Below are 72,089 nucleotides of genomic sequence, written 5' to 3'. Positions count from 1 at the left end.
TTGTTTTGCTAATCAATATCAGGAAAAGAAGCCATCACTTCATCTGCACTCAGTGATTCATCTCGTTCTACCCCTTGCACTCTCTGAGAATGACCATTTTTCTTGTAAATTCAGCACAGCACCCAATCATCAAGCTGGACAACAAAAGTGCCATCAAAATCAACAATACCAATTTTAGTTGAATGAATCAATTCCTATTCATAAAGAATCAAAACACAAGAACTGTGAAGGGAAAATCACTCATATTGATCAATATTCAAGAAGACATCACTTTGTAGGGTGTGTTATTTGTATTTACACAATTGATTTTTTTGGAGTAGTCTACCTAGGCAAAGGAATTGCCCAGTTTCCGTCACCGCCCAAAAAATCGTCTGGGTTCGGTCGTCGACAATTCCTTCGTCCTCCGCCACCCTCCCCTAGCTCTGCCACCCTCCATCCACTGCTCCACTTTCATTTCCTGACATTTCTTGACAGATCGGATCGGAGCTGGCAATCCTGACATTCTCTGACAGATCAGATTGGTGTTGGAATTGTTGCAGCGGAGAGTTGATGCCCTTTCCAATTCGAAATGGAGGAATTGCTAAACTGCGGGCTGCTCCCCCAACCAACACGACTCGGCCTCTGTAGCTCACACACCTTCCTCCTCGACTCTGTGCCTGCAGCTCACCACAAAACTCCGGCCCAAGCAATTCCTCCGCTCTGCAGCTCACCACCCAGGGGACGTCACCTTCATGTTCAGGTGTAATTGGGTGAGTGCTGATTTTTAATATTTGTTGGTAAATTGAACAGTGGGTGCTTCACAAGGAGTCCATCCACCACGAGGTGAGCAGAGTTCATTCTATCCACCACAGGCTAATGTTGAGGCATAAGGACATACATTTAAGATTAATTGTGAAGCCAACCCAGAGTTTTTCTTGGCTGCTCGTGGTGATGTTGCAGTGCTTGCGCTGGAAAACGCACATGATCCTCATCAGGTATGTTCATCAGTTTGAGCTACTTTATTTGAAGCTCGCTGAAAGAATTTTTTCATCTAATAATTGATGGTTAATCACTATCCTTATTCCCCTGTTCGATGGAACCTTTTGTCAGTAATGGATCAAAGTAGATTCATGGGGCCTTCGAGTCAAGGATGAAGCTGGCTTCCCAACGTTTACCTTGGTGAACAAAGCAGACATGCTCTGAAACACGGGGATAAAGAATGGGACTAGGTAAATCTTTCTATTTCCCTTTTCCTTTTAGTTTCATTGTTTAATATAGCCTCTCCTCTGGATATGTAGAGAAGTCTTATTCACTGCAATGCTATAAACCACCTTAACTCAGGGTTTCGGAATGCTAGGGTCTTGGGCATTATGGGCTGCAATAGAGCTATTTACAATGGTGGTCCCCTAATCCATAGTTTTTGTTGAGTGTTGTTGAACAGATATACTTGGCAGACTATAATCATGACAAGGCAGAGCAGTCTGTTTTGTGGACCTTAACTGTAGATGTTGGAAATAGGTATCAATCACTGAGGCCTGTGAACAACATTAATTTGAATATGGATACGGAAGCTGCAGATAGCCATGTGGGAGGAATACGTGATGGAAATGAACTCATCCTCTTTGAGTGGAAGAAACAGAGCAAGCAAAAATTGAATCTCCAGCCCATCTATTGTAAGAAATCTAACAATAACAAGTTGTCTTTCAAGCTCTTTATTGAAAGCATCATCATTTCTGTAAGTTTATCAATAGAAAGGATGGAGGGTTCATGCTACTTGAAAGTTTATCATTTCTGACATTTTCTGTAAGTTTTTCTGGCATCATTTTCCACATTCTTTTGTTTGCAAGTTTGGGTGTTCATCATAAGTTTGCTTGGCCTTGCACCTCTTGCCGAACGTATAAGCTTTGTCACAGAGTAAGTGAAAAATTGCATGGCATATGTACATAGGGTACATGTAATCTATACCTTATACTGCAATTGTTTATACACTTGGAATGGTCACTGCAGTGCAGTGACTTCATAAAATATTATGTTTGTTGGTTCTACAATCTGATGTTTTATTGTAAATTGTTGTAGACAAATTGCATTCTACATTGGACCAACAAGTGAGATTCTTATATGTATATGGACTATGTACTCATATTTGTGGATACAAGATATGAGCTAATTGATATATATGATAAAGTTTTTGACATTTCGAAGTAACTGATGCAAATATATTGTTAATTAATTCTCCTATAGTTGGTGGGCTTCTCAACGCCACATGTGGAAATGCAATAGAGATGCTCATTGCACTATTTACACTTTACCATGGGGAGACCAATGTGGTAAAGTATTCTCTACTAGGTTCTGTTCTTTCCAACTTACTTTTTGTGCTTGGCACATCTCTCTTTTGTGGAGGAATTTCCAACATGAAAAAAGAACAACGGTTTGAAAAGGCATGTGATACATTTTTAGTTTTTTCTTAACAACCTAGGCCACCAAAACAAGTCCCACCTGCTCATGATATTCATTCATTAAGGCCTAACCATGGGTGTTGTATTGCTATATGACGTAGGTTATTTCTGGAATCGACTCCAGTCTTCTCATGATGGCTTCACTGTGTCTCATGCTACCCTTAGACCTTCAACAATCTATGGCATATAGTGAAGCAGCTACATCAACATTACAACTGTCTAGAGTCAGCAGCATCATCATGCTAATAGCTTATGCTGCATATTTGTTCTTCCAATTAATGACACATATACAATTGTTTGAAGAAGGCCCTGAAAGAAAGGAGCTTTTTCTCTGAATCCTCAACAGCAAGAATTCTTTGTCTTGGGTGGTTCCACTCCATCCCCATCTCCATATACATCCATAATATTAACTCTGTTGAGAGACAATTGAGACTTATAGGAATCTGAATTCAACATTTTCTTGCTCACATTAGTGTAAATCTCCTTGAGCACAATTTGGAATGCACGCAATACATTTGTATTATCCAGAGCCAATTCAAAGTCAAGTGAATCCATGCATGATTGACTACAAGCAATGGCTTATCTAATCATGATTCAGTGTTTGGAGGCTGCCAATTTGACTTAGAGGAAGAGGTAAGTGATGCTCCAATGGTAATTGGGGATCTCCTTCTAGATTTGCAGGACACTGGCTTGGAGCTTGCAGCTCTGGATGAATCTACGTCAAATGGAAAAATTTTGTATCATCTCAAATCGAAACTAGAATGTGTCTTGGAAAGGAGAGGCAAAAATGGTGATTTTTGGCACTCTAAATTTCTCGATTTCTAAGTGCCATTGTCTGATAGACGGCGCGATCGTGTTGAAAAGTGGCTTCACTGCAACACTGCAAAATTTTCTGGGAATGCTGATGTACAAAATTTGCAACTGGAGGCAATTTTATCACTTGCAAAACTGAAACAGGGACTCTCTGTATGTGTTTGTAAATGTTATTTATGTTTTTGGCAATGTGTTCTAGAGAAGGGCCATTCCTCTGATCACTCTTGTATGGGTAACCATTGTTGCGATGAAAAGTGCACATATTTCTCTCTTGAATCACACCAAGGAAATGAATTGGAGGAATGCCGAAATTTGATAGGTCATGATGGGAGTCATGATTGCAAAAAGAAAAATCATACATGTATGAAGCTCTATTCTTTATTTGATAAATCATCTAATTGTAACAAATTTTGTTGCTTGAAGGTTGGCCATGAAGGTTAAAAATTGCTACAAATTGGCAAATGCCTACAAATGTTTCATTATAATAAAATGAAAAGTTATTTGCAGGTGGGATGTTGTCTTTTAACAAGTAGACTTCCAAGGGTTTCCAAACTAAAGTCCCCATATGGATTATTAAGCAATTATGCATTTGAGATTATGACAAATTCTATATCAGCATATTATTATACAACCTTAACTAATGCATTGACTAGCTTTTCCATTAGGCAATCAACTAGTGTAATGGATTTCACTTTGAGTGGATCTTTTCCAATATAATTGACTACAAGCAATGGATTATCTAATCATTTGACTATGAATTCTCATGGTGAATCTGATACAAAAATTCCATCTATAAGGGACATTTGTCTTCTCCAATGGTTGACTAAGACAATTGAAGTTGTCGATGTTAATGTAGGTATGATAAATGACTCAAGAAAGACTTGATAGAAATCGTGTGTTATTGTTGCTTTCATGGCATGTATCCTAAAGGAATTGATCTCAATAGACATTCAGATGCACAAGTTTAATCTAAATGGGTGAATGATATGACTAAAGAGTGCAATTCCTTTGATGAAAAATAAAAGTTGATACTTAGTTCCCTAGGCATAAAGAAAGAATGTGATTAAATGTCTAATGGTCTACAAGACTAAATTTACCATCTGCAAGTGTTATTGAGAAACATAAATTTACTCATCACAAAAATCTTCTCTCAAAAAGATCATATTCATATTGACTACATTGAAATCTTTGCACCTACTACAAATATGAACTCTTATCTACTTATTCTTTCACACATTATTCATTCTGTATAAGAGTTATAACATACATCAATTGGATGTCAATAGTGTTTTTTTACATGGTGTTCTCACTGAGGAGATTTATATGGAGCAATTTTTTTACATGGTGTTCTCAATGAGGAGATTTATATGGAGCAACCCAAGGCTTTGAGAAGGGCCACAATCTTGTTTTTCTACTAAAGAAATCCTTTTACACATTGAAGCAAGCCTCCATAGTGTGGTATAAGAAGATTGGTTGATTATTAGTTTTGGTTTCAAGCATCATGAATTTGATTGTAGTGTTTATATTTTGCAAACGATGATACTTACATGTTGGTGACTTAATCATAAATTGAAGTAGTGTCAACCTAATTTTGGGTTTGAAAAAACAATAAATAGATATATTTACAATTACAAACCTGAGTGTGTTGTATTTTTCCTTATGGAAGCAAGTTTTGCAAATGGATAACAATATATTTATTTACCTAAATATAAATCGCCATTCATTATACATGTTTAGGATGGAACACTATAAACCATTTTTGGCACCATATCAATCAAGAGAGAAATTGACTGAGTGTGCCTTTGAAAATTAATGGTACTCAGTACAAGAAGACTAGTGGAGCCTCATTTACTTGATTCATAACATATTTGATATATTATTTGATGTTAGTGTGGTCTAAAAAATCATGTAGGATATGAAAGAGAGTTGCTTAGAGGCCACAAAAAGGGTTGTTTATGAAAGATACATATTAGCACAATATCAAGTATTGCATTAAGAATACGAAACTAGTCAGTTACTTTGGTCTTGTAAGAAGCAGGCAGAACTATTGACCACTAAAATTGAATATAAGGGTGCATTTAATGTTGACAAAATCAATGTGAATCCACATAATGGATGAGGTTGGCTTCTCATTTGAGCAATAGATTCAATGTATTATGCAATACAAAATCTTCTTGTTCATAGTAAAATAGTGTATGTGGACTCTTCATGCCCATTATTTGACAAAATAAAGATATTGTGAATCTTCTTGTTCATAGTAAAATAGTGTATGTGGAGGCTTCATGCCCATTATTTGACAAAATAAAGATATTTTGAATCTTATTTATTGCAAGATAAGTGATCACATCATTAATATTTTTGCAGAGTCATTAACAAAAGACAAGTTTACGAAACTTTGAACTATGTTTTGGATTTAAAAAATTGCAATCATGGTAGAGTGTACATAAGACAATTTCACCTCTAAAAAGTTTCAGATAGTTGTGTTGACAAATGAGCTTTGAAACATCAATTTCATCATACAATTTGACCTTTTATGGATATTGTTGATTCACAATGGAAGGTCAAATAACTAATTGATTAGATTCGTCCAAGGTCCCCAAGTTATGCAAGTCGAAGTATCTAAGATAGGTCCCCAAGCTTTGCAAGTCAAAGTATCTAAGATAGGTCCCCAAGCTTTCCAAATCAAAGTATCTGAGATGAAGATTCAAATGCATTTAAGATTATTAACGTTGACTGTTTTTCCTATTTTAGATGAGTTACATTTAATTTTAAGCCATATATAAATCATACCGATTGTCTTATCATTAAAATTATTTAGTTATCCATTTTATGTCAAGAAATTCTTACTTGTACTTCAACACTGTAAAGATATGATATCTTTGAACACAAAATTTTCTTGAAATTCATTATTCATCATTCCTGTAAGTCCACAGCTCCCTAACAATCATTACCATTGACTTGAGGACATTTAAATAACATTGTGATATACTTAAAACCCTAGTTTTAAAAATAAGACATAAATTCCTTGAGAATTCACTTTCTTTAGATCCTTTGAAAGCTCATTTTCCATAGGAGTTCACGATTTGTTGTTAACTATCCTCGGCTACACTTGGAGATGATACAATGCATAGCAACCTCCCATGAAATAACAACATAAATCTTATAAATCAGACAGAGCAAATCAACATTTCTACGAAATACCCGAAGTATCATCATCGCGATTACTTCATAAAAAGTGCCAAACATAATACAAAGAACAATAGTAAAAACAAGAACCACACACATTTGTAATAAACTTTTATTATTATGGGTTGATAAAGAAACAGAGGATACAGAGCTATACAGAGGCCAACCCCAATCAAGTCGATCACAAACAATGAACTATGATCATCCACAGGCCAACTCCATTGAATTTGTTATACAATTATTTACATATTTTACATCATCAATACAACGGTATAAGAAGTGCAAGTGATCAGAAGTGCCAGTGGATTCAAATAATTTAAGAAAGGAGGAAGCACTGTATTAGCTGATCCAGTGAAAACATACCACTGACTAGGAATCTCTAAACAAAAAGGTGGGGTACAGTTCCTATTCGATGAAGGAAAGAAAACAATACCAGCAATTGCCCCAAATTGTCACCTCGTGCTGTACCAATCTCCTACCAAATCACACTCCTTTCAAATTCAGATGTTCAGCAAGAAGTCCAATAGTATCCAACACCTTCTCCATCAGTCTGCCCAATTCTTACAAATAGACTTTGGATCATGCCTTCTACTTTCAAAGGAAACTCCAGTGGCTAAAAGGGGTATTTTACTTCCTACAAGGCCAAGAAGTGCTAAGAATCTATGTCAAGCACTAGAATCTATGTTAACACTGTGATTCATCAATGGTCTTTACCTCTGTAATTTGAAGAGTTGTCATTCTGTAGAAAAAAGACTATTTATCAGCTTGTAATTTGTACAAATTGTATAAGCAATTCTAGATTAGGTGGATTTAATTCCTTTCTCCTACCACCACTGTAATTAGCACTGTCTTCTTTTAGTTCTACCAATTTTACAAACTTCTCTATGATGAGGTCAATTTCACAATTCCTGGGTCATCAAATGACAGGGCCATGTTTAGCCAGTGTGGTGAATATTTCTCCATTTCTGGTCTTCTGTTCGATGATCAACAAATCATATTTGGCAAATCCCAGTGGTATTGTGCTTTCCAGATCTTGGCATTATTGTACCCAATTTCTGTCTTTAGCAAGGTAATTGTCACAGTGGAAAACAGATGAACGACGATGGTTTTTAGAGAACCATCGTCCATACATACTGATACAACCTTCAAAGGCAATTACTTAAGTCCATTGGAAGAGGCCTAAAATACAACATCTAAGAATAGGATTTTATCAATCCAAGACTATAGAGAAAACACTCTGAATTTGATTTGAAGAGATCACCAAGGGAGAATTGGATGGCAGGTTCCCTTGGAGGAGATTTTGTATGCATACAGTTGTCTTTTACTTGAAAATTTGTTAGTCCAGTTTCTTGGCGAACAACTTCTACTGTCTTGGCATCAACGTGGTTTCCAGTTGTATCAGTCACATAGAACACATCAGCTACCTTATCACCCTGCGTTGACACCTCTGCTTTTGTAACTAACATCCCATTTTCTCTAAATATGCAAGTCACCTCCGAAAGAAGCCCAACACGGTCATTGGTGCAGAGTTCCAATTGCATACCCTGAATTCATAAAATATCATGAACAAAACTCACACTAAACTGACTAAAATTTAAAAAGGATCAAATTTGAATGCACCGGGAATCCCAAGTCTTAGGGTTTTGAATAAATTTCCCCCATGGATTTGATCCTTGGACTCATACCTCTGATGTTCTTCGTCTAATGGTAGCCTCCAAACACTGAATCACATGCTGCTTCTCTGCTTCTGAATACACAGGGCAACCATCAGTATGCCTGATGTAGTACTCCTGTATCACAAAAGAGAAGAACGGAAATAAATACCCCAAATCTTCTTTAACCTAATTTAGATTCAATGTTAATCCCATTAGGGATGTGATCTGAAACCACCTATACCTGGTTTAACAAAATCAAATTAGGAATTAAACATTTGAAAAAAAACAAAGATCCTATGAAAAGTCAAGTCGCTTGTAAGAAACCAAAATGATGAGATAGTAAAACCGTATAGTGCATATTCAAATTATAATTACAGAGATCAAGAGAGAGATGATTGAAAGCAACAAAGATCCAGATCAAAAAGCAGACAAGTTTACACAACATCAAATACCTTCTGTCCTGCCAATTACCAAACAAATAAACTGTATAATCCCCTGAATCTCTACTAACTTGCAGCTTAGCTGTTCCATGAACAATGAGACACTTGAAAAATTTATCACAGCCTCTAGCATGTGGACGTATCCTTGGCAAACGTTTGAACTTGGTAGTGAGAGGATTGACAACAAATAAAGTAATGTTAGACCGAGCCACCAAAAATAAACCATCATAGGCAGCCTTGAGACCTAGGGTCTTCATGCCCATTATTTGACAAAATAAAGATATTGTGAATCTTATTTATTGCAAGATAAGTGATCACATCATTAATATTTTTGCATAGTCATTAACAAAAGACAAGTTTACGAAACTTTGAACTATTTTTTGGATTTAAAAAATTGCAATCATGGTAGAGTGTACGTAAGACAATTTCAACTATAAAAAGTTTCAGATAGTTGTGTTGACAAATGAGCTTTGAAACATCAATTTCATCATAAAATTTGACCTTTTATGGATATTGTTGATTCACAATAAGGTCCCCAAGTTATGCAAGTCGAAGCATCTAAGATAGGTCCCCAAGCTTTGTAAGTTAAAGTATCTAAGATAGGTCCCCAAGCTTTGCAAATCAAAGTATCTAAGATAGGTCCCCAAGCTTTGAAAATCAAAGTATCTGAGATGAAGATTCAAATGCATTTAAGATGATTAATGTTGATTGTTTTTCCTATTTTAGATGAGTTACTTTTAATTTTAAACCATATATAAACCATACCGATTGTCTTATCATTAAAATTATTTAGTTATCCATTTTATGTCAGGCAATGCCTACTTGTACTTCAACACTGTAAGGATATCTTTGAACACAACATTTTCTGGAAATTCATTATTCTTCATTCCTGTAAGTCCACAACGCTCTAACAACCATTGCCATTGACTTGAGGAAATTTAAAGAACATTCTGATATACTTAAAACCCTAGTTTTAAAAATAAGAAATAAATTCCTTGAGAATTCACTTTCTTTAGATCCTTTGAAAGCTCATTTTCCATAGGAGTTCACGATTTGTTGTTAACTATCCTCGGCTGCACTTGGAGATGATACAGTGCATAGCAACCTCCAATGAAATAACAACAGAAATCTTATAAATCAGACAGAGAAAATCAACATTGCCATGAAATACCTGAAGTATCATCATCGCGGTTACTTCATAAAAAGTGCCAAACATAATACAAAGAACAATAGCAAAAACAAGCACCACACACATTTGTAATAAACTTTTATTATTATGGGCTGATAAAGAAACATAGGATATAGAGGTATATAGAGGCCACCACCAGTCAAGTCGATCACAAACAATGAACTATGATCATCTACAGGCCAACTCCATTGAATTTGCTATACAATTATTTACATATTTTACATCATCAATACAATGGTATAAGAAGTGCAAGTGATCAAAAGTGCCGGTGGATTCAAATGATTTAAGAAAGAAGCGGGAAGCACTATATTAGTTGATCCAATGAAAACATACCACTGACGAGGAATCTTTAAACAGAAAGGTGGTGTACAGTTCCTATTCGATGAAGGAAAGCAAAAAATACCAACAATTTCCCCAAATTGTCACCTCGTGCTGTATACCACTGACCAGGAATCTTTAAACAGAAAGGTGGTGTACAGTTCCTATTCGATGAAGGAAATCAAAAAATACCAACAATTTCCCCAAATTGTCACCTCGTGCTGTATCAATCTCCTACCAAATCACACTCCTTTCAAATTCAGATGTTCAGCAAAAAGTCCAGTAGTATCCAACACCTTCTCCATCAGTCTGCCCAATTCTTGCAGCTAGACTTGGGATCGTGCCTTCTAACTTTCTTGCAGTTAGTGGTAACTTTCTGCTTTAATAGCTTTCTGCTTTTGGGAATGTTGCACAAGATATATCAACATGGAAAGTGTCAAACTGTTAGTAGTAACTTTCTGCACTGACAGCTTTCTGCATATGAGAATGTTGCACAAAATATATCAACATGAAAAAATATTTTTAAATCATTGGCACTCTAAGGAGAGGCTTCAAAATCGATAAAAAAAAAGTTATGCAATCTCATTTCTGATAAAAGAAAAAGAACAGACAGTGGCAGTGAAGACAACGAACCAAGTGAGTCAAAATTGTTAAGGCTTCAGTGTGTAACCCCGTAGTTGGCATGAGAGCTATCTTACTTGATAGCAAAGGGATGACTACAACAATTTTCGAGGCCAATACAATTTGGCGAGATGCAAGTAATAGAAGAGAGAGGTAAACTCTAGCCTCTCAGCCTTTCATTTCAAATTGAGTTGAAATGTGGTATTCACAACTTATTTGGTAGAATTTATAAAGAAAATGTTCATATATGAGAATCAAGATTTTGACTGGTATATTTATGTCAATTGTATAATTTGGGAATATCTCAAAATTTGATTATCAACAGAGGACCAATTCTTTGACCCTTTCCTAATTGTCATTTTTGAAATATTCCTGCCATCGTCAAAAGTTCAGATGGTTTTGAAAAGACGTGCTCGCTACTGGCGTCTAGTTTATGAAGTATCATGAATAATTCCAGCTCTCAAATGCTTTGAATAAATTAGTTTCAATCATACAAAGAGAGAGGACATAATAAAATCTAGAAATCTGAGCACTTGGTAGTTTCTGACACAAATTTTTTTTCTCATTTCAAGGAGAAGATTAAAGAGAAGGCAGAGCACATCGTGAATGGTACATGTGAGAGTTATGATAAACCCAGGGAATTACACTGTGATTGGTACATGTGAGAGTTAGGAGAGAGGGATGATACGTAGGAGAGGTAGGCCTTCAAAAAGGTTGAAGATTAAGAAGAACAACACACAGATCTGAGATACAATATAGCACACTAGGCTTCCATTTTATACAATTCCCACAAACTGTGGAAATTTTTTTTGTCATTCATTGGAAGCAACCAATAAAGCATATATTTTAAAAGTAAACCAAAGAAAATAACTCATAACAAGTTAATGCACAAGTAGAGAACAGAGATTTACAATTTTGAAGCCTTCTCCAATCTAATGAGCCCTGCAATTTTTCAAAGATAAACCCAATTTTCTGTAAGGAAATATGTGATAAGATTAACAAAGATCTTATTAACAAAACGTAAACAATACTCAAAAGACCAAAAACTAGAAAACCAGGAAACATAGATAACCCTAAAAACAAAAAAAAAAGTAAAAGCAAGAAACCTGGCCTAGCGCTCCTCCTCCTGCAGAAAAATTTAATGCACAAGTAGAGAACAAAGATTTACAATTTTGAAGTCTTCTCCAATCTAATGAGCCCTGAAATTTCTTCAAAGATAAACCCAATTTTCTGTAAGGAAATATGTGATAAGATTAACAAAGATCTTATTAACAAAACCTAAACAATACTCAAAAGACCAAAAACCAAAAAACCAGGAAAAAAAGATAACCCTAAAAACAAAAAAAAAAGTAAAAGCAAGAAACCTGGCCTAGCCCAAAGTAAGAAACCTGGCCTAGCGCTCCTCCTCCTGCAGAAAAATATGCCCTAAGTGGCTCTCCTCCTCCTCATGCAGAAAAAGCTGGTGCACAAAAAGGTATACGGACGGATGCGCTAGGTTTAATTGATTTTTTTAATGTTTTCTTTCGACGGCAGATAATTGTTCAATCATCTAACAATAGATCTGACGGTTAAGATTATGACAGAAAGACATTTAGGGGAATTCATCTCAGAGGGAAACGCCTTACGGCGTAATTATATATTTTAAAATAATTAAAATTTAAAATAAATAAATTTAATTTTTTAGTTGAGTTAATTATTCATTTTATCATAATTATTAATATAATTGTTAAAATAAGTTAATTGCTTTCGTGTGAGGAGTTGGTTAAATTTAGAGTGAATTCATTGAGTGTTAAGTATTGAGTGTTGGAGTGTTGAGTCAAGTCGAGTTAATTCATAGATGACTTTTAGTGTGTGGTTGTATGTCAAGATATTTTAGGTGAGTCGCTAGTTGAAAAGGTTAAATACCCTTCACGGGTTCATTGTAAGTATAAGTTTTGTGTGATCAATAGAAGTGTGAATTTATGCTTTGTCTCCTCTGCTTGTCCAAGAAGTGTCGTTGATGGAATAAGATGATGTAGCAAAAAAGGAGCAACAAGAATCACAAGTGAAGACACCAAACAGAGACACACCAACAAGGACTCCAGGTTTTTTGAGCAACATGGATCTTCAAGCACATCAATAGATCAAGATTCTCAGAGCAATCAATCGGGTGATGAATCAAGTAATGGTAAGAGAAAATGAAAAGTCTGAAAAATATTTATGATGATTTCACCAACGACGAAAATCGAAAAATTTAATTATCTAAACAAAACCATAGAGGAATACTTTTAGTGTAAAAATAATTAGTAATTAAATTATCCACATTAAAATAAATATAATTTAAAATAAATATAATTTTATTTTTTAGTTATTCAATTATTTTATAATAATTATATTAATAACATCTCACAAGTATTAATTAGTTCTAAGAGTATATATAACTTATTAAATATAAAAAAATCAATTCAAAAAGAATATATATATATATATATATATATATATATATATATATATATATATATATTAAAAAAAAATCAATTGAAATTTTATTTTTATTTGAATTTTATTATTTTATATTTTATTATTTTTATTTTTTTTATTAAATTTTTTCTTATTTTAAATTTAGTGGCCTTTTTTTAAATAAAAATTATATTCAATCCATTAATCAAATTTTGCATTATATATCACAAAAATAATAATTCTAATCTTAATATATCCATCTCTTATAAGGATGTAAGGCAAAGAAGGGTTCTAAATGAGTGGATCTTTCTCAATCCATCCAAGGAATTTACATTTTAGAACAAATTAAACAAGTGCTTTGGATAGAAGTTAATTTTCAAGTGGTACCCTGCCCTTTTACTGCTCTCCAATCTAGGGTTATGATCTGTAGATTAAATTTAATGAATTCTGGCTTAAATTTGACGCTTTACACTAATGGGTCTTCTTCACCTTCACCCTAAGTTGTGATATTTACTTATGCTCCAAGGATTTCTTTATTGCTCAATTTGTTATTTTTCTTAGGGGTATATTGTTATTTTCTTTAGATAATTTCAATTTTATACTTTACGTCATTTACATATGCATTCACCACATAACATCATCACATCTTCAGAAAATATGTAGAAAGAACAATATAAACAACAATTCAATGAAACAATAAAAGGAACATAAAAAGAAAAACATGCACAAATAGAGATGTGAGGGTTTGGTTAGAGACTAGGAAAAAAACCCCACAAGGGGGAAAAACCCATAATTCAATTCTTCTTCTTCTACTAGATATTCATCAATTTTTCAGCTGAGATACAAAGTGAAATATCATGAGACATAATCCTTTACATCAAGCTACCTAAGGCCGAGGAAGATCTTGTTCATAACCTCTTTTGTGAACAAGAATCAAATACTGATATTGATAATAGCAAAATCATTGTCATCATGAAGCCAGATTACTACAACATCATTGTATCAGAAAGATAGTTTCTCTTCAGGGTCACATGAGACAAGGGCTCTGCATATATACATAGGATGGTGCCTTACCAATATTCTACTGCCAATATTCTTGTTCCATACCATTGTTGTTCTATGATGCCATACAAATACACCAATGCCAATATTGTTCTGCAATAACTCGTCATACTACCAATAGGGTTGCAACATATAAATCCCATCACTACTTAGAAGTGAAATGAGGCCATACAACTATGAAAAGTGTGATGCCAAATATGCCATAGATGAGTGCCAATATCATACATAAACTATGGTGTTGAGACTTAAATATATACTATTGAGTCATACATCGCAGTAGATTATACATTGGAGAGACCATAGACCATCCTTCCTCATATGTTGGTGACCATAGAATGAGGAGAAAGATCATGATCATACATTGTTTAGGCCATACCAATCATACATATATTGCAAAGACTGTACGTTGTGTTGATAGCTACATATCTCAATGACGTTGAGACTATGTGTGGCAATGTCAAGACCAACGTCCATTTCTTTATCGATGATAACAAGAACGCATAACAGTAGTGTCGATATTATGTACATAGACATATTAATACGATGATGCCATTTGATTACAATGGTATATCTACATCAATACCATGTCATTACAAAGATATATCAATTCGATGCCATTCCACTATAGAGATTGAATTAAAACAAAGATCTGAGGCTATCAAACAATGATGTGAAACTATGTGGTGCGAAAGTATAGACATGATAGAGACTCCTGTATAAATTTGTGAGGGTTCTGGAGCCAAGAGTGTGCATACATGTACTCCTATGTGAAAGAAATCAATCCTGTATCCATATGCAAGAGCATTATATCGAGACTACTATACCATAGAATAGAGAGGGAGATCATTATGTTGAGAGTCCTCTCCTTGTTATAGACATATTTGGGCACTACAACCCCAAACTCATATGTCCATAAACCAAGGGCTTTCTAACCCCTAAAAGTGTTGTTTTATACCCTAAAGGATCATGCTCAACTGATTAAATCATTTCCCAGAAGTTCCACCTGAGAAACCACTCAGAATTGGCCAAAACTGGACCATACTGACTGCTCCAAGGTTAAGGTGCAATACATACTGGCTACTACACTAGCCAGGTGCGATGCATACTGAAAGAGCCTTCTGTGGGGTGTGATGAGCGAGAATAGACAAATGGAAAAGACAGTTTGCTAAGTGGATGATCATGGAATCTTCCAGAAACTTCTCATATGAAACTTGCCTCTTTGAATTCGCCCAGGGATGAGTAAGAGATCAATGAAATATCCAAGTGGAAACAAAAAATATCAGTGGAATGACACTAATAAAAAACCCAGAGCTGACTCACACCCTTGCAAGAAATCTATAAATGGATCCCTCATCTGAGAAATCTGGAGGCTGGAATTTTGTATTTTGTAAGGAAGTGTTGTTGGTTTATTTGTGAGAAGAAACATTCTATTGTTGGGTGATCTTTCTTTTCATGAGGTGAAGAGGGCTTTGATGCTGGAAGGATGATGCTGGATTAGATAGCTGGGTTGTAATCCTCTCTTCTACTATTAATAAAGTTCTTTGAGTTTTCCTACATATAATCGTGTATTTGTGAATCTTGCTATTTGTGAATGCAATTGTATGGTCAATGTATTTCTGATTCTACATTGTTTATGATATTATAGATCGAGATGCTTTGATGGTGTTTTTTTACTTTGACTCTACAGGTATTCTCTGAAGTGAGACAAGTAGGAGACGAGTGGCAAGCTCTATCAAGGGAGAGAGAAATCATGTAAGGAGCTAAGTGGAAGATCTAGGTTGGTCCCCTTTGCTTCTCTCTTATCTGTCATACATAAAGGAGATCGTAAATTTCTTTGATTGTTTGTTTCTAAGATAGCTACGCGTCTTAGTGGGACTAGCAGATCAAAAATACACTAGTTTTCCTAGAAAAAAAATGGCGACTCCACTGGGAAGTGAATAGTTTGTTTGTTTGTTATTGTTGTTTGTTTTATAAACTACAGATGGAGCTTGAAGTTAGCCAGATAGCCTTCGAACCACCTTTGCTATGCAATTGCGAAGTAGACGAATGATGCTTCAGTCAATCTCTGGGTTGGTTTATTGACTGAACATCTGACTTACAAACATTCTAAGCATCCTTGTGGTATTTCAATAACCTTTTCAGATCATACCCCTATACCTTGTTTTTACTGTCCATCATAGCTCAGCTGAAATAACTGAACTTAAATGCAAATGTTGAGCAAAATCCAAAATTAGTTTCGCTCCCTGGTCCATCGCACTGTCTGTAACTGACAGCCTATATGTATCGCACCTCCCGTGTGTTGCAGGTGAGATGTGTCCCTGTTTCCCTGAAGCACAGGTGTGATGACTGAGTGATACTTTTTCTCTCTTTGGAATTTGGTTTTTTCTCCTTCTTTTAAGCTCTATTCAGTAGTCTTGCTGCTTATGATCAGTATCTCATTGCTGAAGCCTCCTTCCTTTGCATCATTTAGCCTCCATTGATTATGATTTGTAAATGTTTTTATGTATTTTTCCATCATTTACTGTCCTCCTTTGTCGAAAGTAGCTTAATCGAACTGTCGCTTTTGATGCAAAAAGTGTTGTAACTATCATTTTGAGTCAAAAAAGAAGAGTGTTGTAAAGTCTTCCTCCTCTAGATAGTCGATTGTACTTTTGTCATTGTATTTGATTTGGATTGTTGATATTTAAAGTGTCGAAAGCAGTTTTCCATTCGAAATCGAAAGTGTCGTTTTAGTCTTCCTTTCGTTTTGAAAAGAAATTGTCGAAATGTCACTTTGAAGAAAATAGTTCAAATTTGTACTTAGTTTCCTTTTGGGCATTCTCACATTAAGGAAATGAAAAACAAATACATGCATTTGCATTTGCATTTAGACTGTGTGTGAAAGATTATTTAGGAAAAGTGCATTTAGTGTGTGCTCTTTACTCTCTGTTGAAAGAATCGTACTCTTCTTTCCTTAGTAGCTAGGATTTTCATTGCTAAAACAAAATAAAAAACCATTTATCATTTTAGATTGCATATTTAGGAATTTTACATCTACATCACGCAGTGAACCTTGAAAGGCAAACTTATAAAAAGATCAACTCTAAAATAAATCTCAATGAACATATAAACACTCTGGAACCTAACGCAACACATCTAGAATTCTAGGCTAGAGACATGTTTCGGCATCATAAAACCTGGTAACTATCATTTTCATAGAAGGTTGGGTGATTCCTCCTCTTTGATACGACAGGTGCCAGTACGGACTTGTGCTCCCCATACCATCAAGTATATATTGGGAGACCACAATAGGCTGATATCCTTTATCCTTAGGAAGCTGTGTCTGCCGCCCTATTGATGGCAATGCACTGAACACAACATTCGGGATGATTGACTACCGTACGTAAAGTCCTTGGTAATTTCTCTTTAATTTACCACCAATGTGTATATTGCAGTTTTGCGATTGGTTTAGTAATCCCTCTGTCTAAATTTCCAGAGTAGTCACTTTCATTCCTTTTCGACTCCTTAAAAGAAAAGGTCCATTTGAGCACTTGTCACTTTAGGCTCATTAAAAATCGAAGGTGACTAGAGTCATCTTTAGCTTTTTCTCGACTCTTAAAAATTGAAAAAGCAAAGTTGTGTCAAAGTGTCTTAAACTTTATTTGAATCAGAATAACTTTTTCCCTTTAATTTTGAGTTGATCAAGTAATCTGCAATCGTGGAAGAAATTCAATCAAAACCCCGTTGTTCATGGAGACTAGCGAGTCAACCATCTTTGACTCTGGAAACGAAACCATTCTGGGCAAAACGGTCTCATTTAACTGAGTCAAATTCTCCTGGTTTATTTGAAACTTGTGTTTCAACATCATTAGAGACTCCAGTTACTCCAATCATTTCTTGTACATCTGCCTTTACAGAAGAAGTTTCGCAGTTACAAGAGGACATTAGAACTGATCCTAGTGTAATGGTAGACACTTCTATTCCTGAACTAGCTCCATCTAGGGCTGATCTAGAAACTGAAGTTCATTTATCTGAACATCTGGAAGTTGAGTTCTAGAATTCAGAAGATGTCACCCCTCTAGTATCTGTCATTGCAAAAGCTATACCTTCTTTGGCTCCAGAAATATTTTATGGACCTGACGGTCTACCTCTTCCACTTGGACTGATTGCCATAGAAGAGATTGTAGAGGATCTTCCATCCAGTACCCCATTGCATTTTGGAATTGGGATCCACTTATATCCTTCTACTACAGAAGTTAGTTCTTTTAATCATCCTTCATCGCAAGTTCCTGTCGAATCGCTAGGAAATATTTTGGATAGGCTAAATATGTCTGAACAACCATCAACTTCTAGGACTGTGTCATCTGATACAGCCACAACAGAACTTCCTGCTGCCACTCTGACGATGTTTGCTGGTATACCATCTGTCCCAACTAGTCATCAATTACTAGATGGAGTCCACCCAGGGACTGTTTCGACGACGTGGTCTGTTCTTACTTGTTTGTCCGGAATCCTGTTTGGCATTTCTTATGTTCAAACTCAGTAATTTGATCCTGCATTGCAGTTTCAATTTTGGTAATCCAATCTTCAAAGGCCGATCTATCCTTTGAGCACTGGACTACCGCCATATGGGGGGAAGTATGCTTTTTCATTGTTCCCTCCTAGAGAATAACCATATGAGAGTTCACAACAAAATTTAGGTCAAACTGGAATTACATCCAGTGGTTGGATACTGATACTGCCTCAACAACCAAGAGTTGTATATTCAATGCAACCAAATCAACCTGTGTCGAATATTCCCACTACAGTTGCTATTGTGATTGTGTTGCAAGTACAAGCACTGCATGTTGTATGTCAACCTCAAGTATCTTAGGTTGCAATACAATAGCCTCTTGTCTCTACAGCTCAATCACAATCTCAGGTTAGTGTTTCCTTACCTAGAACGACTCAGGCTCAAATGGGTACTATCACCCCACATCTTGGTCAATCATCCAGTATTGAGCAATAGCAAATGGTCCAACAACCATGGCTGGTACAATATCAACAACCGCAATTCCAGCAAGCTTACCAAGGACCTGAGCAACAAGGCTTTGTAGGTACTGGACAACCGCATTTTTGAAACGGTTATCAATAACCATACTATAATGGTTATGCCCATCAACCTTATCAAAGTTATCAACATCAGATACATTATGCTGGTATGCAAAGACCTACTGCTCAGGCAATCCTATCTTATCCTGGGTATGGTTCGCCAAACCTAAATCAAAAGTTTCCTTTTGTGGCAATTCTAGAATTACTAGATCTGAACCCGCTGACAAATGATCCAATTTCTTATGCCCCTTGGTGGCCAACGATTCCTCATAAACTTCCCTCTGATATTCCTAAATTCAATGGAAATCCAGGTGAAGATCCATCAAATCACGTAATGGCATTTCATTTTTGGTGCTCATCAAACACCCTCAATGATGATTCGATTAGGCTTCGCCTTTTTCAATGAAAACTAACTGGTTTGGCAGCAAAATGGTATATTGAATTGCCTAAAGCCTCGTTTGATAACACCCTTTCCACTACCTTTTTAACCCATTTTCAGTTACCCATAAGGTATGAAACGGGGACATAACTCCTTACCAACTTTAAACAGATGACAACCACTCACATATCTGATCATATTCATGAGTGGTGGCATTGTCGTTGAATGGTAAAGACGTATGTTCCTGATCAGCTTTTAGCTGAATGGTTTATAAAGTCATTATTACCCTCTATCACAGAGGATGTGGCTAAGGGAGGAGTTGTCACTGACGAGCAAGTCATTTCTCATGCACAATATTTAGACTTGATCTATGCTCAGTTTAGCACGCTCTACGACAAAATTCCCGACGCTCCTAGACCAGAATTTTCTGTTCCTCCCCCTCCTAAATCAAACAAGGACTCTCATGCCGGTGATGGTGTGATTGGTACCACAAGCACGAAAACCGCAAAGGCTCCATCTAAAAAAGCCCTTGCAGTTTCTAGTCAAAAAGCAAATGAAAAACCTCTTGCCTCGGAGATTAATGTTGTGTCATCTGACAAGGGAAAAAATCCAAAGCAACCAGGGGGCAAGAAGAAAAGGAAAAATAATAAGAAGAAACAGGAAAATTCACCTCCTGAAAAGTCTTCTGAAAACCCTGTTGGGCAAAAGAAACCTCGTTATCCATGTTACATATGCGACGACGAGCATTTCACGAAAGATTTTCCACATAAATCTGAGGTTATGAAATTTTTAAAAACTTCAAATACCCCAGCGGTGTTGACTAATCCGTTTCCGAGCCTAGGAAAAAACCTGGTTACTATCGATCATGCTTCCCCATCCCAAGTGCTTATGCTATACATCTCGAAATAGCAAAATGATGCTTTGATATCGACAAGGAATAAAGATTATGGGAATCCACAGTCATCGAACAACAAGGCTATAGATCAACCCAGTAGTTCGACAACAACTTTGCCTGAAGTTGTTTCACCCATCATTCATGAACTGGCTATAAAGCTACCAAAGGGAGTACTACATAAATCGACATTTAATCCTCGTGCTTGAGTAGCACAGAATTATAATATAGTGGAGGATTTGGCTCAATCACCATCCGCTATGTCGATGCTTGAAGTACTACAAAATTTGCCCTCCCAAAAGCAGGCTTTGTTATCAGCAATAGGTGGGATTGACCCAACAGATTCCAATCTTGTGCCCTTCAACCATAAAAGATATGAACCTCAGTTACTGGCCCAACTCGCTTTCCTCATACAAGTAAAATCCGTCAATAAAACTGTTCATTGAACAATCATTGATGAGGGGGCATCTACCTCTATTATGTCAATGAGTTGCTGGAAAAATTTAGGCTCACCACCCTTGTCACGATCATTAACGACATTAAAAGCATTCAATGGAAGAACATACACGCCGTATGGGATATTAAGTAACTTGCAAGTTGAACTAGGGGGCAAGAGAGTATAAATTGAAGTCGAGGTCATTGATGGAAACCTTGGCTACAATATCTTGCTAGGAACGCCCTAGATTTATGCTATAGCCTCCATTGTGTCAACATATTTTAGAAAGATTGCATTTCCCTTCCAAGGTCAAATTACAATCGCTGACCAACTAACCTTTTTCCCCAACAGTTCACAAGCTACTGGAAACATTCCATTGATCCATGGAAGTTCTCAATTGCTTCAAAATGTCGGAGTAGGTCTCCTAAAAGACCCTTCCTTAATGGGTACTGGTCTCCCGCCTCCAAGTAATCTGGCGGAAGTGGCCATATTGGAAACCTATCTCCCTCCCCTTCTTCCTCTTTGCTTGGTGAAGATAGCGATGCTAGTAACCAAGTGGTTGAGAAAGTGAGAACGATACCATTCAAATTATTTTGTTACTTCAGAGTCTGATGAACTTGGGGGCAATCTGCCCGTTCCTTTACAACAGGAGGAAAATTCCCCAGTTCAAGGGGTTCATTCAACCGTTTATCCGGTAACCCCTCCAAGCAGTCTAGTTGTTTCCTTCGATTGGAATCAACTAGCAAGACCCCGCCTTCCATCTAATGTACCATTCCGGATCATAGTACAAGTTTACAAAATGATCGTGTCTGGCACTATCATAGATGAAGGGGCTTCAGTGAGTATCCTTTCCTCAACTGCTTGGAAAGCGCTTAGTTTGCCATCACTTATGCCTGGTATGCAAAATTTATCAGGTTTTAACAAAGGAACCAGTTGACCGTTAGGGATCCTTCCTAAGTTACCGATAACTTTGAGAAGGAAAAACGTTCACTTGAATGTGATGGTGGTCCAAGGGCAATTAAATTATAATCTACTCCTTAGATGTGACTATGTTTATAGCATGGAAGCTATTGTTTCCACACTCTTTCGAGTGATGTGTTTCCTGCATGAAGGCAAAGTTGTCCAGCTTATCGACCAACTTTCATTTACCGATTCAAACACAGCACCAAGTCAAAAATCATCCCTAAATGGTATCTTTGAGTCAAGTATGACTCTTCAACCTTCATTCCATCCACCTAATTACCGCGAGTAGTCCGGTGAATGTAACGAAGCTTAGGGGGCATGCACCCTTGTCTATTTTGCAAACAAACCGAGCTGTAGAGATAAGTTTCCCTGTAAGTTATGTGATCGGTCTAGGTGACCTTTCACCTTTGTCTATTTGGCGAGCAAAGTGCAGCAAGTGTTTTGTCTAAGTATTGACAGAAAATCATCCTCCTTAACCACAGTAAGTTTCCATATGGTTACTGAAGACGTTTTTTGCTGGGGGCATGCAAACCTTTTTATGCAAGTAAAAATGACCAATTTAATTTTTTAGCTTTTTAGCGTTTTTAGATTTTTAGATTTATAGTTTGATAATTCCTAGCTTACATAAAAAGGAAAATGAGCAATGTTTCCGCAAGTTTCAAGCTCGTTAAAAAATAAACCCGCCTATGAGCAATGTTTCCACAAGGTTCGAGCTTGTTAAAAAATAAACCAGCATATGAGAAATGTTTCCGCAAGGTTCAAGCTCGTTAAAAAATAAACCCATCGTTGAGCATAGTTTCTTTCGATTCAAGGTCACTAAAAGATGAGTCCACCCTCGATAAATAACCTTTGTGATTGCCCTGCTATCAGCCTTTTGAGTCTTGGTTGTGTTCTTACCATCACCTCCATTCTTTTGGCCAATCATACGCTTCCACTTGATTTTTTACCCTTTTTAGGAACAACTGCGACGAGTAGTTCTGTCAGTGACCCTCTTCACATTGCCTTGTTTTGAGAAGTTCCAAACTTACCTGGAACCAGTTGCTACCCAAAAACACCACTCGTTCCTAAAAAAAGAGTCTCTTTTAAACTCTTTTTAGACTCATTAAATATAAAAAGATTGTCGAGTTATTGGCCTATCTAGCTCGTTAAAGTAAGGGGAGGCACCATCCCTCCTGTATTTTGATCTTTTTGGACCTGAGGGATTATCCCACAAAAATATTGAGTGTTTGTCTTTTTCGGCTCACTAAAACGATCGAAAAGTCATCCCTTTCGTATTATTTTATACTTTTTTGGACTTAAGGGATTATGATACGAAAAAAGGACTTCTGGAGTTTCCTTTTCATCCCTTTTCAAACTCTCTAAACATGAAAAGGTCCGAGTTATCTTTGTCATTAAATTCGTTAAAACAATAGCGACAAACTTGTCCACCCAGACAAGAACGAGTTTCACTGTCGCCAGACTCGCTAAAACATAGCAACAGGTTTTCCCGAAGGGAAAATTATAGAACAAGCATATGTTATCCTCCTCAAGCTTGACAAAAATAAAGAGGTACTAGTCAGCAATGACTGGGGAAAAAGGGAAGAAAACTTGAAGAATTTTATTGGTAGTAGGTCGCTCTTGAGCATGACACTTTCACTCCATCACCATGATTGAGTCAGGTTGGGTATTCTATTCACCGGTCATATCACCATTGGTCCTCAGTACCATCCATCTTTTAGGGTTAAGGCTACCAATCCATCTCAGTGTCGCCGACATGTTCAAGAGAAGTCATTCAAAGAATTCACCATCCAGCAAACGCTTCATCCACTGCAATACCTTCACCCTTCATTATTCATGACCAACATTCCTGAACCTTATATCACCATATCATTTTCACCTCCAGAAGATATTTTTGTTCTGTTTCATGTCGTAGATGTGGGATACATTAAGGCCCTCCTACAGCGAGTCACTTCTTGTCGACATCAACTCATTATCCAAGAAGTTGACTTAGAAACAACCCTTTCAGTACTTTGAAGCTTGCATGCCTCAATGGCAAGTTTCTCACTTCTGGCGACAGGTTTACATCAATGGCCTTCGACCGAAAGATTTTGCATGGTGTTCAACATCAGATCATATATTCACACCACGTGAATTGTACTGTAGTACCTTGAGGGTCATTATCATTATCGGTGATTCCTCTCGTGCCTGTTAACAACTTACATTATTGGTTGGTAATCAGGTGATGTCTTTCCATGTTCGACTTCAGAACATCTTTTCACATGGATCGACTTGTACATCAGGCGAAGATTGAACGAGTTTGAAGACCCCGGATCTAGTTTCATCCATCCGGGCTGCGATATATTCAGGAAAATAAAGACATCAATTGTACATAGATGCTCCACAGATAGTCATCTAAGCCAGGAAAGATGACTCTTCGTGCGAAGAATCACTAATCTGCAACAGCAGACGATTGTCTGTCCTATGTACATGAAAATGAATTTATAAAGATGAGCATGGGAATGCCCGCCTTAGCTAGATCATGAAAATAATATCATGATGGTGCATTTTATTGCATCTTATATAGGTCACCTTCCAGTTCGAATACCTTGGATCCTCATGATAAAGAATTTCACCCGACATCAAAATATTTATGACCTCATGCTTTAGGGAGCAATTGTTATAGACATATTTGGGCACTGCAACCCCAAACTCATATCTCCATAAACCAAGGGCTCTTTAACCCCTAAAAGTGTTTTTTCATACCCTAAAGGATCATGGTCAACAGATTACATCATTTCCTTGAAGTTCCACCTGAAAAACCACTCAGAATTGGCCAAAACTAGACCACATTGACTGCTCCATGGTCAAGGTGCGATGCATACTGGCCGCTACACTAGCCAGGTGCGATGCATACTGAAAGAGCCTTCTGTGGGGTGTGATGAGCGAGAATAGACAAATGGCAGAGATAGTTTGCTAAGTGGATGATCATGGAATGTTCGAGAAACTTCTCATATGACACTTGCCTCTCTGAATTCGCCCAAGGATGAGTAAGAGATCAATGAAATCTCCAAGTGGAACCAAAAACTATTAGTGGAATGACATTAATCAAAAACCCAGAGCTGACTCACACCCTTGCAAGAGATCTATAAATGGATCCCTCATTTGAGAGATCTTGAGGCTGGAATTTTGTATTTTGCAAGGAAGTGCTGTTGGTTTATCTATGAGAAGAAACATTGTATTGTTGGGTGATCTTACTTTTCATGAGGTGAAGAGGGCTTTGATGTTGGGAGGATGACGCTAGATCAGACAGCTGGGTTGTAATCCTCTCCTTTACTATTAATAAAGTTCTTTGATTTTTCCTCCATATAATCGTGTATTTGTGAATCTTGCTATTTGTGAATACAATTGTATGGTCAATGTATTTCTGATTCTGCATTGTTTATGATATTATAGATCGATATGCTTTGATGGTGTTTTGTTACTTTGACTCTACAGGTATTCTCTGAAGCGGGAAAAGTAGGAGAGGAGTGGCAAGCTCTATCAAGGGAGAGAGAAATCAAGCAAGGAGCCAAGCGGAAGATCCAGGTTGGTCCCCTTTGCTTCTCTCTTATCTGTCATACATAAAGGAAATTGTAAATTGCTTTTATTGTTTGTTTCTAAGATAGCTACCCGTCTTAGTGGGACTACCAGATCGAAGAGACACTAGTTTTCCCGGAAACACTCCGAATGCAGACATGCTTAAAACAAGAGAGAAGAATCTGTGAATCTTTGACCAATCTTAGTCATCCGAAAATGTTTACAAACATTCTCATCTAAAATATTTCCTTTGGAGATAAATGCAATTGGGTATATATAGTAATTTTCAAATGTGAGGGGTCACGACCAAGTTTGAAGAGACAACTTTTGAATTTCAAATAAAAGGATTTTCCCTCGAATAGATAAGGTTGACTTAATTTCGATAAAACGTAATTCAAATAATAATTGTTAAATATGTTCTTTCATCCCATGAAAACTTATTTAGATCATAATGGAATTTGATTGGGGAAAAAGAGCTTCCATTTAGAAATTCTTCCTAACATTGCCCTAATTTCAACACAATTTAATACACAGGAAGATTTGAAGAAAGTATTGAATGATGCTCCATGGTTTTGGGGAAGAGGTGGGCTCTTCATCACCTCTTGGTTCTTAGATTTTTATGTCACAAAAAATGGTGGTCTCAAAAAATTTTGTATGGGTGAGACTACCAAACCTCCCCCTTCCTTTCTAGTACCAGAACGTTCTAAAGAAAATTGGGAGCACCCTGTGAAATTTCAAAAATATAGACCTTGATAAAACAAAGATAGGTATATACACATTCACCATAATATGTGTACAAATAAACCTTAACAAAGGTCTACTACATTTCATTAAGTTAAAACAAAAAATCATTCAATGGACCGAATTTTTAGATCATGAAAATACAACTTTTAGATGTGGTGTATGTTAACAAACATGACACTTGCACAATGAAAACGAGATGAGGGGTACAAAGAGAGTAGATGTTTTTTAGAGTTGAGAATTAGACAAAGAAATTCCACCAAAGATATCAGGAATTTAATTGGAAATGGTTTCAACTGACCTCAACTCATTGGGATGGCATAACACACAAAACAAGAAAGGAAAATCAGAGAAGTTAAGTGATTATTAAAACACTTAACTTCGAATTTTTTTATTTAATTTTTACAAAATTTTCTTCTTATTTCTCATAAGCTAAGATACTTAGCTTACTGAATGCTTTCAACATCTACAAAATGCAATTTTGTTTTGTATTCCAAGTGAAATAAAATTAAGGTTTTTTTCTTTGGGAATAAAATCATAAAGAAAATACAGTATTTTTTAATTGTAATTTTTTTTGTTTTTGGCTTACATATCAAGGTTACCTATTTTTTTAGATATAGAATAATAAGTATTTAAACTTACATTGAAAATAATGTAAGAAAAATTGAATAATTATAAAGGAAAATTAATAAGTAATAGATATACTAATAGAGTTTAATTAGTCTCTTTATTCCTTTTCGTTAACAACTGCCATTAAAATTTTGTTATATCATGATCAATAAAATTAGGCATTTTAATTAATTATATTTTTCTTAGTGGCGCAATATGAAGGGCATTTATATTTCTTTTCATCTTTTGACAAACAACCTTTTAAAATTAAAGTAAAATATTTTCTAAATGAAATAAAAAAATGTGAATTAAAATCAAAATAATACATGTTTAGTTACTTTTAATTAAAAGAACTATGAAACATTTGTAATCTTATTCTCGTTATACTTAGTAAGTTCATTTTTTAGTATGAATGAGAAGTTGTAAAAACATTTCACTCTTTCTCTCAACAATAAAATAATTAAAGTAAATAAAAGTAAAATAATCTTATATTTTCTCCTTAGATTATGAGGAATATGTCTAATTTTTATATTTTGTCAAATTATTTTAATCCAATACTTAAATAAACTATTTGAATATCAATGTTCATATGTGTGTGTGTGTGTGTGTGTGTGTGAATTGGGGTTATCTCTCGTGATTGGGAGGAAGAAATGGAATCCTCCCCAGCCAAATTCAATTCCCAAATGTCACATGATGGATATTGATAGTATTGACAGCATAAATATATTCCCTATATATATATATATATATATATATATAGATAGATAGATAGATAGATAGATAGATAGATAGATAGATAGATATAATCAAAATAAAGTATTTCAATGTCAACATAGAAAAAATAATAAGTAAGAAAAAATCAATGTCCTAAATAAAATATTTTAATATATAAGATTAAATGATATTATGATATATTTACAATTATATTAATAACAAAAAGACATTTTAGAATGGATAAAATTTTATGTTGTTCATAGGTGACATATTTCAATAAATATGTATATATTATATAAAGAAATTACATAAAAATAATTTTTAATGGCTAAAACATTTTAATAGACTCACCATTCTAATTTTGGTTTATTTTCTTCAAGTTTATTTTTTGGTCACTTTTGTCTAAACTGTAAAAAATGTTTTTGAAATTGTGGGATTATTGTGAGATTTCCCAGTTAATATTTCTCTGATGTAAATAATTGTAATTATTTAAATGGATGAGAGAGGGACACAAATTCCATTACAGATTACTTGAGGGAATTAAGGCCTTAAATAACTGTCTTGGTTTGCTAAGTTGTCTTAAATGGTCTAACTATGCCATAAATTACTTTAAAGAAGAAAGCACAGGTCTAGGTGTGCTTTAGCTCCAACCATAAGCAAGGAAGAGGACAAAACAATAAAGGCAAAATTGGTTACACTGTCTAAGGAGGTTGAGTGAGGTGGAATCGTGGATAAGAATGGTTAGTTAGTTTGTTGGGAAAAGGGAGGAGTACCTTCATATATTCATTCCATTCATATACTCTCTGACACACATATGCACATAGGAATACACAGAGATAATAATCTTCCTCGATAAACATAAGTAGTGGGAGAGTGCAGAGAAGGAAACATCTAAAAATGGTTGTGGAAGAGCACATAAAAGGAAACATCTAGAATTGTTGTTGCTAAGAAATGGAAGAAATGTAAAAATAAATAGTTGAAGAAGCCTCACAGAGGCTTCTTGGGTAAAATTGTTAGGTCCCTATAATACTAGTGATTCCCCCATTACTATTGTCATTGTATCCCTTATTTTTTTTGTTGTTCCCCTATTGTCCCCATATTACTATTATTGTGCCCCATAGAATCCCACTATTGTTATTTCTGTGTCGTTATATTATTATTGTTAGGTCGGCTTTGGTTATATTGTGACCCCTTAGACTCCTATATAGAAAGGAGGTTTTGTCATTTGTATCATCCAATAATTTTTCATTTGTGTAATGTAAAGGACACTAACCCCTCAAAGAGGCTTATTTATAAGGCATTGATCTATCTTTTCTATATTTTTGTGAGCTGATTTCATAACATTTGGTATCAGAGCTTTGGATTATAGGGTTTCGGTGCTCCAAACAAGTCATCGTGGCATTTTCGCTATAACTTTTTCGCTACGAAGTTTCGGAAGCTAAAAAAAAAACTGTTTGAGACGGAATCTGTCTGAACCTCGGGCCCAAATTTCAAATCTTATATCGCTATATTTTCAGAGATATAATCTGAGGAAGTTAGGGTTTTTGCAGACCCTCGAATTACATTCCAAATAGGTGACCTTGATAAAAACGTCACAAATTTAGCTCTAAGCATCAGATTGAATTTTCGTTAGAAGTTACAGAAAGAAGATGGACTGTAGTTTTTTGGGTATCATGTTCAGAACCTAAGGTTGAAACTATGATCCATGACACATCGTACAAGTTCACTCTACTAAACTAGTCTATACTTAGGTCATCGTGGGAGATTTGACATAACTTTTCATTGGAGAATCCAATATTGATCAGACTTGCGGGGTTAGAAAGATTACTCATAGGGTTACCACAGGAGGAAAATTTAGACATTGGAAATGAAAAATTACAGAGATACATCAGATTCAATATCGAGCTCCTACAAAGTGAAAAAAGGTGTGTAGTTTTTTTAATTTTTGCATAAGCTTGGTTTAAAAAATTAGTTTGAAGGAATTCAAAGGGAATAGTGAAGAACTATTTTCAGTAATTTATGCCCCGAAGAAAGTAAATGGTAACACCTAGTAAGAAACCTAAAAGCTCTAGCATGACTCATGAAGAAGAGGAAGAAATGCAACATGATATATCAAAATTATGAGACCAAGTGCAACAAATTTCACTCGCACAAAAAGTAACAGAAGCTAAGATGGATGGTTTAAAGAAATATGTAGAAGCTAAGATGTATGGCATGGAAGCTAAGATGGATGGTTTAAAGGTGTAGAAGCTAAGATGAATGACGTGGAAGCTAAGATGGACGGCATGGAAGCTAAGATGGATGGCATGGAAGCTAAGATGGATGATTTAAAGAAAGGAATGGAAGATTTGAAGATAGATTTGACAAAGTTTCTACAAGAAATGCTTACTAATGGAAAAAGGGTAGTAAAGGAAACTCATGATGAGAACAAAGTAAATGTTAATCATGATTTCATAGACTCTAATGTTGGATTGAAGAACCACCATGTTCCAAATATCGATATGAGGAAGTCTGTAGGCAAGGTTCCCGGAACATGGATACTACAAATGGAGAATTTCTCGATCTCCATAATGTGAAACACACACAAAAGGTATGCATTACAACTTTATATTTGGAAACAAATCAGTTTGTATGGTATCTATGGCTTTGCCCTCGTAAAACAACTGTCACTTGGACTATTTTTTTTGGATGAAATGATAGCACATTATGAGGATACAAAAAGCAACACTTTTTTTAGCCAATTGATAAATCTCAAACAAAAGGGTTCAATGATGGAGCACATTAAGGACTTTCGAATATTGAATATAAGGGTAAAAGATGTTCCAGAGGAGCATAGGATTGATGTGTTCATAGGGACTTTAAAGGATAACATCCAACATGACGTTCGCCTTTGGGAACCAGATCCATTGGAGAAGGCATTTAGGTTGGCAAGAAAAATGGAAAGAAAAATTATGGCAACAAGGAAACCTACCACTCACAATCATAAAGGTGGAAGTGTTGCTACCCCTAGCCATCCACAACCTACAAGGTTGACACCACAACAATTGGAAGAAAAAAGAGCAAAAGGGCTTTGTTACAATTGTGATAGCAGGTACACTAAAGTTCATAAGTGTGTCGAGAAGAAATTATTTTACATAGATGGTGAGGAGGAGGAAGAAAAGGAACAAGAAATGTCAAAAGAAGAGGTTATACACCAGGAACAAACCTTAGAAAAAGAAGAAATGAATCCAACCATATATTGTAATGGATTGGATGGAATTACCACTCCTCAAACTATCAAGATAGAAGGGCATATCAAGAAGAAAAAGGTAATAGTGTTGATTGATTCGGGAGGTACCCATAATTTTATTCATTGTATGATAGCCAAGGAATTGAAGTGCTTCCTATATCCAGAACTAGAGAGTCAAGTGATGGTTGAAGAACCAACTTGAATTTTTTGGAATAATGAAACCGTTGGATTGGGAAGACTCACTGAGGTGCTAGTGAGGGCTAAAGAAATTCCAAGAGTTACCTATCGCTAAATATTTGGTGCTCAAATCATAGATGAACCACCAGGAGAGTGATTTCTTTACCCACTAGTAGCTTAACCAATGAAAAACCTTCCTTATTTTCATCTCTCTTCTCCTATAAGTGATCTAAAGTTCTATGAATTATGGTATCTTTGCATGGATGTGAATATGCCTGAAAAGTGTCAATGATAATGTGATTTGTTGGTGTATGAAGGTAATGTGGCCTTGTGGCATCTTATTCCAACTATTTTGTTGGTTTAAATCTCTGAGAAGCACTCCGCCTCAAGATTTGAAATCTGGCTTGAGGGTAATAGATGCAAGTAATAGTGCCTGTAGCTTGTCTATGGTTGCATTGAGATTTGAAGCTCCTCTCTCAATTTCGAACCCTCTTTTCCACATAAGATAAGTATCTAACTATGCCTCTATACATTCGAAAAAGCTTTTGTAGGTTAAGAAATGTGGTTTGATGTGTTCTAGTAGATGTCAAATTCCTTTTATACATGCTTGAAGCGATAGTTGAAATTATATATGTGTTGTGTAAGTATGAATAATAGTGATTTTCAGATAAGATGACTAAATGAATCTCTATGTGTATTTCTGAGATTTGATGAAATTGGTGATTGGCATGTTTCTTGGACAAATTTGTGTATAGGTTTCCTGTATGACTGATAACAACATGAACATCTCTATGATGTGATTAAGGGAAATAGTTGAGTTCCTTGTGGTTCAGTGAAGGGAACCAAGATGCTTGTTTAATGTATTTTAATGTCCATGTAGGCTTCACCAAATATTATTTTCCTAGTGAACTCTGGGAATAAATTACACGTGCACTTTAGCCACCCTTCCTAATTGCATGGGCATAGAAATCCATCACTTCCATAGACATAGATTGCGGAAATGACCTCTAATATTTAAAAGGGAAATTTCCTGCAAGTCATGGAAGTTTAGCATATATGGTATTAGTTGGAATTCTTATTAGTGTAAAATCTTGCTAGATAGGATCCAAATTACTGGTAGGACATGTCAGGTCAAGGGTTGAGAGATCTGATTGAAAAGGTTGAATCTTGGCATAAGAATACATTGGACCAAACGAGTATTTATGAAATAGCTGGGTGGGATCTGCTAGCTGGCAGTTAGACTAGTTAGTCCTGGTAGCCTACTTAGCTGAAAGGTTTTTTCAAATCTAGAGAAAGGAATCTTAATCAGGCCATGTCAGAGTTGATCCACGTCAGAGTGGGCCCATGTTAGGGTTTAGAATAGTTGGTTGGGTTGGGTTGAGAGATTAGGTTAGAAATCTACTTGTGGAATGGTGCGTGGGGCTGACCTCCAACTACTTGAAGAAGAATGCCTAACCATGTGGGGTGCAACAGTGGCAGAGAAAATACATAAAGCACCATGTGGGTAATCACTGGACTGTCATGTGGAAATTGGTGATGATGTGGCAAGGTTGTAATGGACTATCTTTGAATGGCCATATGTTATAATCCATGATTCAGATTGAGGTGAAAATTATATTGTTGGAAAGGTATTGACAAAATGAAAATAATGATGTCATCTATTTTAATTTTTGAGAATGTTGAAATGGTTCAAAAAATTTAGTCCCCATCTCCATAATTTAACCTTGGAAGTTGGGTTAGCATAGTAATTGCCTTATTCTAGCCTAGTTTGGGCTTGGGCTTACAAGGGGGTGTATCAGAGAGTCGTATCAGAGCATCCAGGTTCAACACTTGGGCTGGATGGGCTATATCATGGGAAAGATAATTACAAGGTTCCTTCCAAGCCCTTGGGAATAAGCTAGTATTTTGTTACAGAGTTAAAAAATCAAATGGGTTTCATATTGAATTTTAAAAAATGGATAAAACAAATGTTTAGGAGTTAAAAGTTGATTTGTGATTGATTAATTGAATGTATGGTTGATATTCTTAGGTAGCCTGGTACTAATGATTGATATGATTTTATTGTTATTGATGTGCTAACTTCTCATGCAACCAAATCACAAAATACAAGAAAAGATAGATCAAAGACTTAAAAGTTATATTCTTTGAGGGGGAAACCTCCTCTACATCAATGAAAAATTAATGGATGATACAAATGACAATACCTCCTTTGTATATATAAGATTCTAAGAGCTCACAATATAATCAAAGCCTAGATAACAATAATATTTTAAGGGCACATTAATAACAATAGTGGGCTTATATGGGGAACAACAATAACAATATGGGGGCTAAATCGGCACAACAATAACAATAAGAGGGCTACACTAATATTATAAGGACCTCACATGCCCCTCTACTTCAAAAATGTGTTTTCCTCAATGCTTGAGTAGTTTTGGATGCTTCGGTATAAAATTCTCATCCTCCCATGTGGAATGTTCAGTAGGCAAGTTCTTCCACTTAATGAGATACTCTGGAATTGATCGATATCAGTACTAGAATCTTGTCACTGACAACCTTCTTTATGCATGAAACATGGAAAACTGCATGTACTCGAGAAGATCTAGGCAGTTCCAATTTGTATGCCATAATACCAATATTTTTCAACACCTTGTAAGGACTATAGTAGTTGCATGATAATATTTCATCCTTCTTAGTGTAACACCCTCCTCCCACATCTACCCAAGTAATTGGCAGACTGGGGCAAACATGTGATGAGAGGTTACTATGATATGATTCGACCTCCTAAGTCATCATAAAGAAATGGAACTGATGGAAACACCCCATACAAACCTTCCACATCACAACCAAGACTCCCAGGAACCATCCCAACCTCTCAGGTAACTAGCCCCTAGGTCCCACTGAGCTCTTACATCATTAAACTCTCATACGCTCCCTTCATATGGGCATGCAGGCATCTAGGAGGCCCTGGACGCTCCCACAGCATGGCTATGCATGCATCCAGGGAATTTTCTGCCTAGTGTTATGCTTGTGTCTTCAGGATTTGAGCCAATTCTTGAGGCCTAGAGCTCAAGTCACTCCCTAGAACTAAATGACACCTTCAGAACATAAATATAATAATGGAATAATGATACAAATGAAATTACTTGAATAAGGACTTGACTGGACCCCTACTATCCACAACAGGCATTTCACCAAACATGTCACAAATATGTAATCTATAGGTTTAAGCACATTAGCTGCAGTTTCATCCATTAGGCCATAGATAAAATTTTCATTAATTTACAAGTAAAAACATGATGAGATCCATACATAGGCACTGTCATAATACATGTTCATAACCAACATAATAGCAACAGAAATACGAAGGAAACAACAACCAAATAATCCACATATAAACCAATATAATACTAATGAAATAACAAGGAGAAATAACCTCATATTAATGATGCAAAGGTCAATCAGTGGTTGGACTTCCATGAATCGTCTGATTGTAGACATGGTTGGGCCAAATCTCTCTTCATGCAGTCACCGACATGCCATATTCCAAGCATGAATGTGGGATCCCTTAAAACACATCAATGAAAACCATCAAGGGCCTAAAAAGGCCAAAACACCTCAACCCATCAAACAATGATTCCACTTCAAAGTCGCACATCACAAATCCATCATCAGATTGGTCTCTACCCAATCCTCACAGGTATCTAGAGCATTTGTTCCAACCAAGCCTTCTAGGGCTAGTAACTCAACCCATAGTTGTTGTCGGGCTTCGAGAGCATTTTTCCACCCAGAGCTTCCAAGACTAGTAACTCAACCCACCAAGGGCTTCCAGAGTGTTTTTCCAACCAAGGCTTCCAGGACTAGTAACTCAACCCAAGTTGTTACAGGGCTTCTAGAGTGTTTGCCCAACCATGGCTTCTAGGAACTAGCAAATCAACCCAAGCTAAAGGAAACATGAGAACCAACCAAAAAAATAAAGAAATGAAGCCACAACGCCATGGCTCTCTAGGGAATGGAAAGGCTATGAAAGTCCACTGTCAATACAGGAAATCATCCATGCTAGTGACAGATCATGACCAATAAACCACATGCATATGTCATGCATTCCAAAACTAGTGAGGAAACTTGCATGAAACTCGGTATTTAAGAGAAAATAGCTATAGTTGTTGATATTGATGTCCTCTTGTGCTTTCCTACTCTACCTTTGCATTCTTGCTTCAAAACTCCAAGTAGGCCACACTCCCCAAGAGTTCTCCAAGAATCTCTAAGTGTCCAAGAGTATGAGAGAGATAGAATAGAGAGAGAGCTCCAAAAATTAAATGAAAAAGTTTGTGTACTAATCCTCATAAGAATTTGTATTAATGAGGCATCCATTTTCTTCATTTTCCATTATTTTCCTTCATTTTTCTCCTCACATGCAACCCGTGACCTTTCACCTCCCTTTTATCCTAATTTTCATTATTTTCATAAATAAATGTGCAAAAATACCATTTTTCCTTTCCAAAGACTTAGCCATTGCCTTTTCCAATTTCCTTAGCCATTAATCAATCACAAGTGATCCTGATTAGTACGTTTCTATCCAAAATTCATCTCGGAATACATGTCCCATCAACATGGTGATTATTTTTCCTTTATTAACTTTTATTACATGGAATTTTCACCACGGCTATTACAGAACCCTTCCCCTTGGGGGAACACTTCCTCAATGTTCAACAAAAGCTACAACCAACAAGGTTGTTGTAAGAAAAAGATACTTCCTATCGAGCTTTATAGCTTAGCTTGTTGCATTATTTACAATGATCATCCTGTTGAGAAGAAAACCAACATGAAAACATAACAAGTATAACATCATAATGACATGACACACCTATCGCTTGTCGGAGCTTTATAACATAGCTCATGGTGATATTTACTTCCATATACATATCTACATATACCAAACATCGCCAAAAGATGTACCAAAAACATATACCAAATATATATACCAAAACATCCACTCAACCAACGAATAAGGAATGATACATATCTTGCATCTCCAATGTAGCTTTATCAGGCCCAAATTTATTCCATTGAACTTTAACCTACTTGATTTCTCGGTTCCGGAGCATGAGAATATTTCTCTACAAAATGCAATGCGGTTTCGGCTAGAATTCTTCTTCTGGCTCCACCTACTATAAATACTAGTCAATCACATGATCAACATAATTGACATACTACTTAAGCAATGACACATGGAAAAGTTCATGGAATTTTATTGTTGGAGGTAGTGCAAGTCGATAGGCTACCGGCCTAATCCTCTCAAAAATTCTGAAAGGTTCGTAAAACCAGGGTGCTGGCTTGGAACATGATCCAATCAACAAGGATCTCTTCTTCAGTTTGATGTGAAAGTACACTTGTTCCCCAACCTATAACTCCTTGAACAACCTATTCTGATCTGTATAGCTCTTCTTCCTATCCTATGTTGCTTTCAAATTCTTCTTGATTACTTGCATTTCCCACTCCATGTGTGCCAACATGTCCGGTACAATCAACACCCTTTTAACTAGATCACTATAGCTGATGGGAGTATTATAACTCCACCCATACAATGCATCAAATAGAATCATTCTCAGTGACTCTTGGTACCCATTGTTGTAAGATAACTATACCAGTGGGAGATACTTTTCCCACTTCCACTGATGATGCATCACATACATCCTTAACATGTCCTCCAATATCCTCTTGACCCTCTTTGTCTGTCCATATGTCTGTAGATGATAAGTTGTACTGAAGGCAAACTATGTTCCCTAACCTGCAAATAAATCCTTACAAAACTTGGAAGTGAACTTCACATCCATGTCTGACACAATATTTTTTGGAACTGCATGCAATATGACAGTTTCCCTGATGAAGGCAAGTGCTACATCACTCACTAAGAATGTTCAATTCACTGTAATGAAGTACGCTATCTTTGTCAACTTTTCCACAACTACCATGATGGAATCATGCTGTCTCACTATCCTTATAAAACCTGTTATCTCAAAATCAGACCCTGGAAGGCTGCTGACCAGGAAGACCTTAAGTAACTATTCCAAACCTAGTTTAGGCTGAGGCTTAGCCTCGCCAACCTGAGAGGGCTCTCTCAAAGGATTTATGATTTTTTAATTACGATTAAGATGGCTAACTCTTGTACAACAAATGCAGAAATATAAGTGGTGGAAACATAACTAGAAGGTATCCATTGGGGTTATGGAGTCAAAATCATTTCAGTATAACAATGATATCAACCTTACATACAAGTCAATACAATTAGAATTCTACCATTCAGAACACACCAGAAAGATATGGGACAACACAGTTTATAAATATGTGAAGGAAATAAGAGCACAATCAGTGATTTCTAAGTAATCACACATCTATACTACTGCAAATACTGAGGAAAGGAAAATACACAACATTCTGAACAGTAAATTCCTTATGATTCTCAAATACTGAGGAGAGGACAATACACAACATTCTGAACAATAAATTCCTTATGATTCTTGAGAAGTAAAGCCAAGTCTTGTATTACTAAAACAGACTCATATACATAGCACAATAGTTCCCATTTCTTTGAAATTTTCCAACCCTTGGTACATTGCCCTCTCTCCTATATATAGAATTATTTTACAAGTCTGAGATTCCTCATCCAACATGAGGGGAACTCGAATTCTACTTCCTATGACACCTATTCAAACTTTAACTACCTATTAAATGTAGCAAACTGCTAACTAGACTTTTTAGAAACCTAAGGCAATTAGGAGTCTAACTCCATATCATGCTAATAATAGCATTAATTACAATCAATTCTCGTTCTTTGACAAGTGGTCTCTTTTAATTTAGTTGTGGTGGATGTTTGTAACTGCCTGCTGGCCCTTAATGTCACCTCTCTCAATTGCTCTTGAAAAGTAGGAAACTGCCCCTGTTTATCTGCTTTTGGTTTTCCTCAAAGATATTCGAAACTAATGAACCATGTCCTTCTTCTTTGATTATACAAAAATGTAATAGAGTGCCACGTCCTTTATGTGCTGTCGACCTTTCCCATGTGTGAAGACAAGACCTCCTCCAAGCTGTCTGACATATCATGAACTGTAGTAACTATGATCACTTTATAACAAAAAGTTTAGAGTTTAAATATATGTCTCCTCCACCTGTTTCTTCCCTTGTTGAATGTTCACACCTGTTACATGATCCTTTGAAGAGATTCATTTTTCAAAAATTTCCCCTCGGTTCCTCAAAATTGGTTGACTGAGTTTTAATTATGTAGCTATAGCAGTTTCGTAGCGCGCTACGAAACTGCTGTGTAATCACCAAACACAACTTAATACCAAAAATTTGCTATCTCGAGCTTCCTTATATTTAAATATTCTTTTCAACTGCTCCAAATCTTTTCAAAACTGAGTGGAGATGTATGATTCTTCAAGAAAAAAATGCAACAAGGAAAACCATCAAAATTTGGAACATAACCTTACTTGACATGTGACTTCCTTAAGGAGATCTTTCCTGCTAGCTTAGCTGCAACTTCAACTGTTCAATTTGTCTTTTCATAACCCTGTTCCCAGCTCTAAGTTTCATATTAACTCTCCTGATGAACATCGCTTCCTTTATTGCAGGGACTGACCAAGTATAATATTTGTTGTTGGGAAAAGTATCTATTCAGAATGCCCCTATCCCACTCTAAGGTGTGATAGTGCCTTAGCAACAAATAAGGAAAACTACTTGAGTATTCTTCTTTATGAAATGTAAATGAAGAGGAAGGATGTAACTAACCTGTGTCTTTCGCTAGTTTGTTGATCCAATCACTCCTCTCTTCAATAGCTCCCTGCTCCCTGCTCCCTTACCGGCCCAGCTTCACCGAATTCCTGCAAGATCACAGAAGAGAGAGACTACACGAAGATATGGATATACATTCATAAAAAGCTCAGGATCAGATTAAGCTAAACATGCAAATATAACAAAACATCATTGATACACAGCATGTAGGAGAAACTCAAATAATTTTATTGATATGATAATAAAGTCCAAGAGGAGATACAACCAAGTGAGTCCTGATCCAGCATCTACCTCCCAGCAAAGGAATCCCTTCCTCTCCTCCAACAAAGCATAAATCACCCAATGTACTAATCTCGATCTCAAACCAACAACAATTCTCTGCAAAGTACAAAATTCCAGCCTCTGGATCTCTGGGATGAGGGATCCATATATAGATGTAAGCATAGAGGATGAGTTAGCTTATGTTTTGACTTGTGGCTTCTCTCTGTCAGTTCTTGCTTCCACTTGGAGACTGAGAGCCTCTTACTCATCACTTGGTCGAATTCAGTTTGGCAAGCGTCATTGGAGAAGATTCTGGAAGCTTCCATGGTCTTTCCACCTCATTGAATGACTCTGCCACTTGTCATTTCCCGCTCAACGCACCTGGGTAGTGCATTAAAGTGTGTTGCAACGCACCTATCCAGTGTATTTGGGTGCTTTGCAACGCAGGCAGCTAGTGGAGCTTCTGAATTGATCCTGATTTGACTAGTTTTGAGCAGTTTTTGGTGGAGAACTTCTGGGAGAATCTGTCATTGGTTGACCTTGTTCCTTTAGGAGCCGTAACAACATCTTTAGGAACTTTGGATCCCTTGGATTATGGAAATTTCATGCTCAAAGCTGTAAGGCACAAAAATGTCTATAACAGTTTCCCCCTAAAGTATGAGGCCGTTTATACGGGTGAAATGCTTTATTAGGAGGATCCGAAGTTCTTTCAATGCTGGGAGGAGACCTGTAATAAGATACAATACAATACATTATTTTTCATACTATTTTCATGATCTAGCTGAGGCGGGCATTCCCATGCTCAGCTTTATAAATTCATTTTTATGTACATAGGACAGACAATCCTCTGATGGTAGACTGATGATCCTGATGAAATCATCATCCTTTTGGTAGGATGATTATCTGTTCTGCAATGTTGTACATGTCAATGTCTTTATTTTTCCTGAATATATATCGCAGCCCGGATGGATGAAACTAGATCCGGGGTCTTCAATCTCGTCCGATCTTCACTCTAAGTACAAGTCGATCCATGTGAGAAATGTTTTGAAGTCGAACATGGAAAGACATCGCTTGATTACCAGTCAATGATGTAAACTGTTAACAAGCGCGAGAGGAATCACCGATAATGATAATGACCCTCAAGGTACTGCAGTACAATTCACGTGGTGTGAATAAAGGACTTGGCGTCAAACACCACGCAAAATCTTTCGGTCGAAGGTCATTGATGTATACCTGTCGCCGGAAGTGAGAAACTTTCCATTGAGGCATGCAAGCTTCAAAGTACTGAAGGGGGTGTTCCTAGATCAACTTCTTGGATAATGAGCTGATGTCAACAAGAAGCGATCCGTCAAAGGAGGGCCTTAATGTATCCCACATCAGTGACCCGGAATGGAGCAAATGATTTTGATGGAGGTGAAAACGATCTGATGATATATGGTTCAGGGTGGCGGTCATGAAAGAATGAAGTATAATGTATGGTAGTGGATGGGACATGGGTGACTTCTCTTGATGACTTCTCTTGAACATATCGGCGACACTTATATGATGGATTGGTAGCATTTACCCCAAAGGTGGATGGTATGGCGAGACCATGGTGATGTGACCGGTCAATGAAACAACCCAACCCGACTCAGGCACGGAGTGGAAGTGTCATGTTCAAGAGCGACTTGCTACCAATAAAGGTTCTTTGAGTTTCTTCCCAATTTTCCCCAGTCATTGCTGACCAGTACCTCTTTATTTTTGTCAAGCTTGAGGAGGATAACATATGCTCGTTCTATAATTTTCCCTTCGGGCAAACCCATCGCTATGTTTTAACGAGCCTAGCGATAGTGAAACTCGTTCTCGTCTAAAGACAAGTTTGTCGCTATTAATGTTTTTAACAAGTCTAACGACAAACATAACTCGGTCCTTTTCCTTTTTAGGGAGTCTAAAAAGGTACGTAAAGTTAACTCCAGAGTTCCTTTTTCGTCATCTAATCCCTTAAGCCCGAAAAAGTATAAAACAATACAGAAGGGATGAATTTTCGATAGTTTTAACGAGCCGAACAAAACAAGCGCTCGATCTTTTTGTGCAATAATCCCTCAGGTCCAAAAAGATTAAAATCTAGAGGAGGGATAGCACTTCCGGTCGCCTTTACGAGATGGAAGGCCAAAACTTGGCAATCTTTTCATATTTTACGAGTCAGATGAAAAGAGCTTAAAGAAGACTCGTCTTTTGAGGAACGAGTGATAAAATGGGTAGCAGCTCATTCCAGGTAAGGGTTGGAATTTTCCAAGCACGGCAGTGTCACAAGGATGGCTAGTGAAATCACTATTCGCAGCTGTTCCTCAAAATGGGTAAACAATCAAATGGAGGTGAATGATCGGCCAAATGAAAAGTGGAGGTGACGGTGCAAACACGACCAAGGCTTAATGGCTGATAATGTTACATTCACGGTGGTTATTTACCAGAGGATAGTTCATTTTTTAACGAGCTTAAACTCGGGTTGAAACACTTGCTCAATCTTATGTTTATTTTTTAACGAGCATGAACTATGTGCTAAAACTGCTCGATGCGGGTTTATTTCTCAATGAGCTTGAACCCTGCAGTAACACTGCTCGTGATAAGTTTGTATGCCCCCAACATAATAACGCAAATCGAGGTGCATGCCCCCCAAGCTTCATTGCATTCAACTTGGTGGTTGGAATGAAGGTTTACCTTTGAGATAGGGGATTTGTTTCATTTTTTAATGAGGTTGACCTAGTAAAAGAACTTATCCTCATGACTCCTTGTTTCATTTTTTAACGAGGTCGACACGAGATAAGAACTATCCTCGTCATCCACCGTATTTATAGTATTTGATAGAAAATTGAAAACTGAAGGATGATTAAGGTTGCTGGAATAATCTTCGTGGTAATCCGGAAGATGGGAGTGATGGTGGTAATCTTCCCATGGTGCCTTTTCTTTCATTATTGATTGAATGATTCCTTCGTTTGTAGAATGTACAAGTGATGAAGGATTTGAAGAGGTGCCATTTTCCTTAGACCTATCTATCCAAACACTCGATGAGTGTTGATTTTGGTTTGCCCCCCAGGCCAAGAAAATTGATTGCTACAATATTTCTATTAGGGCGATGATCCATGCTGACAAAATGTCTAGGAATCTTCCGAATCCATTAGATATAGAAGATTTCATATTGCAGGTTTCCACTGTGGCCACTTCCGCCAGCTTACTCGGAGGTGGCAGGGCAAAAGTACCCATTAAGGCAGGGTATTTTTGGAGGCTTACTCCAATATTTTGAAGCGAATGATTGCTTCCATGGATGATTGGAATGCTTCCCGTAACTTGTGAACTGTTGGGGAGAAATGCTTGTTGGTCGACGATTGTAATTCCTCCTTGGAAGGGAAATGCAATCTTCCTAAAGTAGGTCGACACAACTGCGGCCATGGCATATATCCAGGGCCTACCTAGTAGGATGTTGTAATCGAGGTCTTCATGGATAACCTCAACATCAATTTCTACTGTTTTGCCCCCCAGTTCAACTTGCAAGTTACTTAAAATCCCATATGGAGTGTATGATCGTCCATCAAATGCTTTTATTGTCATTGACGATCTTGACAACGGTGGTGACCCTAAATTTTTCCAGCAACTCATCGACATAATACATGTAGATGCCCCCTCATCAATAATTGTTCGATGAACAGTTTTGTTGAGGGATTTCACTTGAATAAGGAAAGCTAGTTGAGCTGGTAACTGAGGGTCATATCCTTTATGATCAAAGGCCACAAGATTGGAATCCATTGGGTCAACCCCACCTATTGCTGATAATAAAGCTTGCTTTTCGGAGGGGCAATTTTGTGGTACCTCAAGTGTCGACATAGCGGACGACGATTGGGCCAGGTCCTCTATTATATTATAATTCTGTGCTACTTTCGCACTAGGATTAAATGTCGATTTGTGTACTACTCCCTTTGGCGACTTTATCATTGGTTCAGGAATGATGGGTGGCACAACTTCGGTCAAAGTTGTTGTCGAACTACTAGGTTGTTCATTAGCCTTTTTATTCGACAGCTGTGGATTCCTGTAATCTTTATTTCTTGTCAAAGCATCATTTTGCTGCTTTGAGATAGACAACATAAGCACTTGGGATCGGGAAGCATTTTGATTAGCAACCAGTTTGGTTTCCGGGTTGGGAAACGGATCAGTCAATACTGCTGAGGTCTTTGAACTCTTAAAGAGTTTCTTAACTTCAGCTTTATGTGGACAATCTCTCGTCCGATGATCCTCATCGCATATATGACACCCCGCTGGGGGTTTCCTTTTCCCAGAAGGGTTTGTAGAAGCTTTATCGTGCTTCTTTTTTCTCCCTTTCTTTTTCTTCTTGCCCCCTGGTTGTTTCAGTTGTTTGCCCTTGTCAGTCGACATGGCATTTACTTCCGAGGCAAGAAGTTCCTCATTTGCATTATGACTAGAAATCTTACAGGCCTTTTTAGATGTAGCCTTTGTCGATTCTGTGTCTATTGCGCCAATCACACCATCGCCGGCATGAGAGTCATTGTTTGATTTAGGAGGAGGAGGAACTGAGAATTTCGGTCTAGGGGCGTCAGGTATTTTATCGTAGAGCATGCTAGACTGAGTATAGACCAAGTCCAGATATTGCGCACGAGCGATAACTTGCTCTTCCGTTACGACTCCCCCCTTTGCCACATCTTCCGTGAAGGTAGGAAGTAAAGACTTGATAAACCATTCAGCTAATAGCTGATTGGGAACGTACGTTTTTACCATCCTGCGACGACGTTGCCACTCATGTATATGATCAGATATGTGAGTGGTCGTTGTCTGTTTGAAGTTGGTAAGGAGTTCTGTTCCCATTTCATACCTTATCGATAATTGAAAATGGGTTAAAAAGGTTGTGGCTAAGGTACTGAAGTTGTCGAATGAAGCTCTAGGCAATTCGATATACCATTTTGCTGCCGGACCAGTTAACGTCCTCTGAAAAAGGCGAAGCCTAATCGAATCACCGTTTAGGGTTTTTGATGAACACCACAGATGAAAGGTCATCACATGATTCGACGGATCTGCACCCGGATTTCCATTAAATTTAGGAATATCTGACGGAGCTTTATGCGGAATCGCTGGCCACCAAGGGGCATAAGCAATTGGATCATTCGTGAGCCGGTTTAGATCTAGTAATTCTAGAGTTTGCTCCAAAGGGCAGCTATTGATTCAGGTTAGGCGAAGCATACCCAGGATAAGATGGAATCGCTTGAGCAGTGGGTCTTTGCATACCAGCATAATGTATTTGATGATGGCAACCTTGACAAGGTTGATGGGCATAACCATTATAGTATGGTTGTTGACAACCGCTTTGGAAATGCATTTGCCCATTACTTACAAAGACTTGTTGCTCAGGTCCTTGATATGATTGCTAGAATTGTGGTTGTTGAGATTGAACCAGCTCTGGTTGTTGGGCCATTTGCTGTTGTCCAATACTGGATGATTGACCAAGATGAGGAGTCATAGTACTTGTTTGAGCCTGAGTCGCTCCAGATAAGGAGGCACTAACCTGAGGTCGTGATTGAGTCGTCGAGACAAGAGGCTGTTGTATTGCAACCAGAGAAACTTGGGGTTGGCATACAACAGGTAGCGCTTGTACTTGCGACACAGTCACCACATCATGTATAGTGGGAATATTCGACACAGGGTGGACTGGTTGCATTGAATATACAACGCTTGGTTGCTGAGGCAGTATTGGTGCCCAACCGCTGGATGTAATTCCAGTTTGACCTGAACTTTGTTGTAAACTCCCATATGGTTGATTTCTAGGAGGGAACAATGAAAAGGCATACTGCCCTCCATATGGTGGAAATCCAGTACTTAAAGGGTAGATTGGTCTTTGAAGACACATTGGATCAATTTGTTGAGTTTCAACATAAGAAATACCAGATGATAATCCGGATGAAGGAATAGGAACTAACCATGTTGTCGAAACAGTCCCTGATTGGACTCCAGCTTGTTGTTGATAACTTGCCGGGACAGATGGTATACCATCGAACATCGTTGGAGTAGCAGCAGGAGGCTCTGCCACTGCTGCGTCAGATGACACAGTCCTGGATGTCGACGGTTGTTCAGACATATCTAGTCTATCCAAAAGATTTTCTAGCGATTCTACAAGAACTTTGCGATGAAGGGAGACTAACTTCTAAGATCAACGAGGGAACAGTGATGTTATTCTGATTAAAATAAATTTTACGACGCTTGGACACAACTTTTTTTTTTCAATTTTAAAGAGTCGAGAAAAAATAAAAGATGACTCTAGTCTCCTTCAATTTTTAATGAGCCTGAAGTGACAAGTGCTCAGATGGACCTTTTCCGTTAAGGAGTCTGAAAAGGAACGAAAGGGACTGCTCTGGAGATCTAGGTAGAGGGTGTGCCAAACCAATCACAAAACTGCAGAATACGTTTTACGGTACGGCAGTCAATCTTCCCGAATGCTGTGTTCGGTGCATTGCAATCAGTAGGGCGGCCGACACGACTTCCTATGGATAAAAGGTTTTAAGCCTATAGGGGTCTCCCAATATATACTCGACGGTACGCGGGAGCACAATCCGTACTGGCACTTATCGTCTCTCAGGAGGAATCACCCAACCATCAGTGAGGCTGACAGTCACCAGGTTTTACGACGCCGGAACACGTCTCTAGCCTAGACCTCTATGTTGTGCGTTAAGTTACAAAGCATTGTGAAGTTCATTCAATTTATTTTAGGTTGATCTTTCTTAGAAGTTTGCCTTTTTGGATCACCACGAGATGTAGATGTAATTCCTAAATGCAATCTAAAGATGATAAGGAAGCTTTTATCTCTTTTCAACAATGAAAATCCTAGCTACAAGGGGAAAAGAAACACACAATCTTTTCTCAAAGAGCAAAGAGCACACTGTAAATGCACTTTTCCTAAATCAAGCCATACAAACTGTCAAAATTCAAATGCACTTGTGCATGTATTTGTTTTCACTTTCTTAATATTGATGCCTAAAAATAAAGTTGTTGTACAAATTTGAATTCGATTTCAAGTGAAAATACAAACAAGCTTCTTTTCGAAATAAAAAAGACGATTACAACACTTTATGATTTTGAAGTAAACACTTGTTTCCACACTAGAAATTCACAAATTCAAACCAAAAGACAAAAGTAAAAGCGCAATCAACTGTCAACAGCAAACACACTTACTCTTAAGATCAAAACGACACTTACGACAGGTCTAGATCTAAAGGCGACAGTATGACTAGTTTACTTTTGCAATGGGAAACTGCAAATGATGTAACAAATACACAAAAACAAATACAGTTTCTTTTATACAACTGGGATGGAATTAAGGCAAAGAAAATGGGTTTTCAGACAGGTACACACACTGATAACAGGCTGCAAAAATCAGAGATAAAATTGAAAAAAATGAAGCAAAGAACCTCAGCTGCACAGGGCAAGGGCTGATCAGCGCACCTGTTGCACAGAGAAATTGAATTGCAGCGCAGGTAGCCCTCTCGGGACCTGCGTTGAAATGCAGAACCTCTTCACAGAGCCTGTGCTGAAGCAGAAATGAGAATTTTCTCTGGGTTCTAGGTCACGGTTCGGAGTTTAATCTATGGTTTTTGGCCGGATAAAAGCTATCAGTAAGGTACAATTAGAGGGATGATTTAAAGGAGGACTAAGAGCTATCACAAAAGGCAATTAGAGCATTTGTGGATCAGCTGTTCAGATCATAAACAGGCCTAGTGAATGGACTAGAGTAGCAGATCTCTACTTTGCATTTCTAAATGGCAAATGCAGTTCGATTCACCACTCCTAAGTTTATGAGAAGAACAACAATAGAAACACAAATAAATTAACTAGATACGATCCCCAGCGGAGTCGCCAATTTGTTGTTGGGAAAAGTATCTATTCAGAATGCCCCTATCCCACACTAAGGTGTGATAGTGCCTTAGCAACAAACAAGGAAAACTACTTGAGTATTCTTCTTTATGAAATGTAAATGAAGAGGAAGGATGTAACTAACCTGTCTCTTTCGCTAGTTTGTTGATCCAATCACTCCTCTCTTCAATAGCTCCCAGCTCCCTGCTCCCTTACCGGCCTAGCTTCACCAAATTCCTGCAAGATCACAGAAGAGAGAGACTACACGAAGATATAGATATACATTCATAAAAAGCTCAGGATCAGATTAAGCTAAACATGCAAATATAACAAAACATCATTGATACACAGCATGTAGGAGAAACTCAAATAATTTTATTGATATGATAAGAAAGTCCAAGAGGAGATACAACCAAGTGAGTCCTGATCCAGCATCTACCTCCCAGCAAAGGAATCCCTTCCTTTCCTCCAACAAAGCATGAATCACCCAATGTACTAATGTCGATCTCAAATCAACAACAATTCTCTGCAAAGTACAAAATTCCAGCCTCTGGATCTCTGGGATGAGGGATCCATATATAGATGTAAGCAGAGAGGATGAGTCAGCTTATTTTTTGACTTGTGGCTTCTCTCTGTCAGTTCTTGCTTCCACTTGGAGACTGAGAGCCTCTTACTCATCACTTGGTCGAATTCAGTGAGGCAAGTGTCATTGGAGAAGATTCTGGAAGCTTCCATGGTCTTTCCACCTCGTTGAATGACTCTGCCACTTGTCATTTCCCGCTCAACGCACCTGGGTAGTGCATTCAAGTGCGTTGCAACGCACCTAGCCAGTGTATTTGGGTGCTTTGCAACGCAGGCAGCTAGTGGAGCTTCTGAATTGATCTTGATTTGACTAGTTTTGAGCAGTTTTTGGTGGAGAACTTCTGGGAGAAGCTGTCATTGGTTGACCTTGTTCCTTTAGGAGCTGTAACAACATCTTTAGGAACTTTGGATCCCTTGGATTATGGACATTTCATGCTCAACTCTGTAAGGCACAAAAATGTCTATAACAATATTGTGCATTACAGTCAACCACGTCGGGTATTTGGACTGTTTTGTCTTCCCACAGAGCTTGCATTTTGTCAAAATGAGCTTCCCTGATTACATGATTCCTAGAGGCTTTCTTCAATCTAGCAATCTCAAGATTAGCTAACCTCAACTTATTTTTCAATTCTTCAACACTACATTCCTTTTGCAGGATGATTTCCTTTCCCTTATATTCTTTATGCAGCTGTGATGATGATTGTAATGAAGTCATAGGTCTATCATGGGCTTTTGTGATCTCCTTTGTTTCACCTATTTCTCGGAGCATCTCCTGTATCTGTTTGAACATCCTTGTCATGGGTCTTCTTGGCTTAAAGATAAATTGAGCAACCTGATCATCAAACTTGAGCTTTTTCAAGGCTTTGGTTCTTTTAGTCTTGTCTTTACCTGGTGTTATAAAATCTGCTTGAACCAAGGGAGATTATTCAATGTCAATGTCGTGCAGTAAGTCATTCAAGTTCCCTTTTGAAACAGGGCTTTCCTCAACAACCACCTTCTTGCCTTTTTCCTTAGCTAATTGACTCCTGGTCATTCTTCTCTAGACTACTTCTCCTGCAGATGATTCACGTCTACCTTCTTCGACCTAAGTTTTCTTTTTTAGGGACTGCTGGGGTGTGTCCTGGATAACCATTGATCTGGTGGGCTCCCTTACTTGTTTCCTAGCTTTCAATTTGGTGAATCTCTTGGATCTTTCTGTATGATGACCAATTGTTGGTGGAGAAATTTTCACAGCTTGGGGACTGAGACCAGTTTCATTTTTAAAACCAGACATAAACATAAACGTGGGCTAGTCTCTACCTACTCTCTGGAGTTCATGCAGAATGATCAACTTAACTAAGCCATGGTGAAACAATGAGGTCTCACAGGCTTCTTTCCTTAGCTGCACCTTGTCACACATTTTGCTTAGGCTACGAAATAAGTAGAAAGGTAAATCAAGAGATATTTTTCCTGTGAAATGCAGCAGAAGCTTGAAATGATATGAATACACCTTGTTATATCTCCCTTCACAGGTAAGGTATCTCTGTATGCAGGTAAGCAGATTAGCATATGAGTCCTTGACATAATTTCTAGGCACAGACTTGTTTAAATCTGAGTCAATGAACTCCAGCTTCAGAAATTCTTTGCAGGGAGTCATATCAAATTTAAAATTTTTAAACCAGCTTTCTTGTCCCCTTGGAATCTCAGTAACTGTGGATATTACCTCTGGTGAGATTTGCAATTCAAGCATCCCAACCTTTGAATTCAGTCCTGTGAAATTCAAGGCAAATTCCTTGGTTATTTGCGCATGACCTCCCTGGAGTTTCTCGCAAAAATTCCAACATCCAACCTGCTTGAATGCCTGCTCAACTTCTTTGTTCCTCAAGATAATGTCTACCCCTTCAGGTTCGTTCCTCAAACATCTACCTGACCTGTGCTCTTTTCTTTCTGGAGATCCTTCCATGAGACTTCAGCATAATGAAGGTTTGAAATACTAGCACTACTCAATCTTCGATCCCTGCCTCGCTTGAATGGCTGCCTCGCTTGATAACTGCCTCGCTTGATATACAATGCATTCAAATTGAACACTTGTAGATTTGTTCCTCATGCAATGAATACAATCATAATTATGACTGTGAATGTCTGGCTCTTCTTGAAACTTGCAGTCTGAGTGTACCAAGGTACCTAACGACTATAATAATGAAGCTAAGTGGTTGGACATGATATGTGAAGTGTATAAGCTGACAGTGGATGATGCAACCATAAATGAAGTTGACAGATCTGATAGTTATGAAAGATTTTCTACGGATTGCATGAATCTCCGATTTTGTAGCGCAGCCAGTGTAAAATCTGGATTATGCGCTACGAAATCACCTAAAGCATGTTGCGCTGCGAAAACACCTAAAAAGGATTTATGCGCTACGAAATCACCTAAAGAGCTTTGTAGCACATAATAACCTTTGAAAAAAGCTGACACATGGAAATTGTGTGAGTTATGAGACCAGTGATGAATGAGGATGAATGGTTGACCTTTATTTAAGCATACCATCAAGACTCCTAAGACTCAGACTCTAAGACAAACAAAAAATCAAACCTAGACTAGCACTGAACCTTTACCATCAAACTAATGTGAGCAATTTGGGAATTAGAATTCTTAAGTGATAACAAAACCTATGATAAATTCCAAAGAAATGACCTATTTCCACTCTGGAATTGAAATTGGTTGTAGCAATCCACCTGGATGCTTATGCTCTGCCTTCACCTAGTGACAATCCAAACACCTAGCCACAAACTCTGCTATCGCTCTCTTCAAATTCAGCCAATAATACAATTTCTTCATTGTTGTCAGTGTCTTCTGATAACATGGGTGACCTAGATATGGTTCCGCATGAAACTACCTAAAGATCACCTTCTTGAGCTCACTACTATCTAGCACATATATCATGTCCCTAAATCTAACCAAACCATATTCAATGAGATGATAGACCACATCCTATGCACCTGCACCTATACCACTACTTGTACTTGTACTTGTACTCTGCTACAACCTACGCACAATATCCCTATACCTGACATCCTGATGACCTGCTTGTAAGATCCTATCTAGTAAATCTATCCCAAAGGAGCTCATAGCTGTTGAGTGATTTACTTGTATCCTCTTGCTAAGAGCATGTGCCACTCTGTTCTCTTTACCTTTGATATAGCTTATATTGAAATCAAACTCACTGATTGTGGCCAACCATCGAGCCTTCCTTCCTTTAAGTTTTGGTCGGTCAAATAGATACCACAACCCATTGTGATCACTCATTAATACAAACCTCTTGCCAGGAATATAGTGCCTTTGCATCTTCAATTCATGTATGCTTGTCACCAACTCAATATCATGTGTGGAGTAGTTCTACTTATGCTCATTCAGTTTTCATGGCTCATAGCATACCACCTGTCCATCCTGCATAAGGACTCCACCAAGTCCTCTCTTGTAAGAATTTGTACATAAGACAAACTCTTTTTCCAGATCTGCAATATTTAACACTGGTGCATGTGTCAAAAACTCCTTGAACTACTCAAAACTAGCTGCACACTCCTCTGTCCATTCAAACCTCTTTCCTTTCCTTTGAAATGATGTGATAGGATAAGCAATCTATGAGAAGTTCCTGATGAACCTCTTATAATAACTTGCTAACCCCATGAAATATCTCACCTCATCCACATTCATGGGAGCTTCCCACTCCATGATAATTCTTACCATCTCTGGATCCACTGTTGTGCCCTCCTTGGGGACAACATCTCCCAAGTAATGTATGTCAATCTGAAATAAACTGCACTTGTTGAGCTTAGAATACAATTGATGCTCTCTCAATAATATCAACGCTACTGCTAAATGGTCGACATGCTCTTCTTAATTTTTAGAACATACCAATATATCATCAATGAACATAATAATAAGCTTGTCAAAATATAGATGCAACACACTATTCATCAAGCACATAAAGATAGTTGGAGCATTAGTTAAACCAAATGGAACTAAAACAAACTCATAATTCCCATACCTGGTCCATAAAGTTGTCTTGTATATGTCCTCTTCTTTAATGTGTACCTGATGATATCCGAATCTCAGATCAATCTTCAAGAACATTTTTGCTCCCTTCAACTGATCAAAAAAATCAGCAATCCTCGGTAACAGATACTTGTTCTTGATGATCACTTTGTGTACTATCTGTATTCAATGCATAGCCTAAGAGTACCATACTTTCTCTTCACAAACAATACCGATGTGCCCCACGGTGATACACTTCACCTAAAGTACCCCTTGTCAAACATTTACTTAAACTACAACATCAACTCTACCAACTCTAGAGTGCTCATCCTGTAAGGTTCTTTTGATGTTGGAGCTAACCTTGGCACCAACTAAATAGAAAAGTCGAGTTACCTGTGAGGTGGCAACTCTAAAATATCTACAGGAAATACATCTTGAAACTTCTGTAGAACTCGGTACCTTCTCAAAACATCTTCATCCTCAACCTCTTTTCCTTTGTTCCTATAAATATGCACTACAAATAACACACATATATTTATGTGGCTGCGCATTTCCTACATAGTTGTCACCATCCTAGCTGGTGTTTCTTTCTTCTTACCTCACAGAAATATTTTTTCTCCATTGTCATCCAAGGACTCAATGGATTTTTCATAACAATCCATCTTGGTTCTATGAAGGTACAACCAATCTCTGCCCAACAACATACTGTAAGATCCCAATAGTAATACATTCAAATGTGTTGAGGTAGGCATACCATTCAAATCAAATGCACAAGTTCTTACCTAATGATGAACTCACTTCTTTGTACCTATGGCCAATTGTGCTAATCAAGCATCTGCATGCATTTTTTTGTTCAAACCACACTTCTCCACTGGCTTAGGATTAAAATAACTATAATTAGATCCACGATCAATCAAAATAGAAACAAATTTATCACAAATCTTACCATCCAACTCATTGATAGATGCTTGATGGCCCACCTATCTATTATCCAGCACTGCATAGATCCTAGGAATACTCTGCCAAACATCTCCCATTGTTTGTGCCTCTTGAGAATTGTAGATATTTGGTCTACCACCCTAATGTTGTGGACACTTGATCCTACAATGTTCCTTGCCACAAGGCCAACACTCTATAGGATTCTAGCCTACATCATTATTCTACTCCTTAGATCAAAGTCCTTGTCCTCTGTCAGTTGCATTGAACTTCTTAGATAATGTTGTATTCTCTTTATTACCTGTACCCTGAGGTATTTCTCACTTCTTGTCCCATTTTACTTTATTCTTATCATTTCCCTTCTAATCTTACTTAGTCTGAGACCTTCACTTCAATTGTTCATAGCAATGATTTAGCTTTTAGATGGCCTCCTCGAATGATCTAATCTCATCAAACTCAATCATGTCTTTGAATGTAATCGGTAATCCACTAATGAATCTTTAAACCTTGTTATTCTCCTCGTTGAGGTAAGGCACATACCTTAGTAGATCCAAGAACTTTCTAGTGTAGTCCTCATATGTATTCGATCTCGTCCTTAACTCATAGAATTATTTTTCCCTTTCATCAAAGTATCTCTCCAATAGGTACTTCTTCTTGAATAGTCTCCTGAAGTCATTCCATGTCAATTCCTCTTCATGAATACCTCTGACATTCATCATCTATTCCCACCAAATATTTTCTTTATCTTTGAGACTAAATGTGGTTATTTTGGCTTTCATGTTTTCTGAATAATCATGCAACCTCAAGAACTTCCTCATACCAAGAAACCATGCCTCTACATCCTATGATTTCTTATCTCTCCATCAAATGTAGGTGACTTTTCTTTCTTAAACTCATCCGACAAGTATCCCCTATCAATCCTCTTGTAAGGATGATAATGATGATGATCATAGTGCCTATCAAAACCAGAACTAGAGTAGTACCTCTGTCCATCACCTCTCATTTCTAGAGTATCCAACAACCTTCTAGCTCTCATTGTGTCATCTATATCTAACCCGTGACCACCGTGAGACCTATTTCCATATGCCCCATTAGTTTTTTCCTCCTGCTCATGGCTGATTTGAAGTAGTCCATGTTTTTGCAATTCTGACAAACTCTAAAGTATCATTTCATTTACATATGCTTGTTTCTCCTGTGCTTGTATGCTTCTCAGTGTGTCTTCCAAATCAGAAGAGTTCCCATCACCATGCTCCTCATTTAATATATAGGGAGAGTCTTGGGAACTATAGCCTACCATTTTTCTACTCATATTTCATATTCTTCCTGCAAGGTATGTCATGTCAGCTAAACCAAATCACAATAAACCAACATACCTTATCACAATTTGGGGAGGATACCTCATCTTCATTATCAACAAATTAGCGTAATACATGTATAACATAATCATGAAAGAATATATGAATATAACACATAAACATATAATCATGCACCCATGATTCGACCTAGAGTCCAGTCACCAATGCATGACCTTTTCAACAATGCATACCATGACCTCATGCATGACAACAACCACCACACCACTATAAAATTGACCACATGTGAATACTAATGTGCATAAACAATGCATAATCAATCATACACTCATGAAGATACACACCACAACAACACCGTCAACTTCCCATGGTGACATCACGACAAGCATGACCCATACCAAACAAATGAAACAAGCACATGGTCTCACAACACAAGAAACACATATGTAGCTGACATGAATGCATGACCAACACACATCCCATCCAGTTCGAGGGGTGAACCATGCTCTGATACCACTTTGTAACACCCTTTCATGACATCTACCTAAGTAACCGGCCAACTAGGGTAAACATGTGATGAGAAGCTACAATGATATGATTTTACCTCCTAATTCACCTTAAGGAAGTGGGAATGATAAAAACATACCATACATTCCTTCCACATCACTAACAAGACTCCTAAGAGCCATCCCAACCTCTAAGGTAACTAGCCCGTGGGTGTCATTGAGTTTTTAGACCATTAAACTCCAGAATGCTCCCTTGATATGGGCATGCATGCATTCAGGAGCCTATGAACACTCCCACAACATGGCTATGCATGCATCCGGGGACTTTTTTGCCCAGTGATGTGCTTGCGTCTCTAGGATTTGAGCCACTTTTTCAAGCCCAAAGCCCAGGTCACTACCTAAAACTAAATGATATCTTCAGAACATAATGATAACAATGGAATAATGATACAAATGAAATTAATTGAATAAGGACTTGATTGGACTCCTTCTATCCATGACAGGAATTTCGTCAAACATGTCACAAATATGTAATATAGAGGTTTAAACAACAAATCTTAGCGGAGGGGTCTGATACTCATCTGAGAATCGCTAAGAGGAATTGATGCCTCAACACATTAGCTGTAGTTTCATCCATTAGGCCATGGATACATTGTTCATTCATTTATAAGTAAAAACATGATTACATAGCCACTATCATAATACATGTTCATAACCAACATAATAGAGGTAGAAATACCAAGGAAACAATAACCATATAATTCACATATAAACCAATGTAATACTCATGAAATAACAAGGACAAATAACCTCATATTAATGATGCAAAGGCCAACTAGTTGTGGGACTTCCACAAACCATTCGACCGTAGACATGGCTAAGCCAAATCTCTCTTTAGCTAGTCATCCCAGCACCATATTCCAAGCATGAATGTGGGATCTCATAAAACACGTCAATCAAAACCATCCATGGCTTCCAAAGGCCAAACCACCTCAACCCATAAAACAGTGAATCCACCTCATGGTGAGACATCATAAAACCATCATCAGATTGGTCTCTACCCAAGGCCTTTGGGGCTCCAGAGTGTTTCCTCCAACCAAGGCTTCTAGGACTAGTAACCCAAGACACAACTGCCATCGGGATTCTAGAGCATTTTTCCAACTAGGACTACCAAGAATAGTAACTCAACCCACTAAGGGCTTCCAAATAATTTTTCCAACCAAGGCTTCCAAGACTAGTAACTAGACCCAAGCTATTACAAGGCTTCTAGAGCGTTTCTTCAACCAGGGCCTCTAGGAACTAATAACTCAACCCAAGCCAAATGAAATAAGAGAACCAACCAGAAAAACCAATAAATGAACCCACAAAACCATGACTATCTAGTAAATGGAAAGGCTTGGAAAATCAACTATTAATCCAGGCAATCCTCCATTCCATTTATCGATCATGACTAATAAACTACATGCATATGCCATGCATACCAAAGCTAGGGAGGAAACATACACAAAACTCGGTACCTACAAAAAAACCATGTTATAGCTATTGATCCTGATGTCCCCTTGTGCTTTCCTGCTCTTCCTTTTCCTTATTGCGCCAAAACTCCAAGTATGCCACACTCCCCAAGAGGCCTCTATTTTCTTCATTTTCCATTTTTTTCTTGATTTTCCTCCTCACATGCAAATTGTGATCTTTCACCTCCCTTTTCTCCTAATTTCCATTACTTTCATAAATAAATGTGCTAAAATACCATTTTTCCTTTCCAAAGCCTTAGTTGTTGCCTTTGCCAATTTCCTTAGCTATTAATCAATCACAAGTGATCCCCATCACTTTGTTTTTTCCCAACATTCAACTTGGAATACATGTCCCATCAACCGTCGTCATTATTTTTCATTTATTAACTTTTATTACATGGAATTTTCACCAAGGTTGTTACACTTAGCTTACTTGAGGGAAATTTGTTTGTATGGTTGTAGTTGTACGAATACATAGTGACCTATCTCAAAATTTCTTTCATTGAAATTCTTATCTACTTGTTGTTTCGTTCAATTTCACACTAGAGTGAGGTTATGCTTTAACAGTTAGAGAACTTGTTTTTGATGCTCAGTGTGGTATTCCACTTCTTGAACCATATAATTTTCTCTTAAAGATGATGTAATGTATGGTGGATTATATCCATAAATTTCCATAAATGGGGTCATTTTTATTGCAGTATGGAAGTGTTATACCACCATTCAGATAGAGATAACCACTTGACCCATTGTGTTTGTTTATTAGATACAAAGCAATGAAGATATCCTTACAAAAATTTCTTCACTATCTCAGTTTTCCCATTAGATTGAGGACGATACGATGAGCTATGAGCTAATTGAGTACCAAGGCAAGAAAATAATTTCATCCAAAAAATTTCGGTGAAAATGGGATCTATGTGACTTACAATAATCTTTGGGTTTCCATGAAGATTTTGAATTGTTTCCATAAATGCAGTAGCAACTGTACTAGCTTTAAAAGGATGAGATAATGCACAAAAGTGTGCATATTGATGAGCGTCAGTATTGCAATAAGAATGTTGCAACTCCCAAGGCTACCAACTTTAATTATCAACCTAGGGTTCGTACAAACTTAATAGGTAATAGCACTATATCTGCAACATATAATGTGTCCTTCTTTTGTTGATATTATGTAATGGAGTGAATGTAATGAAATCAAAGCCTAAACTAATTGAAAAAATGGAATTTTTACTCTATTTTCAAGAAATGGAAATGCTACTTTCCCAACTTGTAAATGTTAAGTAATCAATTCATGAAAAGACAAAGGTTAATCTACTTGCATCATACTTGTGATAAAGAAACTAAACCTACTTTGTTTTTGTAGTGAATAAAAGGAAGAGCTGGAGTGACTTAGGAGCTTCCCCTGAACATAAAATCATATATGAGGGTCATTATTCATCTATACTAATTCATAGTTGCAGTGGGGATCAAAACTGATAAAGGAAAGTGGTGTTACAAGTTTGCTATAGGAAGTTATAGGTTTGCTACACGAAGTTACAAATTTGCTATAGGAAGAGATAACTCACTGAATGACCAAGGAAATCAAATGAAAACTGGATGGGACACATTTTTTTATTTATTAGAATGTCTTAGGTCTCCACTCCAAGTGGAATCAACCCAAAATGCCTTTGTTCATATGTGCTAAAAAATAACAGAAAATTACTAGTCTAAAATCTAGAAATTTGAGAACTACTGAGCTAGTTAACCTATCAAATTCCTAACCTAATCAAGTGAAAACGAAATGGCGTAATTTTTTTTATTGACTTGAATTTTTTTATGATCTAGCGCAAGTGTAATAAACTCAAATTAAACTCATTAACATATTCTAAAAAAGAGAAGAAAATTGCTACTATTTGCTACAAGGGAATTCTAGAAATTCTAGATTTGTTAATAGACAAACTAATCCACGTAGCTCAATGATGACTATGACATTCCAAAGTGTTTCAACAATGAAATCATGATTGTGAATTTGTAAATAACCTACATAAGACCTATTTTCAGACATTTAACCCAATTCTACAACAAAAAATCATTAATACTAAACGCAAAAAAAGGAAAAAAAAAAGGAACAAGAGATACATGTGAATAAGAAGTGAAAAGAAGAAAAATAAATTATACAAAAGACATCTGAGGCACCTGGGATGGACAAGCCAAATTATCCTCATTTTCCTATGAAGTAGACCAAGATTTAGAAGCTAAAAATGGCACCAATCTTCATTACTTAAATCAATCTAAGTACATCGATGCTAGAAATGAAAGTGGAGCTGCAAAAATACAAGTTTTCTCCACAAGAAGACTAAAGAATACCCTACTGTTATACAAAATTTATACCTATGGATAAGTATATCTTCCCTAAGTGTGTAGTTACACTTAGAAAAACTAAAGTAAAGATGTTTAACCTTTTCCTACAATAAACAGATAATATAAAGGAACCTACTTGTGATCCTTCGCTTCTTTTGATCTCCTTTGAGTTTTTCCCGTCGCTCTCGCTCAAACTAAATTCGCTAAATTAGTACCTGCCAACATAAACATAATATGACAAAAACCAAAGCATCTGATCTACTTATTATAAAAAAATTGGAATCGACAACATTTGAACATACATTCATCATAGATATAGACAAAAGTATTGGAAAAGGAACGAACAAATTTATTGATTGATAGAAGGAGAAGTTACACCCAATGTGGTTTGATCTCATGTCACTCATCCAACTTAGTAAAAACCCTCATCACACCAATAGAAACATCAATCCAGGAACATAACATTACTTGAAAATGATTTCAAGTCTCTAAACCAACAATATTTCTCTATAATATCCAAGCTCTAGCCCCTTTTGGCTCTATGATGGGAGGCCAATTTATAGATGAATGCAAGTGGCTTTGTTATTAATATGGCATTGAATGGTTTTTCATAATTGGATGATTAGCTTCCATGTTCAAAGGGATAAGAGGATAGAGGATTAGATGATCCAAGGCTATCCTAAGTCGAGCTCATCTTGATAGGATAGGAGCTAGGGTTCTTTCTAGAATGCTCTAGAATGAAGGAATATTCCCATAATCCTATGCCAATTTCGCTCATCCTCACCTAGCGTTGGATTAAGTGGGCCTAAGTGCTATGCAATGTAGGTCTGAATGGGCCTATCTACTATGTAGAGTAGCTGCCCCTGACTAGGGGTGCATTGGTGTCCCAAGAAGGCATTTCTGCATGGTTTCAAACTAGGAAAATTTTATGGATGAAACCACTCAATGAAGTGGCATGTCTAGGGCATGTAGAAAATGAATTAGGGTTTGATAGACCCTATTTACAATAATTTGATCATCGAGAGTGATGTGCCAAAATATACCTGTAACAACATCCCCCTAAAGCATGAAGTCAAAAATGATAATGTTGAGTGATATGCTTTATGATGTGATGAGGAGGATCTGAAGTAGACGGTGACCTGCATCAATTACAATACATAATATCATGATATCTTTGAACATTTCATGAATTGCTGAGGGAATTCATACCCATGCTCAACATATGAACTTTTCATTACATGTACATAAATTAGATAGTCATCTACAAATATAGATCCATGACTATTTGTGTAAATCCATCATACAAATGATTTAGTACTCTCCAAAAATCGCAACCTGAATGGATGAAACTAGATCTGGGGCCTTCTATCTCATCCAACCATTTGCTCAAGTACGAGTCTAACCATGTGAAAATGTGATCTGAAGTCGAACATGGGAAGACACTATCTGACTACTAGCCAATGATGTAAATTGTTAATAAACGTGAGAGAAATCACCAATAATGATAATGATTCTCAAGGTACTGTAGTACAATTTGCATGGTGTGAATAGATGTTTTGATGTCAAAAACCATACAAAGTCTTTCGGTCGAAGGCCTGTGATGTCAACTTGTCATCGGAAGCGAGAAACTTGTCATTGATGTATGCAATCCTCAAGGTAGTGGAAGGGTGTTTCGAAGTTTTCTTCCTGGATAATCTGTTGATGTCGACAAGAAGCGACTCGCCGCAAGAGGGCCTTGATGTATCCCCCATCAATGATACGAAATGATTGTAATGATTTTGAAGATAGAATGTGACTAATACCACAATGTTCAGGAATGGCGGTCATGAAAATGAAGGTTTATGAGTATTGCAAAGGATGAAGTTTATTGAGTGACTTCTCTTGAACATGTCGGTGACACTGAATTAATTGGTAGCATTGACCCAAAACCAATGTGATGGATTGTGTGATAGACCATAGGTATGATAACCATTAAGCAAATAACCCAACCCAAATAGTCAGAGAGATGAAGTGAAAGTATCATGTTCAAGAGCGACTTACTACCATAAAGTGATTTATCCCTTTTCCCACTTTCCCCAGTCATGGTTGACTAGTACCTTTTTATTTTTTTTTAACAAGCTCGAGGAAGATAACATATGCTTGATGTATAATTCTACCCTTTGGGTGAATCCATCGCTATGTGATTTTTTAACGAGTCTAGCGAAGGTGAAACTAGGTTTTGTCATGATGGACAAGTTTGTCGCTATTTGATGCTTTAAAGAGTTTAATAACAATGAGAACTTAGTAGTTTTCATGTTTAGAGAGTTTGAAAAGGGACAAAAAGAAAACTCCACAAGTTATTTTTTGTAAATTTGTCTCTCAAGTCCAAAAAAGTGTAAAATAATACAAGAGAGAACTGATTAACCATTTTTGATCAACGTATTCCTTTTTTATAAGTAATCTATCTTAGTCCAAAAAAGGGTTAAACTTATACTGAGTAGATGTCATTTCCAATCCATTTACGAGCTGAAAAGGACAAGCGCTCGACAACCTTTTCATGTTTCAAGAGTTTGAAAAGAGCTTAAAGAGGACTCCACTTAGAGGAACGAGTGGTGTCTAGGATAGAAACTGGTTCCGATGATATTGGAACTTCTCAAAACATGTTGATTTATGTGAAGAGGATGGCTAATAAGATCACTCATTGCAACTATTCCTCAAAAAGGGTAAAACAACCAAGTGAAAGTGTATGATCAGCCAAGCAGATAGTGACAATGGAAGGAGAAAAACCAAGGCTCATCTGATGGAAGAGGCTGATAGAATGGAAATCATGAGGGTTAAAATGGAGATGGGTTCATTTTTAGACAAGCTTGAAACATAGGGAACTGTACCTAGATTTAGTTTCATGTTTACACAAGCTTGAAAAGAAAAACTATGTTTGGATTCAATTTCAATTTTACACAAGTTGGATTAATTTCTACAAAAACATGAACCATGAAAAAACTATGCTTGAGATTGGTTTACATGCCCCCAACATGATGACTCGATTCTAGGTGCATGCCCCCAAGCTTCATTACATTCATCCAAGTAGACTAATCGTGGCTATCAGGTGAATGGAATGAAGGTTCATTTACGAGATCAAGTGAAAGACTCGACTAGGATTTTACGAGATATAATCAAAGCCTCAAATTGGAACTTTGATCTAGGGAACTTTGTTTCATTTTAATGAGCTTGACACAAGACAAGGAACTCTGCTCAGATTCCTTGTTTCATTTTTTAACGAGCTTGACACAAGACAAGGAACTATGCTCATGATTCCTTGATCATGACCCATAACAGGTCATGAATTCCAAGAGGATCTCATCATATGGGAGAATAATGCTCTGGAAGGGATACGTAGGGATCTGGTTCCAATTCCCCCAATACATAATTCATAACATCATGGAATTGATCGTCAGTTGATGTAGGCATCGAATGGGTTACCACATAATTGACTCATGGCGGGGAAGATACCATTGGCACAAAAGGACCATTTAAGGAAGATGGGTGTGTGGAAGCCATATTTGGGCCGAGAAATGAAATCTGGTCAACAGTGACAATTCTACCTCCATAAGGGAAACACATCACTCGAAAGAGTGCTGAAACAATAGCTCCCATGTCATAAACAAAGTCACACCCAAGAAGTAAATTTTTATCTAAAGGGACTAGGACTACCATCACATTGAGATAAAAAAAATTTCCTACCAAAGTAATAGGCAACTAAGGAAGAATCCCTAATGGCTGACTTGTTCCCCTATTAAAAGCCAAAGGATCCCTAATAGGTAATAGGAATAAGTGGCGGCAAACCAAGCACCTCCCAAGTAGTGGAGGAAAGGATACTCACACATCCACCTTCATTTATAATAGTGCCAGATACAATCATATTATAAACCTATAGTATGATATGGAAAGGCACATAAGAAGGAAGATGACATCCTACCAGTCGATTCGAATCAAAGGAACTGACCAGACTACTTAGAGGGGGTATCGTAAGAATGCGAGAATTACCCCCTTGAGTTACGAGAACAGGAGGATTTTCCTCCTGTCTTGATGGAACATGAGGATTTCCTCCAAGTTCATTGGAACTTGAAGAAACAAAAAGAACTTGAGTGGTATCATACTCACTCTCTATGGAAAAGGTACGATTAATTGAAGCTGAAATGGGGTCAACTCTTTCCTCAACCTGTGATTGGTTAGGTATAGACCGATGGGATTCACATTCATAGAGAGTGGGTTTGAATGACGGTTGATTTGGGTCAGTCACTTCATCAACTAGTGAAGGATTAAGGAAGAGTCTCCTGTAACCAGATGGAAGCCACTACGAAGAAGTAGGATTGTTATCCAACACCTTTTGGGCTTCATCCAGATAGGGAAAAAGGTGAATGGGGTGACTCCCTTCACATAACCTAAAGGGAAACTTAACTTTACCATTCTTTCCATGAAATTTACTACCAATAGTTGATGGTGTGTTTCCAGCATGATCTCCATAAGTTGATGAAACAAGATGATGTGAAGGAGAATACCATTCTTCTAAGATCTGAGGAATACCAGAAAAATGTCAAAGAAGATGGTCTCCCGTACAAAGTTTGCAAGGATATCGAAGTTTGTGAGGCTTATCGGACGGTTTCTCATCAGAAGTTGCATTCAAAGCAATGGTTGCTTGGTTGCCCCCTTACTGAATTTTCTTCTTCTTCTTATCCACCTAGTTACTAGTGTCAATACTTTCACAAGGCGAAGAGGAAGAAGGGGAGGAAGAAACAACCGATGAAGAAGGTAAAGGGTCAACTTTAGGATCAACTGGAGGTTTATTTTGTCTAATTGTAGGAATATTCAGTTTCGGGGCCAAGGAGGTTGAGAACAACCATATTGGCAAGCCAATGGTAAGTCCTGAAAGCGACAATCTAGCCATATAAGGAGCACTAATATTTTCAAAAGGAGGAAAAGGACTAGGATTCCCATCAAAAGGAATTCCTTGATTGGTGGACACCGGAGTTGTTGCTATATGTCTCAACCTAAGATCAACTAAGGAGTGATGTGGAGGATGTTATCCACAGTCAGTTAATTTTATTTTAATAAAAATAACATAACAAAACAAAAGAGGGATAATCTAGGCAAAAGGATTACTAAGTAACTATGAATTGTAATATAGTGCCTCAGTGAACTGAGGACTTAACATACATGTAGGCAATCTCCCTGAATGTTGTTTTCGGCATATCATAGTATACAAGGTGGCCGACTTGGTTACCTATGGATGGATAGCAACCTAATTTAGTTCTCCCAAATATACCTGAAAGTATGTGGAGACCCAATCCATGTTAGCGCTGTCTAATGCAGAACTGCACAGTCAGAGCATTCCCTTATACTTTTCGTGCTATAACACTGCCCGATATATAGTACGTGGACGAGATACGATATAATTACGTACGTGGAATGAGGTATCACACTCGGAATGTATCACAGACCGTTAGCAATAGTTGCTATGCTTAACGATGTCGGAACACGTCTCTATCGTAGAACTATAAATGTTATACGTTAAGTTACAATGCTCCATTATGTTAATTGAGATAAATTTTAGTTGATCTTATTTAAAAGTTTTCCTTTTAGGTTCACCGCATGATTTTTTTGAAACTCCGAGAATTCAACTATGATGAGAAATATTATTTTCATTTTATTTAAACAATGAAAACCATAACTAAAAGGGATAGATCAATCATAATCTCTAAACAAACAACATAGGGCACATCTAATGCAACTTTCCCTATACCATTCCTACAAGCACACACAAACTCATAAATGCATTATGCATGTTTTTGTTTTCATTCCATTAATGTTTAGATGAACATAAAGAAACTAAATTCACAAACGATCAATTAATGATTTTCACAAGAAACGAAGACTTTACAACAGTTTCTTTCTCAAAGAAATGAAGACTTTACGACAATTCTTTTTCAAAAAAGTAAAGACTAATCAATGTAAGATGACTTTGGGTTTGATTCGACAATGATAAAGAAAACATAAAGAAACATTGAACAAACAAAGCCAAAGTGAGCATGGAAGAGAGATGTTAATTTGGACTTCAGAGACAGAGAAATATTGACCATTAAACAAACAGGATGTGAAACAGTTTGGAAAAAATCAAGCAAGAAGATGGATTTTTGGCTTGACAGGGACCAGCGGAGCTCTGAGTGGAAGACAGTGCATTGCAGAGCACTGCCTGTAGGCTAAGGCTGCTATGCAAAGCACTGTGTCAAGAACAATAGTGCATTGATGCCAAAGAGCACTATCAACACACAAATCAGAACACATTTTGACCAAACAAGCTTCAAAATGACTAAATATGGGTAAATGAACTCAAGCAAAGTCTACTGGTGCTGCTAATACAAGGGATAACTGCGAGGAATGATGGTCATTCCTTAGTATGGTCGCAAATTTGTTATACATAATTTATACCTATGGATAAGTATATCTTCCCTAAGCCAGTAGTTACACTTAGAATAACTGAAGTAAAGATGTTTAAACTTTTCCTACAATAAACAGAAAAGATAAAGGAACCTACTTGTGATCCTTCACTTCCTTTGATCTCCTTTGAGTTGCTCCCGTCGCTCCCACTCAGATTGAATTCGCTCAATTTGTACCTGCCAACATAAACAGAATATGACAACAATCAAATGATATGATCTATTTATTGTAACAAATGGAATCAACAACATTTGAACATACATTCATCATAGATATAGACAGTAGTATTGGAAAAGGAACAAACAACTTTATTGATTGATAGAAAAAGAAGTTACACCCAATGTGGTTCGATCTCATGTCACTCATTCGACTTAGTCCAAACCCTCATCACACCAATAGAAAAATCAATCTAGTAGCATAACATTACTTGACAATGATTTCAAGTCTGTAAACCAACAATATTTCTCTATAATATCCAAGCTCTAGCCCCTTTTGGCTCTAAGAGGGGAGGCCAATTTATAGATGAATGCAAGTGGTTTTGTCATTAATATGGCATTGAATGGTTTTCTATAATTGGATGATTAGTTTCAATGTTCAAAGGGATGATATAATAGAGGATTAGATGATCCAAGGCTATCCTAAGTCGAGCTCATCTTGATAGGATAGGAGCTAGGTTCCTTCTAGAATGCTCTAGGATCAAGGAATATTCCGAGAATCCTATGCAAATTTTGGTCATCCTTGCCTAGTGCAGGCTTAAGTGGGCCTAAGTGCTATGAAATGCATGTCTGAATGGGCCTACCTACTATGTAGAGCATTGCCCCTGACCAGGGGTGTGTTGGTGTCCCAAGGAGGCATTTTAGGAGGATTTCAAACTAGGAAACATTTATGGATGAAAGCACTTAATGAAGTGGCATGTAGCAAATGAATTAGGGTTTGATAGACCTTGTTTACACTAATTTAATCATCGGGAGTGATGTGCCCAAAGAGACCTATAACACTTACCCTAGAGGAAAATTCAAATTTGTCCTTATACAAAATGATGAGGAATCATTCTCCTTGAAAGAAGGGAGTTTTCCCCTCCAAAATCCCTCAAAAGTGGATTTGGTTCCCAACACTAGGAATCTGCATTAAATGACAGGGAACACATTCCTATATTTTCTCAATCATTGGAGCTCTAGAATTTTTGCAATAATTTCATAATATCTTGTTTATTTATTATCCAATCTTTATCCTCCTACAGTATGGAGCAACTCCCTAGATTATCTCCTCCTCCAAATCTTCATAACCTGCCCAATATTCTCACAATATTATTCAATAATAAATAATATTAGGAACAAATATGAAATTATCCATAAACCTTCCTAATGAACATATTAAAGTTAAAAATATGTCATCTAATGCAAGAAGAGAGGTTTAATGTGTTGAAGGATGGTCAGATTGGCCTTAATTTATGCCGAATTTGGAGGCCCATCATACCCCCCTACTGAGAGTGTTCCTCACCCTCTCAGCAACTCAATGACGTAATTGTGCCTCATTCATGGACCTAGTGGCCTTCCTGATATGTCATGTAACTGTCCAACACTTTCCTATAGAAACTTTATGTTTTCCTATAACAAGTTTCATCCTTCTTGTAGAAGCCTTCTACATTCCTATAGCAAGGCATATTCTACTTTTAGTTTTTGGTCATGGATCCCCTAGTGCTTGGCTTCTTCTAAGAGGCTTGGGGCTCATTTTGTTTGGATTGGAGGGAGGATATCTCTTCAGTTTGTTTCTTATTCTCCTTTTATCCTTTATTATGATTTTTAGTCACTTTTTCTTATGTTTCAACCTTTTCTTTTTCTTTACCACCCTCTTCTTCCTCTTCATAGACATCCATGATTGTCTCTTCAATTCCATAAGAAATTCTCTATCCATGTCAACAAAATTTCTCCATGTGTTCTCAAGGTTTGTGCAAGGGAACCCTACTGCCAACTATCAATTTCAGAGTTCTTAGGATTTTAAATTATGGCAAGAGTGGGAGTGATTATTGTTGATGGGTGAGGTGAAAAATGGTATGCCAATTTCAAAATAAGTTTATTATCCCATCATAATGCTCATACTCACAAGAAAAATACACAATTCAATTTTTTATGGTTCTTCTACAGGATGTTTAGTGGAGGAATTTTGAAAAAAAATCACAAATTTTTTTTTTGGAAGAGGTGCTAGATCAAGCACTTACCCCTTCTTTGAAGACTCCTTCAAATTTCTAGGCTTTTGTGGCCAATATTTCTCAATATATGACCCATTTTTTCCTCTTGGAACAATCCTGTAGTAGGCAGACTGTCTCCTGTAGCACCTACTCTGTCTCCTGTAGCACCCTTATTTTTACTATAGAAACCATGTTTTTTCGTGTAGCTCTTCTTGTAGCACCTGCAAACATTATTCAAAGCAGCTTGGTGGAACCCTAGGTAGTATTTGATAGCATCTAGCTCGTCCTCTTTTATCTTTATGGGCTTCTCCAACTATTTCTTGGGAATGAGTAAGTGTGCAAGTGAATTTGAGCCTCGTGCTTTTGTTCCCTTTTTTGGTAGTGGCTCAGAGTGTTTTGGTGATTTGGCCTCTACACAAATTTCCTCTTTTAACCATTGTCTCCACTCCTCATAATCATAACCCTTCTTAATTTTGATTTTACACGTTGCATGAGTGAGGGAGTTAGTCTCACATAACTGGTTGAGGGTGGGTGAGACATCTCACCCATCCTTAGCTTACAAAACCTCATCTCTCATGCATTGACAACAAATTTCTAGCTATAATATGCTCAAGAGAAGAGGTGAAGAATATTGCATACCTGTACCTACCTGATGGTTGCTAGAGAGGCATGCATACTACTTTTGAGTTTTTGATATATCCATGCTTCTCTAGAGGTGATAATTTTCTTTGTTTTCTACTGCAGAGGTCTTCATAGCTTGATGATACTTTGACTGATAAGGTTGTTGTGTGCAAGTTTCTTTGTAGTGTCCAATTTGTTATTGGTGTAGTGGATGGATTGCTTCCTAAGGAGGGCGTGCCCCTTCTCAACTTCAAAAATGGCTTCATGATGCTCAAGCTGGCTAGATCTTCTGTTGTCTGAGTGAAAAAAGAAAAGTGATGTTGAGTTCTGCTGGAACTATATAGGCCGCTACAGGAGGAATCCTCTTCCTATAGCAGCCATTTAATTCATCTTCGAGACCTCATTATTTCATGTGGGATTGATGGAAAGTCATACGAGGTATAATGACAGAGTTGAAATCATCAAGAGGTGCTGTAGGTGGTGGAAACGTTGATGACAAAGCTTTTTCTCATTTTTTTCATGTAAGATAGAGTGGAATTTGAAGATGAATTTTGGCTAGATGGAGTGCATGAGTGATGGAAGTGGTCCTAGGGGACCTATCTTAGGCTTCCCTAAAGAATAAATGACCTTTTGACCTCTTCATCCAATCAGATCTACCTCATGTTGTAATTATGGTCCTTCATGTAGCATTTTAGGAAAACCTCCTATAGCAAACTTGTTTTTCCATATCTTCCAAATGGTATACTCGATTGAACTGAAATATTTTTAGCGTGCTTCCATAATCCTTATGCACCTCCAAATAAAAACTATTTGCCAATGGATGCACGAATCGTGAGAAAAAATAAAAGTGGTTGTAGGTGATGGAGGCTGATTTCTTGAACCGTGTGCACTGGAGTTTTCTAAAATTGCTCTATCATGTTACCATCATCCATATACATCTCCCCATGAAAGAATGTGGCAAATGGATGCATGGTTTTCAAGATATCATAAAATCAATTTTTTGCTCTCTATATTTTGACTTCTTGAAGCAAAACATTGCCTCCTGTAGTATTTTAAGACAACACGAAAAATGAATGGGAAAATAATGGTAATGATGGGTGGATGGTGGAAATAGATGATGGTGATGAATTGGCATGGACTTGGTCTTGTTGTAGCATCTGAGAAAAGGAGGAGAAAGTCCAAGTTTGGATTTCTTTGATAATATTTTTGATCAATTGTTTTTTCTTTTGGTGCTAAAGTGTTCTTGTTCCTTCCAAATTTTGGAGAGAACCTGCATTCATCAGAGAGAGATACATGGAGAAATAATTTTTTCTCTGATTTTTCTTTGATTTTTCTCTTTTAGGCCTACTACTTTCCTTAATGAGGTTTTCAACTAGTAGGTCTGCCTAGGCGCCTCAAAGGAGGTTTTCACCTAGGATCTTTTCTTTTTCTCTTCCTTTTATTTTTTCCAACCCATTGGATGCCCCATGGAGGTTTCCAATCAATGATCCAATCTCAGGTGCCTCAAATGAGGCCTTCACCTGAGAATTTAATTTTTCCCTTATTTTTCATTTTTTATTTCTTTTTCTATCCTAGTCTATTTGAAAAACAAAATCTCTTTCAAGTATAGGAATACTTCCAATGGAGCCATGTGCACATCAGTATGACATATAAATTGATGTACAAGTTTGAAATATATTCTTTGACATGTACGTGAATTTTAGAGACCAAATGCTTTGATTTTGACAATATTAAGCACAATTGAGGAAGAGAGTGATGCTCCATATTGTTGATTTTTCGGAACCAAACCTCAATATAACTTTGATGCCCTTGGTTCACTTGCTTATCTGGATCATTCTTCATGTATTCTTCTACCATAATATTCAAATCTTCCTCTTTTTATAGATTATTCTCTTGAACACATGTAGGATCTCATGCTAAACATGAGATAACTTTCTCAATCCCTGATTCTGATGTCTAATCTTCATCAAGTGCAACCCATGATTCTTTGTCTTCTCATTTGAATCTTCTTTTTCTACATGTTGTCGTTCAATGGCATGAAGAGAAACTTTTTTCCAACACTCTTCCTGAGCTAAGATGAATACCATTGAGATCAATATGAGATGTTAGGAAGTTTTGTACCTTATCATTGTAAATGGGTTGAGCTACTTCCTTGTGTGGGTTTGGAAATTGTGGTACAGGTATTTTAGTGGGAGTGGATATTTGAGATGGATTTGCTTGGGGTTGTGGTTTTGGTGGAGGTAGATGGTAGGGATAACATGGAGTTAGGTATGGAGGATATTGCGGAAATTATTGAGGATGTTATGGATTTCTCTTATAAGTTTCTTGCCAACCTTGTTGCCAAGATTGGTTTTGGTGTTGATATGGCCAAGGTTTCCAAGTAAAGGGTGTGTTCCAATTACTTTGAGATGCATATGCATAACCTTGAAATTATGAATTAGGCTCTTGCGTCATAGAAGGTTCACTAGGATTCCATGGCCTCTTAGAGCTACATAACATAGATGATTTGGTGATTAACATCCTCCATTGTCCTCTTGGTAAACTTCCTTCAACCTTTGTAATGATGGGAAATATTTAACAACATGTGATTATGGATCGACAACACACATATCAACATCTTCTTTTTCCTCATCTTTAATTCCTAAAATTTCTACTTATTCACTTAGATTGCTAAGAATTTTTGTTTTAAAGTTATGAAGAAAATTTCCAAGTTCGGCTTGACTTACCAATCTTGATGTTGATTTACTTACTCTTCCCCTTCCTCTTGATAAGTGCTTGCATGTTTCACAAATTTCTTCAAATGATAATTGGTATAAGATCAGCTCTAGTCATGAGATGAAGAAGTTCAATCCACTCATCCCTAATTGTTCTAAGTAAGAGGTTTTTTTAGTGTTTTAGATCCTAGATGATGTAATTTTCCCTCTTAACATTATACATGAACCTTTCTATTAGATCCTCAAGGCTCTCATCCTATTTTTTATTCATTCTAATGATTTCTTCTTTATGATCATGATCTTTATATTTTTCTAGATATATCTTCTGCATATCATTCCATGATCTTATTGAATTAGTCCCTAAACTCATGAATCATTTAAGAGCTCTATCCTTCAATGTTTTTGGAAAAAATCTCAATTTTTGAGAGTTTAATAAGTAACCATAAGATCTACAAACAATTTCAAATTCAAAGAGAAAGGTTTATAGATCCCCTGATCTCATACCATGGAAGTTGGGAAGGAAATATGGAGGGATGCTATTCATATGTGCACTGACATGAGTATCTTGAATGGGAAATCCAAGAGGGTATCCATCATTGTCATCATCTCCATGCATTTCTTCTACTTTCTCTATCACCTACGCTTATCCTACCTTCAAAAGTGGATGGTGATGTGGCTCTTACTGCACAATGTGATCAAATGTCGGGGGGGGGGGGGGGGGGGGGGGGGGGGGGGGGGGGGAGTTGCTGTTGGATATATATATATCTATCTATCTATATATATATATATACATATATATATATATGTGTATATATATATATATATATATATATATATATATATATATATATATATATATATATATATATATATATATATATATATATATAGATAGATAGAATCATATAGAATAACAATGGAAATGCAATGTACTTTTCTATTTTTGAAATGAAATATGCCTAATGCAAATCTTTTTTGTTTATGCAAAAGATAAAATAAATGAATCAACTAGGGAAGAAAACAATACATACTTTGGCATCTCCCCAGAAATGGTGTCAGAAAGTGATGAGCCTCAATATTGCAACCAGAATATTGCAACTTGTAAGGTTACCAACTTTAATTATAAATTGGGGTTAGTAAAAACTTAAGAGGTATCGACACTATATGTGCAACATACAATGTGTCATTGTTTTATTGATCTGATGTAGTGGAGTGAATGTCATGAAATCAAAGCCTAAAATAATTGAAAAAATGGAATTGATACTCTATTCTAAAGAAATCAAAATGATATTTTATCAAATTGTAAATTATAACTAATCAATTGATGAAAGGAAAAAGGTTAATATACTTGCATCATACTTGTGATAAAGAAACTAAGTCTACTCTGTTTTTGCAGTGAATAAAAGGAAGGGTTGGAGTGACTTAGGAGCATCCCCTAATAATTAAATCATATTTGGGGGTCATTATTCATCTAAACTAATTCATAGTTTTAGTGGGGATCAAAATTGATGAAGGAAAGTGGTGTTACATGTTTGCTACAGGAAGTTACAGGTTTGCTCCAAGAAGTTACAAATTTGCTATAGGAAGTGCTAACTCACCTAATGACCAAGGAAAGCAAATGAAAATGGGATGGGACAATTTTTTTTATTGATTAGTATGTCTTAGGCTTCCATTTCAAGTGTAATCACTCCAAAATACCCTTGTTCACATGTGATAAAAAATAGCAGAAAATTACTAGTCTAAAATATAGAAATTCGAGAACTAGTGAGCTAGTTACCCTATCAAATTCCTAACCTAATATAGCACAAATGCAGTGGGGTAATTTTTTTTTTTTTTTTACTTGAATTTTTTATAATCTAATTCAAGTGGAATAAACTCATATGAATCTCATTAACATGTTCTAAAGAAGTGAAAAGAAGAAAAGTAAATTATAAAAAATGGATCCAAGGCTCCTAGGATGGACAAGCCTAAGGATATTCAGAGTCCCATGAAGGAGACCAAGATTTGGAACCTAAAAATGGCACCAATATTCA

The sequence above is a fragment of the Pinus tabuliformis genome, chromosome 2_2, assembly GCF_031772625.1.
Source record: "Pinus tabuliformis cultivar Carrire ecotype Pingquan chromosome 2_2, CPIR1, whole genome shotgun sequence".
NCBI lineage: Eukaryota > Viridiplantae > Streptophyta > Pinopsida > Pinales > Pinaceae > Pinus > Pinus tabuliformis.
This window is presented reverse-complemented; position numbering follows the sequence as displayed.